Below are 72089 nucleotides of genomic sequence, written 5' to 3'. Positions count from 1 at the left end.
CGGGGCGTGGCCTCCAGCCAGGTCAACCCACCAATGCCCACAAAACCAGATGCAAGGCCCTCTTCCTGCCAGCGAGATGAATATTCTCATGCTTATATTGCCACACTATATTTCAATGTACCATATTTTACCCTCAAAAAAGTATTCACAAAACCGTTCTTTCAAGCATACAAGAATAGTATTTGTCTTTGCTGGATCCATAGATGAAGTGAGTATCAATTTATATTATCTATTAATCAGTATACAAAGATATACAAGAGGCTATATTACTTCATGGATTTTCTTCAAGGGTTTTCTCTGGATATTAGTATAAAAGCCACTCCTGGAGGAACGACTGTTGCAAGGACAAGAATCTGCGCACTCTGAAGCTACCCTGGTCCCTACTTCATGGCTTTTATTTGTATTTAAAAATAACAATGAAAATAATAAATCCCACTGTTTAACAGACAGAAAACTATACTGAGAATCTATTCAGGTGTTTCTGTGAGGAGGAAGATAGGAAGTATAAGAAATAAAACAGGAACAGGGGACTTCAAAGGAAAAATCAAAAGAGAAAGAGAGACAATAAGAAAGGAAATACAGATAGTTGAAGAAGAGAAAGCAAATTATTCATCTGAGATATGCATTAAAACATTAACTGTAGATTTTAATGTATGAAATTATGGGAAGTTCCAAGCAAGACTATGTCCAAGCAAGATTATGTCTTTTTAATTAGAAATATATTTTCTACAAGCTGGCAGTACCAATGTAGACTTGGAATTTGCTCATATTCTCTCCTTTATTTTTGATTTGAGAGATGAAAAAGGAAAAAGAAATTTAAAACACTACAAATAAATTGAGGAATTTTAAAAGACTTATGTTGATCAGTATACTACCCGTAATTCAGGAAAATATTCCTTTTTGGTCAGGTACTGGGCATGTGTAGCATTATGCACTGAATAAAGATTTAAACTAAACGCTAGACATTGCTTTTCCACTATTAAAAGTAGCACAACGTTCTATGACAATAAAACAATTCCCAGAAAATCCTTTGTGATGTTGTTTTTAATAAAAAAACCATCCCCCCACCCAACAGTGCAGTACTCATTTATGTACAAAACCATACATAAATACATTAAAAAAAAGATTATAAACTAGCATTGTCCTATGCTTGCATGTGTGTGCGTGCGCGCATGCACACATATGCACCAGGTGTGTGTAAGGGGAGAAAGAGGCATAAACAAAAGGATAACATCTGGTTTCAGGAAGAAATGCCACATTCATGTGCAAACTCTGATTTAAAGAGAATGACATCAAATAAGTACCTGGGCATATTTACAAGTCTGCATTTAGATAGAAGCCCAGGTCTAGTCAAAATGTAAGAACTGATTTACTTACTAACTCTGCTCTGCCAGGTACAATTAGATATTACACAGGTCATTCTAACATTTCTTAAAATCTGAGTAGCTGCAGGTCAGAAGACATTCACCAAATTCATACAGATAAAGTAATTCCATGCTGCCTTAGCTCTGCTGAAGAGCTCAGAGTGAATAGAAATGTTCTTAGATTCCACAAATAATTAAAAGTGCTCCCTTTATTTCTCCTCCCTCACTTCATTCCAGTCAGAAGGCAATTCTCTATATGAATATCAAAATGATTAATACTAAAAAGCATTAATAAATGAATTTTGATACAACCACAGTTGTACAAATCTCAATGAAATGTAGAGAACTAAAAACCTATCATGCTCATGTAATTTATTCTTCTTGTTTACTCAATGCATTGGACAATAGTGTCACGGCATGCTAAACAAATGCAATACATTTTCACGTATTTTATTCCAGACTGTCTGTTGTCATGTTCTGAAGAACACTCAAAGACTGAGCTCGAGAGCAGTAGTTAAAAACAGCGACTGGCTGTCAGTGGTGTAGTTTGTCATTGTTCCACAGACAAAAGGCAGACTGTCACAATAAACAGCATTTATTCATTTCAGATTTGTGGCTTAGGGCTGAGGAAGGGGAGGTGTCATTCGTAGTAATTGTAAAACACATAAATAATAATAGTAGTCTGCAAATCATATATCAAAGAAAACAGTGGGAGTTGGCAGTGATGGAGGCAAGAAAATGGATGCTTCCAGCACAACCTAATTTACAGCTCTTTTAAAAAAATGTATTTTTTCTTTCATAACAGTAAAATGGAATGTTTTGTATTAACTGCTTGTGTGGTGGGTAAGCAAGACAGAACATCTAAATCATGACTTCAATGACTTATTTTAAACAAATTGCCGAGTAGCTTTCTAAATGTGATTACTCTGTACTCAATTGCTGTCAATTTTATTAACTTAATTTTACTAATTAAAAACATTTAATATTGATATCTTCTCCTCTAGTCTTTTTGCTCAAAATCTGCAGTTTTTTAAAGAAATTATACTACTTGTGAAAATACTCTGGATTGGTATTTGAGTAGAAGATGGTTCTTTTACTGTAATAGAATGCTATGTCTTTTTTTCAGAATGGCTCTCAAATGCCTAATCTTACATTTTAGGTAATAATTTCATGGACAGAAATTATAAAACAGAGAGATTAATCTTGTTGATGTTGGTATTAATATCTTTTTAATTTGAGTGCAATTTTTGAGGCAACCATTATCTTCCTTCTGTCTTGTAAGCCCCTGTTTTTATTTATGAGGCCGAAGTCCCAGCTCAGTGACACGTATTAACCAGATTATGACCTTCCCTGGCCAGCTCTTTGAGGATGTGCCAAAATCTGGGAAGAGAAGTGAGAAGATGAGACACTGGCAGCTGAAAAGGTGTTCTGAAAGGAGACTTCTAATTTACTACTGCTTGATGAAAGTCCCACTTCATCTCATAACCACTCCCAATGCTGTCCAGAACACTGGTAATATTTATTAGAGAGCAACCTCTTCTGACATACCCAGAAAAGACAGATGGATCTGAGGTTTTCTCTGGCGAACCACACAATGTTCACCAGATGGAAACAATGCTCCCTATATAGTTTCTCAGGCATTTTTGCCTACAAATCCTTCAATCCCAGCATGTCTCAATTCCTATCAGGAACAAGGGCATTAAAGGGATGAGGAAAGGACAGGTATGTCCGAGAAACTGAACTCATGTTTCAGCATGGATCTCTTCTGTGAAAAAATCTTACATAATTTGCCAGAGAGAGAATAGAGAGAAAAAGATGCCCTGTACTGAAAGAGTGAGGTGCCATAGCAGTATTTCAACCAGTAAGTGTTATCACAGCTGTTACTGCTTTGGGTATAATGGAGAAGCAGAGCTCAGGAGTTGCCAGAAGGCAACGTGCCTGGCAGTGCAAGGGAAGCATGCTGAAGAATGGATACACGTGACCAGATCTAAGATGATAAGCTGTGGTGATTCTCGCCTTAATAAGACAGGATTTTTCTTAATTGATTTTAAAATTGAAAGAGACGTCCCTTTTGGGGCAGTCATGACATGAATATATGCAAAAAATGGGACAACACATGTCAAGCTTTACACATGTAATATCTGTAGATAGCAGAAATAACAAAAATAGAGTGCTGAAAAATAAATGTTTAAAAACTAATTGTTAACCATCTTTTTGGGAAAGACTAGGAAAATTAGAAAAATACATCTTCCAAGATTAAAATATCCTCTGAACACAACTGGTAAGATTTGGTATTAATTTTAAATAAAGAAGTACAGAAGGTGGGGTTTAGTCCTTCTAAAAGGGACATTTTCAGTGCAAGCTCAACTACACTGCTGTAACCTTCAATTTCTTAACCATCCATAGCTAAGTGAGACAATTTCATCTAATCTTATTGCTAATAGCAACAAACAGCAACTTGAAAATTTCAAGCCAGAATTTATTCAGAGTTACTTATTTTACGTGAGAGCAGTAAGAAATCTAAGCATAACATTTTAGTTAGAAAAGATGTATATTGAAATAACGAAAATATTCTTATCTATATTGACTCGTTGACTTGGTAGATGAACTTTTCCCAAACCTCTTCTACCTATTTTATAGATTTAAATACATTCATATGTAGCCTCACAGTACAGCTCCTCTTCTGGGTTTGGAAGACTGTCTAAATACAGCTTAAAATGCAAAACCAAAATATTCATAGTATGCCACTCCCTTATGCAGACTACTAAGATTCTTAATTTCCTTTTTCCGTAAAATCTGTCTCTCCTGTTGTGTTAGAAAAGCCTGGAATGCTATACTTGAAAAGATTGAATTTGGAGGTGCATTTTCTTGGTTAGCTTTTGCCTTTTAAGGAATCTGTTAAAAATTCAAAGTTCACTCTTCTGTAGTCTTCATAAAGTCAGTCCCTTTTGCTCAGGAATGAAAGCTTGTGTGTCTGATTTTATGTGATTTTTATCCTGGGCTCAGTCAGGTACACGGTTTTTGTAGCATCCTTTACGTAGTTATTCAGAATGACAAACACATGCAGTCATTAAAGAGCAATGATAACCTTCATTCTAATTACATTAGTACGCCAGCTTTCTCAAACGAAGGCAGATTTCCCATAACAGGAACAGCTCAGCATATGTAAATGGATCAACAGTGTCATTCATAAACTATGATCATGGCCAACGTCAAACAGTGGACAATCACTCACGTAACAGCACAATCACTCTGCAGTTAATGCATGTCACTACTTATTTGCAGAGAAATTTTTGAAACCAGAATTTGCATGATCTATTTGAAACTTCCCTGAGCTGAATACCTAGCAGTTAGCTTTCTAGTGGGAGTTGTGACAGTAGCACTGCTCGCAGCAAACTGCCACTGTCGTTTGTTCTGCTTCAGTGCTGTTTGACTGTCACAGCCTGTCACGTAGGAAGAAAGCACCACATCTAACCCCCTGTGACAAGGTTTAATCACCCCTATTACTCCTATTGGCTGTTCAAGCCACCTTGGGGTGTACAGCACACAGTTATAGATCTAAAAAATCCTTGCTTTATAAATGAAAAGGCTAAAATCTGGTTCGAGCCCATCAATCATCTAATACGAAGTTGAAAGGAACTAGAAAGATTAGATAAATAATAGTAATGTAATGCCTGAGAATTTTTTAATTTTCAAATCTTTTGCATCATTAGGAATAGTAATTTATTTATTTCTCCTCAAGATTACCTTTTTATGGATTCTAGGTATCAATAGGTATCCAAATTCTGAATTTCTTGTTATTTCTTTCTAGCAATCATCGTTATAATGTGGGCACATATGCAAGAGTCACACTTGGGACCCATTTAAGACAAAATAAAGTGACAAAGGTAAATATTGTATCACATGGTATACCTGTCCAAATGTTAATGCTGGGTTGAAGGGTGAGGGGAGGAATGCTTAGAATAAGCCTTGTACAAAGGAAAGGTTAAACTTAAGCCTTCCTTCTACAAATCAGCACCAATTAATTACAACTTCATATATGCCTGACCTATATAATCAAACTCTGTATGAAGTTTGCTGGTCCATATGGAAAACTGTATTTTCACACTAGTTTTAAGAATACACTTTTTCAGACTGCAGTCCATATTCTACTGAAAGTCTGAAGGGCACATGGGTCAACTCTTCCAGTCCTTTTGCTTACAGCTAGTTACACATTCTTCTCCAGAAGACCAGAAAACATAGACAAATCACATTGTGCACATTAACAAATCTATTTGCTTGAGCTGGTCTTATTAAATCCAAGGTCTATTCACTGGGACAAAAAAATTGATTTCAATATGAAAACATATTAACTCACTGTGAGTACAGCTTTAGCACAGTAATCTAGTATTATTAAGTTTTAATTCCTCCAGCAGGCTAATCTTAGGCCTGATAGAAGATCTTAGCAAGAAACTTCACAACGAGAGATTTTTTTTATGCTTGTGAAAATGATTAACACCAGCGTTATTTCAATTGATCTGTATTTGTAAATATCACTTGTGTTTTGCATGGACTGGGAAGACACAAGTATATCCTGAGAGAGCAGACAGCTTGGTGGATCAATAGTGTAGCACAAGGATTTCTACCCTTATATCCGTTTTCTAGGCCAGTTCTGAAAATACCTAAGCAAATGCCCATCCTGTAGGACCAGCACTTGATAAGATACCAATTGGCCTCTTGTATAGGACTCAGAACTTAAGTAATCATGCTGCTTCCATCATATACCTGAAAAGATTCCTATAGATTAGGGATGAAATTTTTTGAAAAGACCAATGCAAAAAAATCCCACAGCTACAAATGTCAGTACCACTTTGTATTGTGATTAAAATGAACTATTTCATTTTCTTTTCTAACAAGTGATTTCAGGTGAAATAAAAAATAATCTTGGGCCAGAGCATTTTAAAACTTGCAAAAAGCATGTGAATGTGTGAATGGGTGGAAAGTGCATTACATAAGGCTTTTAATTTTTCATGAAAACTTTATCTAACAGGAAGGTAGATGATTTTTACATTTCCAGATATAAACACACTTATCTGTGTTTTTTCCGGCCAACTTAGAAGAGGAAAAAAAAAAGGTCAAGTTGCCAGTGAAGTTTCAGTGCTCCCTCTAGATTCTCTTCCTGAATGACCAAATGTAAAAGACCCTTCTCCATGTAAAAAGAGTTTATAGAGCTTACAGCAGCCTGTACCACTCGCCCATGTCCACTTCTAACATGTTCTTACTCCCCTTGGTGAAGAGAAGCTTTGCTGTCTGATATTGCCAATTAGATTAACATTACCAGGAATGTTACAGATTTTCTGTTATTAAAGACAAAAAATAATTTATGTTTTCTAGTATCTATCAAACACCTGTGAAATAACATCTAGAAATAACCAGTTGTAGTCCCTAACCAGCTGTATACAGATATGTGTGGGTTGTTGCAGCTAACCCCTCACCAGAACACAGTGCAGGCCAGCACTTATTGATGGTGAGTTGGAAGGCCAGGTCATCAGCTACAGGTTTACACTACACATGTTCTCCTTCGTGCCTTCTGTCCACATAATGTGACTTGATGTTCTCTTCCCCCAATTCGCTTATCAATTCTGGATGGCAATAAAGGACAGATCAATACAAGACTGTACTATCACCCTGAAAGTAAGTTCATGAAATTTGAATACTGGACCACCTATGTGAGAAATCTGGTTTCTTGAGTTGCCCAGTCACCTAGAATAGTTTCAACAACTTTCATAAATTGAAAGGGATGAAGATTTTTGGTCCTTTTTCTGCCACAAGGTGTGGTATTGACAATGAGATAAAGAATAATCCTAAACTTTTAGATTCACTTTTTCTTTTTTAAATAACCCTACACAATATTCTAGGCAAGGATATTGATATGAATCTTTGGATATGAATCATAATAGCAGATTTTCACATCAGGTATTTGATTCCATCTCTGAACTCTGAAGCTTCTGCAGTGTGAGTGGCAGCAGGAAATGGCTTTCAAACAGATGGAATAAAATCTGCCAGGTTATTAAATTACCACACAACTATTTTTAGTTTCCATTTCTAAATCCTTTTTCTTCTTTTGTCATATAATATGTCATTGCTAATCAAATCTCAAAAGCATTACTATTTTGAAAAACAGAAGCTTCAACTGGCAGTTTATTATCCTTTGCCCTGAATATTTTTGTTGCTGTTTAATTTTTCTGCTAAAGTTTCAGAGTATTTATACAAATTTGTGTGTAGAGAAAGCAAGTAAAAACATCAGTTTATAGGAGTTACAGGCATTAACAATGTTTTAGTGATGAATAATTGCTGTGAACCTTTATCTAGACTTCAGTCTCAGATTAAGGACAACTGTTTGCTGAAAGCTAACAAGTAGAAATGCCCTCCTAATCACTATGAAACCAAAAAGCAAATTCTTCAACTGGCTGTGGTAAACCATATCAGAAGTACAATATATTTTATTTTTGATGAATTGTGCTTAGAATAGGAAGCTACTCAACTGTTGTGAAAATTAAACCAATTGTTTCCTCCTGGGAACTCTGGCACGGTGACAGATTTTCATAGCATACAAAGAATCTTTTGAAGGCAAATTTGGTTATAACTCAAGTGTTATGGAAAAAAATTGTCTCTTTGTTCATGTACTGACCTAAACATAACTATCTTCTTACATGAGGTCTATTATTAATACTACAGATACACTACAGTACAGAAGTGATGATACAAAAATATTAAACATTGTTTGCTAGTATTACCATAATAAATATTGCAACACTGAAAAGGAGTATATTAATTGTAATGTGATTAAGTTAACTGGCAAATTATGGTTTTACTTAAGGACAAACTTTAATCAACTAAGGACTCAAACAGCAACTTGCAAGTTGATCCCATATCTGATTTTCAGTCGTGCATCAGACAATAGTCGGCCCCAGATTGAACACAAAAGGCAACTGAAAAAAACCCCAGTGGAACACAGAGATTTAGATTGGAGTGATACTGTACAGCAGACCTGTGCCTTCTGGAAGCTGTATTGATTTACATCACTGCCACAAAAGCAATGTAAAGTAACAACAAAACCCCCACATTTTAGTCCAGTTTTATTGAATCTCACAAGTGAGAAGACATAGGGTTGGTTTTTTTTGCGACCACTAACCTGACTGATGTTGCCCAGCTACAAACAAATAAATGTATCAATGAATGAGGCTTCCAATTTCTCTCAAGAAGGAAACTGCACACACATCTCAGTTAAGGCATGGAACCTGCTGAACCTTTTCCAGTCATACATGTAAACTGTGAAATAACTTTGCAAAATGGACGATAAGGTATGATTTCTTAGCGGTAAACATCATGCATTGTAAGACTTAACTACATGGGTTTGCTACATATATCATATAACCAATGAAAATGCAGAAGAGTATCAGAGCTTATCACTTGTTTCAACATTTCCAACTATTTACAGTGTCTTTGATTTTATGCTTTGTAGCAGAGAAATATAATAGGAGCTCTCACAATCCTATGTTTTTTTTGACTTCTTCCTATTGACTTTTCCTTTGATGATGAGAGGAAAAAAATTGTAGAAAATACAATTTTTTAAAAACAATTAGTCTGAGAGATGAATTTGAAGGGACTTATAAATGAGGTGTCTTCTGAAAAGGTGTCAATAAGTAAGACTGGGAAGAAGAAAAATTGTGCTTTCAAAAAGTAAAGGTAACAAAAAATCTCCACTAAATGCAAGGCTCCTAGGTAAGAGGAGTTTCACAAAGCTCTTAGTTTAAGTGTTGCACACTCTGTTCCTCAGAGTTGTATGTCTTCTGTTTATTTTAGGAGAAATGGTATCAAAATAGCATCCTTCAGATCTCCCAGAAACAATTGTCTTCAGAGTTTAATTGTAATCTAAATTGAAATACAATATTAAAAAGAAAATCCCTCTTTTCTGTGATAGCCTTGGAAACAAAATAGTTTATTGGGGGAACAATTAGATATAGAAAAATTATAATGTGTATATTCTACAGTCATTGCAATATGATATTGCATTGTTTAAATTACAGCATAATAATTCATTCCTGCAGCATTCAGTGGCACTAGGCCTTTGGCCTCTTGCCTAACAATACACTAGACAAGAATTATTACATTGTAATTCACACCCTGTCATGCCTTATTGCTTAATTAAAGCATAACCCTACATGACATGACAAGCAATTTGACTGTTACCATAATAGATTATTATCCCACCTAACATATTTTAGTTTTACAACCTTTTTTTTTTTTTTTTTTTTTTGGTACATGCACTGAAAGTTATCAGAACAAATACACATATGTTTCTATCTGTAAAGAGTTTAAGAACACAAGGTTGTATTTTGTTAGACCCGTTCCTTATGTAAGCTTGCGGATTTTTTGCTTCATTTTGCTTCAGCAATTAATTCCTGCAAAAATTAGCAAAAAGAGATTAGCTGGCTGCCTGTATTTTGTTGTAATGCTTAGCTACCTAAATGGTAAAGTTATACTATTTTGGTAAATTCTAATGTGGAACTAAACCAACAATAAGACTGAGGTTATAGTGTCTTTAAAATTCTAGACAAAGAAATTGCCAGTTTAATTTTATTGCAATATAGCACTTAGCTATTCTGTGTTCAACTAAGTAATTCTTAAACATATTTTTCAGGAATAACTCTTTGAATCACCTTAAGATCTCTCCCTCTCATGTTTCTCATATTGAAACCTGATAATATAGAAAAGGTAATCACTTGTTATTAATAAACATCTGATTATTACTGAAAATTGACTAGGTGAAATTCAACTTTTGTAAAACTCATTGACTTAAGTGAAAGACTTGTCCATGAGGTGAAATGGAAAAATGTGTCAACAGCTATGAAAACACACTTGAAATTCCAGCTTACATTATAATTATTTTAGTTAATATTAGATATTTCATTAAATGCCTTCACATGGCCTGAACATGTGCAATACAACACAGCCATTTGGCCACTAATAATCCTTTACTTTTGGCAGCTATCAATTCAGAATTGAAGTTTTGTGTGAATAAAAGCCTAGATTTCTTGAGAAGACATACAGGCAATGCATATAAAATAATTTTACCACGGAAATGATATATACCATACCTAATAGATGTGTTACCAGTTTCATATAATATCAAGGTGCAATTTAATGAGGTTCCTCTGAACTCTGTATGTCTGCAAGGTGACTGGGTTGTCCCTGGAACTCTATTTCTGCTATAACTATAAAATGTCTATGATGTGACTGTGATATAACTGAAACAGCTGCAGTCTTTGATCATATGCTGGCAGTTTATGTACAGATGCAGAATGTGTAATAGGGCACACTTTATTAACTTGACTGATGTTCTGTTATTTTACTGGTTCCAAAAACCAAAGGAGACTAGGCTCCACCATGTTACCCTGAGAATAATTTATTGTTGCAGCTATTCAAAATGAAATACCTATCATTAATGTCTAATTGATTATCATAAGCAAGGGATACATTGGCCTCAGCTGATCTGACATTTGCTATGATCTTTAAAGCTGGTGCTATAGCTAGAACTGTTATTTTGAATTAGCAGAAAACACATTTTAACTACAATTTAGAACAGTTGCCAACACTCTGAATGTATGCATATGTTTCCTGTTAATAGATATTTCCACATATATACAGTCTAGTGAAACTTACAGTGAGCTTTTACCATTTCATAAGTATAAAAATACACAAAATCTGAAGGTGAGATTTAGTCAAAGTTAGACGTTGACAGACTAGTGGGTGTATTATGTTGTACAGAAGCATCTTTGTTCTCCTTAAGTTAAAACATTTTGGTTCGACCAAACTGTTCAGGTTTTAAACAATTCAGCTTTCTCAAAGTAGCCAAGTTAGAGTGCATATTCTTTCCATGTGCCCAGCAATAAAGAGAAAAATTTACTCAATATCTAGATGTTACATCTCCATACATGCAAGATGGAAATCACAGTAACATTACAAATTATAGGTAAATATAAAAGTTTGCAATGGGTTACTTTGGACAAAGAGTTCTATCACAAAGATGATGAAATTACATTCTCATAAAAGATCTACTAATAGTTTTGCACTGATATTAAGAGTATGAAGTCATTCTGGAGTTTAGATTAGCCACTTTTCTTATACTTTATTATTTATTTCCCAATTTTTCCCTAGCCACCACTTATATCTCTGTACTCTTAAGCTAAATTTAGAGTTTTGTTTCATTTTGTCCTCATAATTTTATTGGAAGAATAAAAGAAATACAGAGGCCTGGACTCTAAGTCACTCTGCTCCCATACTCCGTTTGCTTTCTTCTCTCGTCTTGCACAGAAAATACGCATTTTCATAACCCTCTTGGGCACAAAGGGGATGTTGCAAAGTCTGTACTGCTTTGATGGGACCTCTCTCTGTCCAGCACTAGCCTTTGTGCTGCAGTTGAGAAGTAAAACATTTCAGAAGTGAAACAGTCCCCAGTCCACACATATCTATCTATGTTTACTTTTTTTTTTCTCCATAGATCTGTTCACTTTTCATCTAGACACAAACAACTAGATCTGTTTCTATTCCAGATTTAAGGACATGTCAATAAGCATTTATACTTTAATCTTCTCCAGTATGGATATTCCCCAAGGAAGTGTAATTCCTCTAGCCCTCAAGCTTAGCACTGCCAATTAAACCATTGGCTCATTTTTAGAATCCTAAAATATCACGTCTGAAATATGTCCTTTCCCCCCCCCCCCCCCCTTGAATGCTTCCCGATTCTAGAAGAAGAGTATAGATATCAGGTAAATGTAAAATATAAATGCTGAAATTGGACAGATTTCTTTCATGAAAGTCTGATGCCTATTTCAAGAGCTCCATTTTCACTGAAATTTGTTATAAGTCACTAGAAATTAAAGTTATAAATAAGTTAATTTTAAAGTGTTCTAAGTTATCCAGACAGTCAAACAATTTCTGAGACCGAATAAGTTATTCTTGTACCCTAGATTACTGTTTAAAACATAGATAAATCTTTATGTAGGCATATGTTTGGCCTCATCTCTAGTTTTTTTCCTTGACTGCTTCTAGTGCTTCCTATATACCATTTGCAATGTAATTCCTCTGCCAAATATCTCTCAGATACATTCCAGTGCCTTTTGTTCCTCTCCATCCACCATGTTCTTAGTAGTAGTTTTTTGTTTCAATGGACTTTAGCTGAGATGAGAATTCAATGACTTCAGTGACTTCACCTTAACTGACTCCAGAATAGTATAGAGTTAAATTAAATGCAAAGAAAAGTTCATTATTGAAGTACTATATTGAATCCTAGAAATAAATGATTGTGTAATAAATACTCTAAAATCTCTGCTTCTGACTCTGGGTCAAAATTAAGAGAACATTTAAGATAAAACACCACTCACACAGTGAAATATCTCTGTTAAATACCAAACAACTTCTGTTCAGAAAGTATATATTGCTATACAACACTATTAGTGATCCAAAGCATTGCCCACTGACTTGCAAGGTATTCTTGGTTTTGAATAGCCAATACTGTGCTATTATTCAACTGAATAATTTTAATTCATCACTGAATTAAAAATGCTAATTTTCATAGTAAAGCAAATGTTACACCTAAAACCTGAAGAGTTGACTCGCATGGTAACAAATGTTCACTAGTTTTGCAAGATTTTTCCCCTCAGGAAAATACAGATGACAGCAAAATAGCTTTTCTTATGCTGGTCTGTTCTCCTACCTTTTCTGATGAGTCGGCTGCAGAAAAACGTATAAATGGAAAGCTCAATTAGTGTAATTTATGTATCCTTGGATGTCAATCATTACTGTTGAGAGGTGGGACTTTCAGGATCTCTGTGCATTAATTCAGAGCTCATCTCAGAAGAGTAGTCATTACACCTAAGGACCAAAGATAAGTTTTAATTAGAGTCCAGAAGGCAGTATGTCATCTACTTATAAAACTAGTTCTTTAGTTAAAAAATGAACAGCAATGGGACATTATTAGTAACAATGCAAAGAGCACAAATCTCTTGTTTGTACTTAACTTTAGAATGTAAAAGTAGTTTTGTATATATAAGTCTGCCTGGAAAAACTGGACAAGTTCTGTAATACTGTGTGGACACCACTCAAATTTCAGCCAGGTTGTATGAATGCCAATGTGATTATTACACTCTCATCGAATTATTGACGCTGAGCTGGTGTTGAGGGAAGGCTATTACATCGCTGAAGTTAGATCGTAGCACTCTCTCATAGACAGTTTTTTGTTCCAGGCTATCTTCTGACCGTGTATGCAACAGCCAAAACAATGCAAGCTCAGCAAAAGGGGGTGAATGGGCTCGTACAGTTCATCAGTTTCATTCACTGAGTGAGACAATATGTAGGTAGTTGTTGGCTGGCCTTAGACATGTCAAGGCTCAGGAGAGGTTAAAAACTAGCTGGGCCAACTGGCGGCAGCTGCCCGAGAGCGCTTTGCTCATGGCATGACTTATGTGAGGACAATCAAATATTCTGCCTAGGACTCACTAGGGAAATAATGTATAAATAATTGATTATATCATTTATAAATTAAAGGAAGGAAAACAAATTTAAAAAGCTAGTCTGGAAAATAAACATGTCAGCTAATAACTCAGGCATGAAAAGGGGTAAAATTTAGAGAATAAATAAGTTTACATTCTAGAGTACAAGAAACAACATGTTTGTTGATGGCTGAAATAAGAAATATAACAAACTAATAAAAAACCCAAACCAACAGACTGCTCTAGGAAGGATTAGACAAGAAAAAATAAAATGTCAAGTTCCAATATGTAAATAGAAAAGAAAAAAATACTCATAAAAATGAGATTTCAGTGTTCCAAATATCATAGTTTATTGAAGGACTGAAGCTAACATATACAATACATGATAGAATTAATAATAATTATAAAGTTTATTGCACAGAAAAAGAGCAGAATGGGAAGGCATGTCAAAGAGGAAAAGATTTACTATGCTACCTAGTAGAGCAGAACAAGTGTTATGACCTTCTTCATTATGATTATATTTTATAGTCCTTTACTAAGCTATTTGTAAATATCTTTAAGAGACAGATATTTTCATCACACACTTGTTTGAGAAACACATGCTATAAATTTCCTACCTAATCAATATACCTGAGGGGTAATGAAAAACAGCAGCAAAGACAACAACAACAAAAAGTTGTAGCTGTTGTTGGTAGATTATTTAAATTGTTTTCTTCTAAATAAAGGCGTGTGATGAAACTTGTACTATAGTGAGGTAGCTATCAGTCTTTTAAAGACATTCAGAAAAAATGTGGACAATAATTTACATCAATGTCATTCAGAAAAATGTGTCTTTATGTCATTAATAAATATTTCTAATAATTTTTCCCCAAATGCTTTCTTGGCTATTGTTCCAGCCAGGAATTGTTTTCTATACAACAAACATAGAAACACCATCCAGAATTTGCTGTCTAGGAATATTACTGTGTTTGCTAGAAGATTTCAGTGAGTAGATGGAATATCAGGCCACCAGATACAATGGCAGTACACAGTAATACATCCTTGAGAATGTTACTACTGAAACTTGTATTTTAAAAGTTCAAGTTCTGTGAATTCTTCCTGAGGTATTACAAAATAAAATATATCCATATTACTAAATCTGATATTTGCTTCTCTGGTACACCTAAGTTATTTTTCTCATGATGATAGATTTCAAGAAAAGAAATGTTTAATATTGGCCAGTACCATGGGTAGGTATTTTTAAATGGAAAGGGAAAGGAATTTATCCTTTAGATAAATTTATCCTTTAGTTTGTCACTTCTGTTCTCTTAGCTGAAGCTTAGTACTAAGTCTTGTTATCTGCAGTCTCCTGCTAGTCATATTTAGCACATTTTTTTGTCAGCTGCTTCTCTTGATTAAGAGGATGGCAGAAATAACAGACACATTAAACTCCAGAACAGATAGACAATCTTGGTTCCTCTAAACAATGATATGAATTTTATAATTGTTTAATTTGCTGTTATTCACAATGGACAATATCAAGAACTGAACCAGAGCACCGCTAGCAAAATACGTATTGCACGTTAGCCACATGGTGTCTTCTTAGTCCTTTACTTCATGTTTTCTAGTTTGCCTCTTCTGAACTCACACTCCATTATGCTGCTTTGGAAGCCAGCCATGAAAGAGGCTAACTCAGACAATAAAATCTGGACGATCTACTGAACTGTGACTGAGATTTGTGACCTGCCTTAAAGTGAATCAGATTCAACAACAAGACTTCTTAGAAGCAGCTCTCACCAAGAGCCTGGCAGAATGTCAACACAGTTGTACTAAATATTTGACACAAAACTTGCCGAGAACCACATGGTATCATGTATTATCATTAAAATAACTTTCAAACCTAGATGAAACCACAGGAAAAGGATAATAAAAATATTAATTCCAAAATGTTAACAATGAATAGTGTGATATAGCAATTAAATTATATTGGACAATGAGAAAGAGGAACAAGACTAAAATTACTTCAGGCACTCTCTCCTGGCCAACTTTGAGCCCTTTATTGAAGATTGAAAGTTTGAAGTCTTGTCCAAAATTTCCTCTGTGGTCAAGAGGGAAAGGGAAAAGCATCTCCAGAAATCAAACCAGACCTAAAAGAGCTTCTATCTTTCCACTTGTTATAGTGGGAGCATTGTGCGCCAAGGCTCCTAACTTGGGCATGTTAGCAAGTACTTATATTTACTTGGAATTACCTACATCCTACAGTCTGACTTTCAGAGGTGCCTAATAATTAAATTTCAGTGTAACATTAACATCTAAATTTGCAGATAAATGTTTAACAGGAGATATGGGCATGAATTTCCTAACTTTTATAACACTAGCCAAATACTGATGGACAGTATTGTGCCGAGCTCCTGATCAGTGCCTTTCCTGTTCCCAAATGCAAAATTCATAACATAAGTATATATAGGAAAATATTTGTAGTTTAAGTGTATTTATCACCTTTCATATGGTTAATATTTTTTTTTGAGAAAAAATGAATTGCTCTATTTGGGTTTGCTTTCCTCAAAAAGAGATCAGAACAATGATAAAATTTTGATCCATTTGCCACCATCCATGTGTTATTCCCTCTGGTTAAAGATAAACTAACAGTTCAATAAAATTTCTGAGAGTTTCCTATAAGCAGTAAACTTTGGGGTGCGGTCAGAGGTGAGGAACCTACAGCATACATACTTGCCATTCAATCTAGACAGAGACTATGGGTTTGGAATTTGAGGACCATAGCTCATTCTTTGTAAACTGATAAAACATCAAACTGATTACTCTTGAAAACACTGTAAGAATCTAAAATTAAAACTGAATACCAATATGCTTACACAAGGGGTGGAGATAAGCCAATACACATACTATCTAGCTTTTAACCCGTATTAACATTTGTAATATTCAGCAGTTTCTGTTGAAATGGTAGTGAAGTCAGATAACCATTTATGCAAGAACTACACAAAAGTGTATAATAAGACACTGGAAAATATAAAAGGATAAAGAAAAGTGAATGTAAATTTAAATGCAAAACAAAACACATAGCAATTTCTCCATGGCCAGCATTGTCTATGGATCAAGCCCTCTTCTTGAAATCCATCCATTTATCATACAGCATTGGAGTCACTTTGAAAATGATTCCATTGTAGTCAGCAACACCCACATTGCGAATGGAAGTTATTAATCAGACAGCAGTACCACAATGTTTTCTACTGTCAAGACAACAATGACTGCTGACTAATGAATAAGAGAAGAGTTTGTTTTAAATTAGGATGCACCTGTATGTGATAACTTTGGTTTCAGCATTTTGCTGCCTCATTTTGCTACCCAATTAACCTTTCTATTTGCCAACTTTTTCTTAACTTTCCTAATCTCAATTTCTATGTTAGTTTGCGGGATCACAGTAGAAATGTGACAAAGGAAATTTTATCAAAATCTGTATTTCCTTCATTACCGATTAGGAATTTTTTGTATGTTTTTATCACATGATTGCATTGTAAGAATTGAAGAAATTAAGAACATTACAGTATAATTATATATAATATAAAAATGTTTATTAATTGTGGGGGACAAAAGAAGATATCTATAACATTTTATAAATCATTTGTGTTCTTCAGTCTTGCTGACTCATATAATTCTGGTTGGATAAAACTTTGCTAGCAAAAACAATTATCACAGACAAGATAAAATATAGAAATACCAAGACTTATTAAGATAGACTTAGAAGAACTACTAATTGAGAAATTTCTATCTGTCTGACTTCAGCTAGATTAACAGGCTTCTTTTCCTTTTTGGAATTTTATGATCAAAAAGGTATTAAAATGTTAACAAATATCATGCAGAAAGGAAGAGATTAAGCCAGCACGGGGTGGGGCGGTGAAAAAAACCAAAACCAAAAAAAACCAATGTGAGAGAGAGGCTGAAAATGCACGAGGTTGCGTAGAAACACTTGAGGTTACATATGAAGTAGCCAGGCTTGCCTAAATGTGAGAGAATAATTGTTTTAAGCAATGTATCATGCTTACGCGTACACAGCCATGCTGCCACGTTCCACTGACCTAGGTAAGAAAACCTATTATGATTTTCAACCTTTTCTGTACTTGTGATGTGTTTTTGCAGGGAATGGATAACACATGTCTTTATAGGGAGATACTCTTTATAACTTTGATCTTTGTCACAAAAACTTACAGAAATGTGTCATTGAGACAACATCAAAATTTACAATTGGGCTCAATATGTTCACCCTATCAAAAAAAAAAAGGGAGCAGTGTCCTAGAATCAAGACTAAGAACAGTAAAATAAAAGAGGCAATAGCAGCATACTCTATCTGAAGAAGCACTTGTAAAGGATGCATAAGGCAGCAACTGGCACGAAACTGGGGCAAGAAGTTGACAGCAGGAATACAGTCTAAAGTTAGGTCAACCACTGGATTAAATCCTGCGAAAGCATTGGTAAGGTCTGTTGCTTGAAAGACAAGCCTGCAAGACAGACTGGGGAAGAGACCACAGGTGCAGCTTGCCCCTGTACTGTCATAACAATAAATAAGGTTATCTGTCATGATCAAGCCATCTGGAGAAATACTTTATACTGTCCTGAATAGATGCTACACATTTATTTAAGGTTACAAAGAGTGCTTAAAATAGCATCGATTTGGTAAGAAATAGTTTGTGTCCTATAATTACAGGCAGTATCACAGTAAGTGTGCAGACAAAAATTGTAGGAAGAATATTAAGGATGTTTTGGTACTATTGATTTATAAGTGATGATACACAACATTAAAAAAGAAAAACAATTGACAGTTCAAAATGCTAGATACAGCAGCTGTGGCAGAGGCTTTCAGTCTAGTACTGAAAGTGGTGATACAGCCATCACTGCCTGGATATTTTATTCCTTTTTGTAGAAGTTATTTAAAGCAGAGGCCATCAAATGTCAACAAGTCATATTGTATGAAAAATAGTCTACCCTGCAAGCAGTAAGTTCACAAAAAAAAAAAAGCCCCATCTTACTGGCAAGGTATACACTCAAGCTTTGCGATTAATGGTATACATGTGAAACTAACTGATCATGGGATGCTCTGTGGGACAAAAATTAAACTACCAATGGAAGAACAGTATCTGGATTGAGACGTAGCCTTGCCGTACCCAACCCCTTCTGCCGTAGAAGACAAAAGCTATGGTAAAGGACATTTAGTTCAGAAATCTGAATAATCATTACATTATGTTTTTACTCCTATCTCTCTGAACAGTCTTTAATATAGTGCACCCTTGCCATACTCCCTAAATGTTATAATGGGAAAATAAATGACAGGTACAATTTCTTTTCTGAGAAGCAAACAGGTAGATTGAGATATATTAGGTACTACATTGATAGTAGCACTTGTGTGCAAATGAAACCAGCACTGGAATTAATTCCAGTTCCTTTATTTTTTTCCCTTATGACCTCTCTACTGACAGCTTCAAAACCCCTTAACTTTGCATGTGTAGAATATGAGTGACCAGAACATATTTGCTACTCTGAGAAAGATCAGCCTGTTACCTGTTCTCCACATTAACTCCACTTCACTGCAAAGAGCTTCTGTGAAAGCATTTTTGTCTACAATCACAAAGTTGCCACAGCCTCAAAAAAGTAGCTCTTTCTATGGCTACCTGTTCTTTCCCAATAAACTTGGCATAAACACATTTCTCTGTAACACCAGCTTTTGATAGGCTGCAACATGTGGTGCTTAATAACATGGCATCAAATTGCATTTCTTAGCCTAGACTTTCCTGTTCTGCTTCACATAGTAAAGGTGACTGTTTCTGCTGCTTACCTTCAGTGGCTCTCACAGACAAAAAGAGGACTTTGTCAGAGATCATTTTTTAACAGATGAGCAAACCTTTATACAAATACAACATCTTCAAACATAAATTCCCAACACCCCCCCAGATTTAAGGAGACAGTTTAACTGAGCAAAGACATTAAACCTTAAACTGCTTCCTAGGTTTGTAATCAAGGAAAACATTAAGAAAGGCCACCACAGCTTTTCTGTGCTACTATTTAGCACCCTTGAATCATTTCACCTGCTGTTGGAGCATTGCCTTAACAACAGTAAGCCAGAAAAGAGAAATAATTTAGCACTTCCCCAGTTTGGTTGGCTGGCTGATGGGAAGGAAAGTAAAGACCTTGTTAAAGCCACTTTTCTTCACCAGAAGTCAGGGTAGGGTAATACCCTTTAAGTCTTTATAGACAGTAAAAGAAAGCAACCCAGACTTTGCAATGGGGCCAGTTATGGCAATGTAATGATATGTCTGGACATTGTTGGGGAAGATGTGTACATCTTTTTCTCATGTTCATTTAACTTGCTGGAGGAATGAACCTGCCCCTGGGAGATTTCTTCCCAAGTTGCAGGCTGTAATTCAGGGTTCCAGTTCCCTCTGCATCCTTGGGAGCATATGCTCATCTCCATTTCTGAGCCCCATCCCTCCCTTGTGTATTCCCCTTTTTGGAATCTATGGAAATTCCACCACTTTTCTCCTGTTTTTTTTCAGTGGGTTTGTTCCACCCACTGGGGGAAGCCAGGAAGAAACCATCCTGCTTCTCTCCTCACTACTGCCAAGAGGCAAATTATTTATGTAGCAGGTCTGGATGGTGGGATGACTGAAGACAGACAGACTGGGGCAAAATCACATGATAAAGAGCAGGGCACGAGAGTAGTATTACAAGTGCTGTAGTACTGTGGTTGTATCAGGCTCTAATGATTTAGAATTGTAGTATTAATGCATAACTGTAATGGGTGCTATAAAATCATGTTCAGGTGGGAAAAATGAAACTGTTGCTTGTCTATACCAGCTGGGAGAATTAAAAACCAGACAAGCCTTTACTAATTTCTGTGGATTTTGAGCAACCTGATACATCACTAAGAAGGACTAGCTCATTACAACATCTATATTACTGTTTGTGGAGTGAAACCTATAAAATCAAGACAGAAAAATGATTAATGGCAATAAATTCATTTTCAAAACTGAAAAAAAGTTGCCTTTTTAAAAATGAATCCAGAGTTATGAAGAAATTTGTGCTTATTTTAGCTATTTTTCACCTGAATGTTGAACTTGAGGGAAAATTCTGTATTTTCATAATGTGCAGAGTTGTACATGGCACTTTTACTGCCAGCCTTCATGATTAGTCTAGAAAATGCTGATTAAATCCCCTTTGATTTTCAAAAATACCTTAGTTGAAATACTTTACTAGAATTAAGTTTAGGGGCTTTTTCCCCCCTTATCTGCTTGAACTGAGTACTGTAGGAACTTTAATACATTGGCACATGGCCCTCCAGCAGTACTGTGTCTTCCTCTGGCTGTAGAAGTATTCTTTAGAGAACCATAACATAATCCCTTTCCCCAGCAACGGCGAAACCTGAAACAGTTGAGGAAAGTTGTTGCTACCATCCTCTACTCATGCACATTAATGCCACAAAGGTTGGCAGTACTATTTCATTGGCAAATTTAGCAGGTTTGGTTTTTTTAATTAAATTACTTCAATAACCAGAAATATGTTTTGTTTACTTCCTATAATTGATAAACTTCGTCACAGTCCAAAGTCAAACTGAAACTTGTTAACTATGTCTTTATAGCATCAGTACTTAGTGGAAAAGATTTTTTCTGAAGGCTTGGAAAAGCAGACAAAATTGTCATCAACCTAACCTTGTAAAAGCCTTCAAGTTGAACATAACAGTCATTTTTATAGTTGTACCTCAGTTGTTGCCAATCAAGTACCACACTTCTGGTTCAGAGGCTACCCAAGCTTTATGAGTCATGACTAAGGATCCCATCACTACAATCACTGTTGCAAAGTAGCCATGTGGGCAGAAAATATTCACTAGAAAGTCAACGTTTCTTTTCCGTATACTGATTTTCTATATTTCTCTGTGTCTAGACAGAGCAGTTAAACATCTAGTTCACACCATAGACTTAAACCAAATTGATCCGAATGATGATGGTGAAATTGTCCTTTTAGCCAAGCAGTGATCTGTAAGAGTATCTGCTCCTTCTGATCATTTAAATCAAATTTGTAAACTGTCTTCTCAGAGAATCAAAATAAAAATAGCCTAATAGGGTGTTCAGTCTAACTAAAACAAAGCAACAGCAGCAGCTTTGTATACCAGAAGAGTAAAATAAAAAACAAACTAAATGCATGCAATATTCAGCTTTTTATTTGCATCAGCTAAAAATGTGAAGCACTAATGAAATAAAGAAAAAGTATCTTTCATTGCCTTTACCCTATGGCTCACTGCAAGTGTGATAATGTCTTTCAGTGTGCATGACACTCCTTCTGCTCACTGTACGTAACTAAGGAGAGTGATCCCCATACTAAACTTTCTGTTGCTAATTCTAACAGGCTGGCTTGATTTCTACTTAAAAATACCTATGCACATATTTGTTATTACAGCTCCTCTTATTCAACCACTATCTAAGTCAACAGAGCGATCTTCATCAAGACAGCTTGTATTTATCACACTTCATATACTTAAATCCTATGTCACTCAATTAAGTAAAGTCCAAGGAAATTCTTGATTGATTCTGAAGTTAACCATATGGTTAGCTATCAAGTCAGCAGAAACTAAATTCATTACCAAATTTACTTTTATGTAATTATTATTAAATGCTATTGTTTTAATGTTTGTTTTCTGTAGTCTTTGGTTGGTTTAAAATGGCAATGGTAATTTACGGATCATTGTTTGTAATTGAACCAAAGCACACTGACATGTTGAAAAAGGGCACAAATCCCAAAATCATTCAGAGAGATTATTTTCTGACAGCTAGAGTGAAATAAAGCATGACTATGACATTATGTCATCCTGTATCTTTTATTTAAACTCTAAGTGAAACCAAGCTGTTCCTTACTTGTTGCACCTTTCCACCAGAACAAGGATAAGGGCGGGGAAAAAAATAAACCTAAGATTTTTCACAACTCCTAACCAATTCCACTCACTTCTCTGTCTTGTAAGAACAGGAAAAGCTCAAACCAAACTAAAACAAATTTCAAGGACTATTACTACAGTTGTAAAAGCAAACTCTCAGAAATGACATTTTTCTTTCTTGGGCATCTGCATTTTGATATATTCTATATTTGCATGATCATACACTGTTTTTCCACAGCTCTTCTGCCTCACTGAGCAAGGAATGTGCTCTGGGTGAGAATGAGGATCACTTAGTGAAGGGTGCTGTCACTTATTAGACCCCTGTCATATTTCTGGGAGAAGTTGCAAAATGTGTAATAAGGAAAGCAGATGTTATCAGAAGGGCTTGTTTAATTAATTAAACTGTTGCTATGTAGAAATGGATTCTAGATCATATTATAGACTTCCTAGAGGATACTGCATATCTAAAATGTGTTTCTCACAGCTGGTACCAAGTGGTGTATTCCCTGTTTCTGGGGCCCAGGAGCTGACTTGAGACTTTGTTGTCTATTTGAAGAATGATGAACATTCACAACTTCAAACATTAATGTGGCTGTAATAGTAAGCTGTGTCATGAACATATAAAGACCTATATGATGCTGATTCTCCCCTCAAATAGGGGTCAGCATCTTAATTTGTGTATGCAGATCATTGGATTCTTTTACTTTAGTGCCTATGCTTGACTGACAGAGCAGATTTTAGGCTTAGCCTTGTAATAATATAACTGCCTGGTTTTCTGACTCTCACTGAAGTTTTTAACGCCAAGCTAGGTGCTTAAAATTCTCAGATGAATATTTTTATCTGTGAGGTAAGTAAATGAGAAGCATTATCTTCTCACTAGTTTTCGTACAGATAGACAGACTCTTAACACTGATCTATAGATCCAGATAGACTATATGTGCTGCTAGGTACTGAAATGTCAAGATCTTATGGGGCCAGCTTCCTGTGCAATGCCATTGGAATCAAAGTGGTGGCGCACATACTTGGCCACATAGGCACAGAGAAGACCTTATTAATAAAACTGTAGGGAACCTGAGAACTTTTAAGCACTGCAGTTTCTGGAGTAAGTGAGAAGAATCTATACTAGGATTCCTTGTGAATCCTTCTCTTTGCTCCCCGAGTCTTTCACCCAGCCCCATCCATCTGTGCCAGCTCCTATGAAAAATATGGATAATAACCTCCTACTCCATAGGTGGCTTTTGAAACTAAATTAAGAATAACGTGTGAAACTCATACAATAATGTTAAGTACCACACAAAAGCTCTGGAGGAAAGTAATAACTATACTGAGTACAAACTTGGAACTGTGCACAGTCAAAAATGCCTTGGGCCAACTCCTTGTGCCAGGATGATCCAATAAAATATCATAAAGCTGTTCGGTCATCCCAGCCTTCTCCTGTAGTCTAAGTAAGGAAGGATCTGGAAAAAGTAGTAAGGAATCATATACATAAAGACTGTAGCATATGATATGTAGAAAGCATCTAGCTAAAATTTACATGAACAAACTTAATTTAGTATTTCTAACTCCTGATCACTTGATTTTGGAACTTTAAAGTTCTTTCACTGGTTATTTTTATCTAATAGATTATGTTTGTTTGTTTGGGTTTTTTTAATACAGTGGACTTTACTAGGTGGTGTACAGGAGCTTTATGGGAAAGGGTACAGTCAAGAAGCAATTCATGGGACTTGTCAATATTGCAACTTCAATTTCTGTATATATTTAAGCAACCTAATAACTGAAGCCTGAAGAAGGGCTGTTCCCTAGTGTTTTTTTCTAGTGCTCCTCATACTGAGAGAAGGCAAGAGTTGCTAGTAAAAGAAGGAAACGGAAAGAGAGATTATTCGTATTTTGCTGTGTACTTAAGCAAGCAAACAAATCCCTTGGATCAAAAAATAAAATCTGGAAATAATCAGTACACTGAAATGACCTTTTGGAATGCAAGAAATGGAACACAAGATGACAAGCAAAAATACATGCTTTAAAAAACATTTTATAATCAAATATGTAGTTTCAGCAGATTAAGTAATACTACATCTGTATTTCAGAGGTTGGATCTAAATGCAAGTATATTTACATTCCAAATAAATCCAAATAAGAGTATTTTGCAAAAAGTTTGTGCAAAACTACTCACACTTCATAACTATGTGAATCAGGGACCTACAGAAACTTCTAATTTAATTTCTGGCTCTGAATTCCCTTAGTCTTGGGGATACGAATTTGGAGACACACTCTTGATTATTATATAAAATCAGGCTATGCAAAGAAATGTTTTATTTCTGGCTCCTCTCCTTCTTAAGAAAATAATGACTTTTTTATTATTATTATGAAAAAGAGGGAAAGTGCAAGTGACATGTGGAAACACAGCAGTTGGGTAAAACAGTAATATCATTCCTGTTTGCTCTGCATAATTTGAACTGAGGCTTTATGCTATTTTCTATTATTATTATTATTTACTTTTAAATAAAGTAGAATAGCAGCAACATCAGGAGAAGCATGAGTTTTGGGGTTTTTTTTTAAATAGAAAGTTTCTCTTGATCTACCTGACATTTAATGATTTCTTCTACCTGCTTGTACAAAACAGAATTTTACATAACTATGCTGTTTGTCTGTCACAGCATCCAGCATTCTGCTATGACTACAAAGGCAGCTGGGGGCTATCTGGATCTTCCAGAGCTTCCTTTGGCATGTGATCTGTGCAGTATAGAAACATTAGGATTTGTAGATTTTGAAAATACTAGGTACATTTATGATGTTACATGTTAAATGTTAACAGACAGACATTACATTTTGTTTGAAAGACAAACAAAAGGTGACGTCTTGGATGCACCTAAAATGGAAGAAAGGCAGTAAACCCCTGCAGCGTAAAACATGCATAGAAGAGGAATGAATGCAACAAAGAACCAGTCATGTTAATTGATGTCTGCTGTCCTAAGCAGGTCTGCCCTTGAATTTTCAGGATGTCACCTGTAGAAGACAACAGGGGGGACTTCACTATTTCAGATGCAGTAGTGGACAGTGTTATGGTGTCGTGGCTCACAGACAGCACTTCCTCATGCTCACCAATTGCCATTGAGATTGTACAGTGTACTCCTTAGTCTATATTCAGCTAGCTGAAGTTGCATGTGGAATTATATCTAATTTCTAGCTGTTTCCAGTCACTCTGAGTAAAACCCTGTACATGTTCCTACACGTTCCAGCTCTCCAGTTAGACTACACAAGAAGAAAGAGAAATCCCTGACCCTTCCTGTGTTCTGAGAACCTGCGTAAGAGCAAATACAAAATAAAATATTTTAAAATAATGTATATCTTTGAGAACTGGCAGTAGTGTTGTATAAGTCAAACACATACAGGCTTTTACTCACTAGTCAGTGTGGTTCAAACCTGTTACATGTCAGATCCCACTTGAGCTGATATATGCTTATTGAGTTGTACAGCATCTAGTTGGCGTCACTGAATAAAATTGGGTATCATGCAGATTTGAGAGCTATTTGATGGTCAAAATTCTGATATCGTATTTTTAAAAGGGACTTAATTATTAAGTACTTTTGAACTAACCTAGTAAGCTGGCTAAAAATTAATGAAGAAATCAGAGTTCTGTCAGGGTTCCCTTCTTGCTCTGCACACCACCAGGATATCAGGGCATGCTGAAAATGTGTAATCTTATCCTTGCAAAGGAGAGTAGTTCAAAGCACATTGGACACTGCTGCTCATATTCAAAATTCACCCTGCAGACTGGCTTTTGTATTGGCTATTCTGGTTGTATTGGCTGAGATGAAATCAGAAGACCACTTAATGCCATTTGATCAAGAATAATCAAGTATGTTGTCAGACTTTGATAATATCTAATTTGTAAATAAATCTCTCTATTTAATTTGTCAAAGATCAGATCTATTTATCAAAACACCATTTTGGTAGCTATTATAAATTCTATTAAGTACATTCTGTTAATTTTGCAAGAGTCACTACTTTAGTATTGTCCATCTAATTTTTTGGCTTATTTTAAGTGATATCCACAGTAATAGAATCTGTCCTACAATGGTAGCTAAGGTGATGCTATTCTTGTCTTTTTTAATTATTAGAGGTATTCTAGGTTGTGCTTAGAAAGACTACAAGGATATTCAGTGTAGAATGTTGCAAGACAGAAAGGTACAGAATCAAAGACATGCCTGCAGGCACCAAGGCCCCTTGTTACAGCAGTTCTTTTTACTTGCACAATTAGAATACTTGTTTGAGCCTGATAAGATTTCAGTGCATATCACATTTATTTCTATTTTATATTTATATCCTGTGACAGCACTATTGATATGGAATGCACAGGGCTAATTTACTCATGTCCTAATATGAATAAGTTGGTTAATGTCTCTTGTGATAAACTGTTGTGCATTAAAATTCTTCCCATTTTATAGGGTTATAATTATAACAATGAGAGAGGACATTGCTAGGATCTTTTGACATAGCAAACATCTTATTTTCTTTAAGTGTCCTCTAAGGGAAAAAAAACCCAAAACATTTTAAGGTAGGAAGGGATGAGAGAGATAAACAAAGAAAACATTGAACACATTCACATTAAGTTTAGACTTTCTCACCTTTTGCAAAGCATTATATTTGCATATAATAAAATAAGACTTTGTTCTTCATATTGTAGTTTTCAGTTATCTGAAAATACATGTTCTAGTAGCATGTTCAAAAAACAATATAATGGTTTCTGTTAAAGTTAAAAGAATTCTATCAGGGTAAAGAAGAAAGGAAACAAAAGAAGCTGTACATTGTTAGTATGTGGTGTCATGAGCTGTGGCAGGTCTTTAACTGTCATAGACAAGATGACAGAAGGTGCTTACATCAGTTTTGTGGACTATTTACATACCAAAGTAATTAGGACTCTTCAGCTGGTTTAAAGAAAAAATCTCCATAATGAAATCTCAATTTTTAGGCAGAAAGCATATCCTCAAGGAATTTTGACCTAAGTCTGTAATGCATAAGTGAATTAACTCCACCTAAAAGAAAAACTGGGAAATCCCTTTAGGAGAGGAAACACCAGGGTAGTATAGAACAAGCTACAATGGACACATCTGTTTTTTCGCTTCTCTGTGTGCAGGAGCTGTGCTAGAAGAAGGTGGCATTTCCACTGTTCTGATGATAGAGTGGTTCAAAAAGAAATTGCAAGTGGAAAAATGTTAAAGTAACTTAGTGTTGTTACAGACTGGTAGTTGCCTAAATTGTTATGTTTCCAAGCTTATATAATGTTATAGCAACTGCAGTGATGCAAGGTAATGAATTTATGCAAGTGGACCTGGAATTTTTGGAAATACGTGGTAGAAGCAATATGTGAACATTGGAGGATGTGTAGTAAAGATTCCTGAAGATGGCTACAAAGCTTTTTTCTTCTGCTTAGGTAGCGCATATATGCAACGTGTATGCTTCTATTAAGAGAGCCCGAATGCACAGAAGAGATGAGGATAACATGAGAAAGATGAGCTTTTTTCTTTGAACCTCAGAGACTGCGATGCACAAAACAAAGTGCTGTTGGCAGGGAGAATGGGATGGTAGGCTGGGGGGAAGGGAGCATCCAAATTCCATTCTCCTTTTTAGACGATACTCTATACAGCTTCAGGGGGAAACAAACTCCTGAAAAACAGATTCTACTATGGAAGAAGACAGAGGTGTGAACACAAGTGAACTGCAAGAACTGTGAAAAACCATGGAGGAACCAGAAACCATGAAGCCATAACCCCTGCAGATTTCACAGATAGGATGTGTAATTGATATATAATCTTCATTACCTAAGGGGAGAATCTGAGAGCAATGCCACACACAGGGTGAATGTTCCAGAGTCTTCTGAGCTGTCTTTTAAACGCTAGTACAGGAAAAACTTTCATAGGCTCTTGGTGTCCTACTTGAAGCTGTTACCACAACCACTGAAATAATGAAATCCATTTTATAATCTACAGTTTACAGAGATAAAAGCAAAATAGTTTTCTACACTAACATCTTTGCATATACACTTACTTCTTATTCTTTTGCTTCTTAAATGTGATCCAGCAAGATACTCAACAAAATAATGATAAGAATGCTGGTGCCTGCATAAATTCCTATTTACTTAGAAGTCAGCAGGCAACCTCCAGATTCAAATTTACACATCCCTGAACACATGATGTGTGTTGAGGGATCAGAATCAAATCAAAGTTCTAAGTCGCAGTATCAAAAGTGGCTAAACAAGCCAAGTCTGTTTATCCATCAAAGTTAGGAAGAATGTGTGTTAATAATCCAAACCTGAAAGAAACACTATAGAAAATAGATTTTGTTTTGGGGGAAAAGTTTTATGTAATGTTATATTGTTTGCTGATGGAAAGCTACTTATTGTATAATTCTGATGTTTATACACTGTGGCTTTATACTTCTGCAGTTGTCTTTTTAATAGGCTTTAAATGAATAAAATATACTTTGCCCCTACAGCACAGTGAAAGCTCCCTAAATCATTGTAGCCCTTAGAGAAATCTGAAAGAAAAACTGGATAGGCAAGTTCTGTTTTATTTACAGTATAATTAAAGTAATTATTGTAGTTGTTACAGTAGTATACCTTTTATAATTCCATAGCTGAAGTGAGATCTTGGATAAATAATAGCTATCCAGTGAACTGGCTGGGGACATTATTTATTTTTACGAGCTATTGATAACCTTATAATTTAGAAGAGAAGCAAAACCACAAATTAGTTTGCAAAGGACATCAATAAATATTCTAAATAAATAATGTACCCATGTACTGAGTTAGTGGATATTTCTTTTATATAATGATACCAATGCATGTTTCCTCACACATAGGCAAAAATACTTAATTTTTAAAATATCACTCTTACACACATCCATGTCTCTCTGTTTTTCATTTTTAATTGAATAGATGATAATTTCTCCCTTGATGTACTTCTTTGTGTGTCATAAAAAGGTAATTTTGTATGTGCCTGTGTCATAGAAATAATTTTCTTCTTTCATTTGCCTCTTCTGAAATGACTTTATCTCTGCAACTAACACAAACCTGGATTTTTTCAAGTAAGTAAACATGTCCTTAGCGTGAAACATATCCCCATATAATTGCAGAGCAATGACTCATATTTTTAGAGATAAGCCAAGGTATGAAAGTTTTCAGTATCTGGCAATAACTCACAGAGCACTTGCTATTAGAAGTTCATGATTCTAATAACTATCAAACTAGAATAAATGAAAGGTTGCAGTATTTCCCTAGTCCTGGCGAACTGCTGCAACAATACAGCTGATATGGCTCTGGGCTGCCAGTGTACGTAGCTTTCTAATTGAGGGCATTATACTCCAAAAAACTTAAAATTCCACCTGTTAATGAAACAAGTGAGATGGTTTTATAGAGGAACTTCTATAGTATTCAGCTAGATTTTCCTAAAAATGAAGACGCCAGCTATTCTTTGCATTGCAGAGAGGGCAACAAAAATGTAGATAAAAAAAAATAAAATCAGTCTCATTCTCTTTGAGAATGAGAATGAAAGAGAGTTTCATTCTCTTTATTAGTTCTTATATTAAAATTTCAATGCTTCTCTGAATACTTGTTAAAATCTGTGATTGTAGCATCTAATGAGAATAGAGTATTTCACATATTGTTCCCCTTTAAAACAATAGTAGCTATTAAAATTTGATAGAAAAAAAGTTTGTTTTTTAGGAAATATTTCCTAAAAAATTTAGGAGATGAGCATAACTTTTTATTTTGAACAGGTACTACTTAACAATCAAAAAGACATTTCTGACTTTGAATTGCGGAATCAAAAACATAAGAACATATTAAAATTGAAATATCATTTTCCAGCCACCGTTTTTATCAACACTGTGGTCATCATTTCCTTCTCTGGTCCACATCTTTAAAATTCCCCACTTGGAGGAAAGCAAACTGAATTTCTATTCAAAATGTGTTCAGACACAGAAGTCTTGATAGAAATTGCATTGACGACTTCAATTCCTTTCTTTCAACTTAACAAAAAAAGGTTGTAGTCCCAGGATTTATTTTCCAGACCCTTGACAATCCAGTGCAAATTCGAGTTATCTTTTTAAAAGAATATCAAGGAGTCTTTTGTGTTTAAAAATTAGTTTGAATTTGATTCTGTTACTTATAAATCTTAATTAACTCATTTTATGATTTTTCTGCATTTACTAATTAGCATGAGTATAAGGAACAAGATTATATCAGTGTATTTATGGCCTACCTCTCTTCTTCAGGGCCCTCAGCCTAGCTAGGGTTACAGCAGTACAATCCGTAAAATCAAACCTGGGATTTCAGTTGTGTATCACAGGTGCTCCTGGCTGGTAGCTCTGACACTGCTATATCACTAAATACATTCAGCCACTTTGTTTCAGCTTGTGCAAATGCCAGGCTGTCTCTCTTGAAGTTGTTTTTTCCTCTGTTGTTACAGTTTTCTGAGAAAGATTTACCTTATCAGGACAGAGGGACAACCAAAAAACTGCGCAAACATAGTTCCTACTGAAATACATGGATATCCCAATATTAATGGTTAAAAATTTAAAGAATTATTTAATAAATCCTGAAGATATGGATAAAACTTCTAATTATCCCTATGTATTTAAATATCCACCTGGATATGTAGTATCATTGTCAGCCTGAAAATGCAAATTGGTTCCATGTATCCCAACCCTGTTGTTAAGCATTAAAACTATGCCATGCACTTTCTGGCTGAGCACGTATTTGACACTTGGCACCCTCAGATCTCCTTTTGCATAATCTCTTCTCATGTCCATTTTTCACTTTCCTAAAATCTTAGTTTTACTTGTGTTTTAAAATATTCCTTCTTCACTCCTCTCAGATAAAACTTGCTTCTGTGGTTAAGGAACAACACAGAATCTATGTAGCCTATAAAACCTGGCCTGAAGTGTCACTCATATTTCACAGGCCCAGCAACGTTTTCAGGTACTACCCACTCCTGCATTGCCATCTAAAATGTCATCTGTATCATTAAAAGCTTTAAATGTCTTTAAAGTTTACCTACACCCTCAAATTTCACTGTATTGCAGCATTACTTGCTAACAAGTAGCATTGTCTGCTTATTCAAGAAGGGGAAGCATGAAATAAAATTTTGACACCGACAGCTGTAGCTTTGAAGAAGAAAAATTAGCACTGCAAAAATGAATTCCAATCATTCATTATAATATTATGTAGCATGTAAGATTCTTCCAAGGAAAGCTGATCATGCACCCTGCTTCCAAGAGTGGAAGAAGAACATGTGAACAGGGTGAGCACATTACAATGCTATTCTATAATGTGCTCCCAGCCTTCTGCAAGTTACAACTCAGTGACCTTCCCTAATTGTTGATACTTTTCTTTCTCAAATTTGTCCAGCTGGTTTTTGAACCATGTAAAATTTGAGTATCTAAAACAATCCATGGCAAGAAGTTCTACATAATATAGAATTCTGTATTATACTAGCAAAGATATACTAGCAAAAGATATTATAGTTCTGTAATTTTTATTTGGGATGTATTCTGGGAAAAAGCTCTTCAGAACTGTATGCATGTTTACAGATGTATGTTAACTGCAAACAGCACACTGGACTGGGCTGATGTGGACAGTCCTTAGTGGTATAAACATTTCAATTTAGATTAAGATGCCTTAAATTAGCCTTAGGAAATATATTCCGTAAGCCATTTATGAAAGAAAGCACCTTTTAGTTCACCTCTGACCTTCATTCCTCCACATACCGTAAAGTCAAAAGCAATAAACAAATGACAGAACTATTCAGTCAGCTACTGCCTAGTTGTCTATTCAGTTGGACTTTTTTAACATCGATTACTTCTGAAGAACAGCAGGTGAGAATTGCCAGATATCTTCAAAATGTAATATGTGAAAAGCAAACAAAAATCCAAATTCTCCAAACTCTTCTTGCCATTTTCTTTTATACTACGTAAGATTGTTGTTGATTTAAATCCTCTCAGAAATACGGCATTCTATTTAAAGCCACTCATGCTGCCTGACCATAGGTTGAAAACTGAAACAGTTCATGAACAATATAGAAAATGTGCTATGCTGCAAAAGAGAAACCTTTAAACCCCTACCACTGCAAATAAAAGCAAAGAAGAGACTCTTTGAATAATACAGAATTTACCAATTGCTAAAGAAACCAAAAGACATATACCACAAACTACCTGAGAACTCACTCTTGGTTTTTAGGTAGGACTACCTTTCTTATTTAGTGGTGGAGAGAAATGTTGGCAGAGAACATTCTACTGGCAGATGGTACTTAAGTTGGAATTAAATACTGCAACAGTATCGCATTTGGACACCATTCAAGAATGAATGCTTCCACAGAAGAAATGACTAAGTAAGCCAGGACTTCTCAGGCTGGAAGAGAGATGACTGAGTGGGAATGTGATAGAAGTTCATAGGCATGGATAGAGATTAATTGTCCAATTTCTTTTCTAACAAAAAAAAAGTAGAAGGCATCAAATGAAGCTCGCAGGCAACATGTTCAACATTTAAAATTAGTGTGTAGGTGAGGGTTACTAAATGCAAACCAGACACGCCTGGCTCCAGAAGTCTGGAAAGATATACATTTTCTCATGGCCCAATGTTAGAAAAAGGATAGAGTTTTCAGGAAATAAGGCACTTTGGGAACATCAACAAAATCACCTCAAATGAAAATACTGCCATCATGCTTAGAAATGCCATATTGAGTAAACTGCATTCTGTGCAGTTCTGAAAAGCTATTTTATGTCTGAATTATTTATGTCAAGCAGTATTTTTGTGTTACAGCTCTATGACTTTAGATTTGTTTAATTCTATTGCTGATTCTGATTGCTCAGATTAAATTAGACTCAAGTCAAAAGTGGTATGTACCTGCAGAATGTTGGATCTGGTACCATTATTCACCATTTGCAATGCAAATGATCACACTGTACATACTGACCCTATTTATCATTTAAATGAAGACTTTTCATAATCATTTATCACATAAGTTCTTCACAGACGTTAGAGTATATTTTCCATTCCCTCACTACATGTTCTTCAAGATTAGTTTACATGTTTTTGCATTGTCAATACTTTTGTTTTATCTGAATTATGCTGTACTATTACCCCGAATAATCAAGAATTGACTAAACTCTACTACAACCCACATTTAAACATAAGCGTGAGAATAATAATGGTGCTTTTCTACCTTATTTCAAAAGAAACGTAGACACTCCCAGACACCTTTGAAAATCGTATTTTTAAGAAATTGTGCTGCTGTAAATTATTTGCTACACATTTAAGATGTGCTTTATGAGTAGGCTTGATTCCTGATTTTTGTTTGATTTTTCATTATTTTAATTATTTTCTGTAAGTCATAAGTTAAACCTATTTGAAGAATGCATGAATAAAAACACTTTCACTACCAATTGTTCTGCAATGTAGGCGATGGAGCTAAAACATTCATACTGAAACTACAATTTACTTTGCTGTTGTCTTTAATTCTCTGAATATGCAGAGAAGTAAGTTTTTGCACAAATACAGGAATTCAATTCCATTTTATACATAGCAATCAAATTTGCCCTTTAACGAGGGACACGAGAGCAAATGCTAAAAATTCTACCAGCTGCATTTTTGTGACAGAACAGAATTTGGCAAGGTGTTGAACGAAATCGCATCTTTGGGCCATGCAACATAGGTGTAAGCATCTCCTTCTATGGAATTCCACTGGCGTGTTTCTAAAATTGCTCATCTTTCACTGAAGTTTACAAGGTGCAGATGGAAATGAAGATAAATTTATCCTAGAAATTCCATAGCATAGAGAAGATTCATGCAAGTAAATTCTGAGACAAAGGAAAAGAGGAAATTCTTTGTTAACTATGTTCGTAATGAAATATTTATTCAATATCATCATAGGCGAACTTACATGGGAACACATTTCCTACCACGCACGCAAGTGTTTCATTTAGTGTTCTTTGTTGTGACCTATGGCAACGCTGAAGCAGCTTAACATTATGAAAACTGATTTATTTCAGGATCAGACAATTTATATACAATCTAACCTTGCTACACAGGTAAAAGTACTTGCCCTTGGCTATTACTTACCCTGACCACAGGGCTTTCTGGAAACAGCTAAAGCTTTATAAGTGTCAGCTCATGGCTAAATCAATGTTTATGCATGATGTACCTTTGAATAGCAAACACTTGCTGCCTGCAAGCTAAACAATGTTTTTATCTGTTTGCCTATTTCTGGTCCTTCAACCACAGCACAGGGTGTTGCAAATCGCATTTAGTAACAATTATCTGCTGGAATTTCATGAAGAGGAAAGTAGCATGATTAATGAAAAGTGACACACAGAGATTACTTTGCTATGCTAGTCTCCTTGGTGAACTGGTGACTCTGTTGAACTGAAGCCTGACCTTTGTTACTTTTAACGAGGTCATCGCGAATGCTAAATGCTTGAAAGATTAGCCACTACAAATGTTCCAGTATTACTTAATGATGCTGCCACTAATGAACTGCAGGTAGCCAATTAAATATAATGATACAGTTTTCACCTCTGAAACAAAGGTTGAATAAAACAACAAAAAATGCCATGTTTTCTGTCAAGGTGTTTAAAATACAACCTTGGAACTCTTCTTAGAGCATGTTTTTCTCGTACATAGGTAATTAAGACTCTAAATTTGGATAAGCCAAATAGTCCAGCTTTGAAGGAACTGTGTACCCAGCTCACCATGGATCATCGGTCAGTAGCTGTAATGTTTACATCTCATTTTCATCCCTCAACAGCAGAGTGGCTCAACATCCTGCACTTTGCTCTAAAGGTGTGCAGTGTTGTTACAAACCCTGAAGTTTTCAAAGTAACTTTATTGTCACTGAACTAGCATCACACCATTTGTAGCAAAGCAGTGTGAAAGTGAGGTAAGCTTCAAGGTAAATAGCTGTAAAATAAAATCACTAGCAGGGTTAAACATATTCCCTCTTACAGTATTGACTCAAATTAGCTACCCATTAGTGCAGGTAAATGTGACCAAATGAAACTGAGAATGGAAGCTTGAAATCAGACCTTGAAGTTACAGTTGACTGAAAAAACATCAACACAGACATGAGGAAAAATAAAATAAAATAAAATAAAATCCATTGCAAGATTATTCATAATTGCTTTCACACCTGTTAAAGCATCTTTGTTCCCTGTGGGAACAATATTTTATCATTTCATCAGGCAGAGATTCCATCACCTTTCTTAGACTGACAAAATAACTCTCCTGCCAGGAATTTTTATTAAATATAAAACTGTGAAGACATAACACCACAAATGGAAGAATGCAAAGTATGTGAATGGCCATTTCCAACAGAACACTCTTTGCTGTAAATGTACATATAAACGTATGGGTTTGTTCAATGCTCCAGAATCCATGTAATTTTATGCAGTGTACTGCAGATTCAGTGGAGTTCATCACATTGTGCATAAAATGCAGGACAAAATTGAGTCAAAAAAGTACATCCAATAAAACTCCCGGCAGTATAAAAAACCACATACATTATTTGTACTATCCCGTCCTGATTCCTCTCTACCTTGCAAAGGGGAGCAATCCTGCCATCATCTGTAATGTCTCTAGAAATTACCAGGATGGGAGTAGGGGTGGCACAGATTCCAAGCCAATAATATTTACAGCAGCATTAATTAAGTAGCGTAAGTGAAAGTCACAGATCTGAGGCCATAGTACTGGTCCCATCCCAGACCGAGCTGAAGCATTTCTTTCCATTAATCTCAAGAATAAGAGATGGAGCCATTCAGAAGAACAAATGCTGTATTTATATCACAATCCTGTGCTGTAAGGACCAGCTCCTCTCAGATTTCAGTAGCAAAGAACTAAAAGTAGATACTATGGTTTGTGGGTAGGAAGATCACATTGTAATTATCTTTCATACCAGAAAACAGTATGAGACTTTGAACATGCTAGGTCCGGTGTTTGCTCTACATTTGTGCAGTATTTACTGTTGTATGGCAGTGTCCTGGTTTTGGCAGGGATAGAGTTAATTTTCTTACTAGCAGCTGGTAAAGTGTCGTGTTTTGGATTTAGGATGAGAAGAATGTTGATAACACATTGATGTTTTTAGTTGTTGCCAAGCAGCCAAGGACTTTTCAGTTTCTCATACTGGCGAAGGCGGGGGGGTGCCCAAGAAACTGGAGGGGACACAGCCAGGACAGCTGACCCAAACTGGTCAAAGCGATATTCCATACCATATGACATCATGTTCCGTATATAACTGGGGGTTTGACTGGGAGGTGACGCGGCTCAGGAACTAGCTAAGCATTGTCTCCAGGTAGGGAGCAATTGTGCTGTGTGCGCATCACTTGTTTTGTATATTATTATTATATTATCCTCTTCCTTTCTGTCCTATTAAATTGCCTTTATCTTAACTCACAAGTTTTACCTTTTTCATTTCAAGCGTCTCCCCCATCCCACTGGGAGTAGGGGGGAGTGAGCAAACGGCTGTGTGGTTGTTTTAGCTGCCGGCCGGGTTAAACCACGGTGGGCAGATATATCAAGACAGTATCACACAAAGCTAAACAAAGCAGGAAAGCAAATGCAGAATTAGAAACATTACATATTGCAAGAGAGCAAAATTAGCTTTTTTCCATTAGACATCAAAACTAGGTTATTAAATAACAAAATTTTACTTTTGTGCAGAATTTTTTTATAGCTTTTTATAAGCACTGAATTTACTGTAAATGAGAACAAATCTTTTTTTATTAACCTGTGAAATGTTATATGGGACTTCTATTCAACAAAACGATTAAAATATAAAATAGATGACTTCTTATAAATGCTTGTAAAATGTCTGGAGAAACTCATTAGAAAATGTTGCACATTAAGATTCTGAGGTTTTTACTATTTAACTAGATTAAATGTAGATTTACTCTATAAAATTTCATTTAGAGTTACTTGGCTTGTAGGAAAAAATGGGAGGCTGCAAATTTGGAATGATTTACCCAAAGTCTGGTGTTGGCCCAGGGATCAGAGAAGCAAGAAAGCATGTAACTCTTCCCACCTTAGGGCAGACAGGAACCCAGGTAATCAGAAGAATAGGCAGAGCCTGATTTTGTGTTTTCCTGCACCAGCACAGAACTGCTACATGGGGTTCTCATAATTTGCCTTTCTAGAGGCCTGCAGCAATTCATTCAAGTTTCAGGGAAAGTTTTGGTCTTTGAATTGTAATTCAAACAGAGAAACAGCTCTTGGGGCTCTTATGTCTGAAAGTCCTTTATGTTCAGATTCTGCCTAAAATTAAAATAAAAAATAAGCAGCTACGAAGTTGTGGAGTTCAAGCTCTCTGACTTTTAAACTTTAGTTTCTGAATGTACATCTAGGTTGGTTCTCTCTCTTTTTTCTAATAATTAAACTCAAGTCTTTATTTAATTTGAAATAAAAGCACAACACATCCATGTTTTAGTTCACACTTGCACGTGCATTAGCATTTTGTACTACACATGTAGTGTAGTACATGTTATTGAACCCTCTTTCCTTTCAAACCTAGTAAAAATCCCAACAGCTTGCTAGAAATATCAATGACCAGATATCAAGGGCACACATTATCATAGTTTGCTGTTACCTTTAGCTAATAACCACTACAAACTTTAAGTAAAAACTGATAAATGGGCTATTTCATCCTAAATATGCCTCTTCTAAAGTACATGAATGTTTGAAAGCAAATTATAATAGTAACAGCTTTGGAACTTTAACATTACTGACTGAAAGTCTATTAAGATACCTTTTTGCATACTGAAATGTTGGAGTGGAAAAGCATGATCTATAATAAAAACTAACTGCGTATAATAAACACTTATTCAACAATTACTCTTTTTGGAGGATTGCTTGAATACTTTCATTTGAGAAAATTTTACATTGTTGATTATAACTGTGATACCTTACCTCTTAATACATTTTACAATTTGGAACATAATGGTTCCAAAGGAACTTGTAAACGGCAGTAAATCATAAAATTCATTTTGCTTTGCATCAGTTCATTCATCCATGTTCCAACTAATCACCTCATTTCAAAATTCAATAAGCCTAAATACCTGGATTTATGATGCTTTGTCAAAATTAACAAGGGAATATCAACAATGTAGAATTAGAAGTCTATTGCAACTTAAAGACAAGCACCTAGTTGAAAACAATTAAAAAGACTCTGCAGCAATAATTATATCCACAGTGTTAGCAAATAAAATAAATTAAAACTGATTTTATTTCTGCTTTGGGAGATAGCAGGAAACACTAAAAAGCTTTCATTTAGTCACTTAAAACAATGAAGTTGTTTTGAAGTAAAACTTTAAGGAGAATGAATTGATCTTGGAGTACTAAGTACGCTAAATTGCACATAAAATGTGCACGGAGATGTATTTTTAAAAGTACACTATTCCTATTTGTTATTCCATAGCTATAATGGATCAGAAGGCTTTTATTTTGATAGACAACATTTCGGTTAGAGTATATCTAAGAGAATGCAGTCACTCTATTATGTCAACATGGAAAAACAGAAGTGCAACTAATATTTAAAAAAGATAGTAACAGTAGAATATATGAAACACGTTTTCCTTATTAAGACTCAATAGTTTAGAATCCATTGTTTCTACATCAATTACCTGCTGCATAAATATTGGTATTTTTTAAGACACCACTGTAGGCACACTATAGCTTACTTACAAGCTGTACAAGTTCTCGAGACTTGCATTTATGTTCAGTATTAAAAAGAAGTTTTAGTTTTATTTGTGGAAATAATTGTGACAAATACAAGTATTTTCTTGAATAATTTGGCATCTGATTTTCAGATTCTGTATTGCAATGATTGCATTTAGGATGTAACTGATCTATAAGCAAAACTGCAAGCAAAGGAAAGAAACGTGCTATTAGGAGCGTATAGCTTTTGTGCAATAAGCAGAATTTCAAAGAATGAGCAGGTGCTATAATTTCTTTTGAAAGGATTTAAAAAGTACAGAATTGTTGCAGTTAAAAAAAAAAGGTCTACAGTCCTGTGTTGCCTCTTTAATTCAGTTCTTAGAAGTACTCAGATGCAAAACAACTAATGGTAAAAAGACACTATACCACACTGAATATTTTAACTCTTATTCCTATAATTGTCAATCCACAAACGGCAGGTTTTTATACAGCATATGAACCGCCTTTTTGGTGATTCACATTAGCACTGTTCTATGATTTATTGGTAAATTATTTTCTTTCTCTTTCATGGATATTTCATTTTCCTTTTTCTGATTAATTTCTCTGAATCTGAATGAGCAATATTCTTTCAATGGGTATCTTTGGAGCCAAATATCCCCATACAAGTTATCAAAGTATTCTTAGAAATACAATTAGTAGTTTAAAACCTTGCACACAGTTCAATTACATCTTTCTGCTTCCCTTACTGAGTGTGATTTTTTCTAACTAGCCATAAACAATACCATTTTGTCCCTAATATCCTGTTCTAATCTCCATCTAACCAACTGTATCCTAACCTGAGTGTTTTACCTTCTGAATATGAAGAATGGAGACATCAAAGTGCTCTAATGAGATCTATCAAACACTTCAAGGCTGCTTTTGAGAATATCTGTGAAAATGTCTCAGTGCATAAGGTACTAGTGTTAATCATCAAATTTCAGATTCTGATAAGAGATGACATTTATATCAGGGCTTCCATCAGGTTCTTATACATCACATCAAGCTTCTAGTTTTGCTGTCTCAATACAGACATTGGTGAAAACACCAGACATTGGACTTATGATGCATATTTTAATAATAAAGATTTTCCCTGTGCTATTATTTAAATCCTCTTTAGTTAATGATACTGATCATTGCAAAAAGATCACTCAAAATCATTTAAACTAACTTTTTAATGCAAGAAAAGATATGCTAACATTCAGTTTGGTAACTATACATTTGCAGACACATGCAAAAAATGGAGGCACCTTTTGGTATTTTTAAAATTGAACCATCTGATCTATGTTTGGAAGTAGAAAACCCCCCATATTTTGATCTTCTTAATCATTCCTGATAAAAAAAATAAATTAATATATATTCCTTTGATGCAATGGGGTGAAAATTGGTATTTGAGCAATGGAAATATTTAAATGACTGCTAAATAATGCTAAGTCATCTTGAAAAGACAATATCATTCTTTGCATAATTTAATGCAAATCAGAGCCAAACTAAATGCATACTCATCAACATTGTTAGAACCAGTCTACTCTGCCCACATCTTCAGGAATGTGTACAAATCCGAATTCTGAAGTTCTAAATTCCAAGTAGGTATGCAAGAAGTTCTGTCTCCTAAAATACTAGAATTACAAACTTTGGCTTTAAACTGAAGGACTGAAGTTGGCAATCTGATTGAAGCATGCTTATTTCTGGTGATGAAGCAACGTCCTAAAGAACATAACATAACTTGTAAATATCCTCTGGAACAGAAAAGGCAAGGAATTAAAAGTAAAAATGTGTTTTTTCTTAAAAAAAAAAAAAATCCAGCTGTTATACAATCATCAAGAGATGGTAAAGCTGGAATTCCTTTTATTCTACATGAACTTTTCAGTGCACTCTCAGTGCAAATTTCAGTTTCTGAGCATAAAGTTAAGATGTTTTATACTAGAAAATGCATGTAATTAAGAAATGGCTAGCAACATAAACAACGTATGCACAGGAACGAAAGCATTCTTATTTCATTGTTCAAAGGCAGCTTGCTCTACCACGCAGCTGGACATACTCTACTATGGGGCACATCGTTGAGCCATTGATGGAGAGAGGCCAAGAAGGATTCAGGGCTGTGAAAAGGAGAAGTGGCTTGGAAACAGAAATGATAATCCTTGTGTTTTTCAAAAACTGTCCAGCAACTTCGTTCTCCTGTGATCTCCCGCTCAGTGGCTGATGACATGCTTTTAAATCCCGAGTGCTGCAGTTTCTCCTGACTGCACACATGCACACAGTCACAGGTCCCTCCTTCAGAAAAAAAAGTGTTATCCTATTGTCCGTTTTACAACAGGAAATGTTAAAGTCAAGATGCTCAGTGGACCAGGGTGACATTTATGGGTCAAGATGCACATTCAAATGCAAGCTGATTTTCACAGCAGGGATGTGAGACACAATGACACCTATAAGCAAACCCCTAAGCACTGGTTCTGAACAAGCTCTTTTTCTTTTTCTTTTCTTTTTTTTTTTCTTTTTCTTTTTTTCCACTGGATGCAGCATATCAGTTGGTTTCTCTCAGGAGAAAATAACTTCACTTTGGAGGATTTCAGTAACATGAAAAGAGAAAAGAAGGTTTTGGATTTCTATCATCCACTTGAAAAAAAGTCTTGAAATTTTACTTGTATTATTTGCACTGTTAAGACAAGCTGCACAGAAGAGTCCGACACTTTGTGACCCAGCTTGTGAGATCTCTGCCATTTGGCTGTTAAATCTGTGTCTTGCTGCTTGGTCCTTTCCACAGGATGAATTTATCTGATCACCTCATGTTTGTATAACAGACAGACCACTGGTGACACTCTGAGTGAAAGTCATGGTCCTTACCTAATACACTTTTTCTGAAATCAGGGGATCAGAAAACAGTGATAAATAGTTGTTTTGAAGACATCTTTTAATTTTTTTTTACTCAAAAGAATTCTATGGGAATTTTAGGAAAAGAAAATAAGGCACCAAAAAGATCAAAATCTTGGTAGTGAAGGAGAAAAAAGTCTCTACCTTCCCTTTTTGATAAATTGTTTCTATTGGGTGTTTTCTCTATTGAAAAATAAAAAAAAGTAAGCATTCAACAAATGTTAATTTTTAACCATATAAAATGAGTTATTAGCATGACGAACTGATTAATTTTATTGTAATGGAAAAGTGATTGAGGAAATTCCTCTAACTTTATCTGATTAGGAACATAAGTTGTGTTTAACTTCTCTCACATTAGGACTAGTCTCCCTGGCACTGATTTTGGAATCAAGGGCTTTACTGTGCCTGACTGGGGAACCTACATGTCACATTTCAGAAGTCCTGCAGGAAATGAGGACCTTCATGTTCTCACTGGCCTTCTCTGAACTCTAGGCACTTTCAACAAGCGTTAGATGACTAAAGCTTTCATAAAATTTTATAATTTTTAACATTTACTATCTGGCATAAATTCAAGCTATATTAAAAAACAGGAAAACCTTATGAATTTTACTTTTAGGTTAAATTAATATCTTCCTTTTCTCCTCCTAAATATTATTTTTTTTAATACACATATATTTGGTTTTTGAGGACAATTTCACTTTCTTTTTTGCTGACACAGAACCAGCAGTCTGAGCAGCTTATTTTCTAACTAATATTTTATAGCTTTTGATAATCTTATGAGGTTTTTCTATTATCTTTTCTTATTTGACTCTGTAAATTCACAATTTTTCTTTGAAAAAATGGAAATCTATGCAAATAATCATTCTACGAGATTTACACATTTTGTCATTAATACTGAAACCGTTTTTGGTTTTTAGACAATTAATCAAGGAGCATGGAGGGAAATAAACCTCATTTTTCTGAGTATCTGAATGTGGAACATAGTAGCATACTTCTAAAAAACATGAAGGTAATCTTTGCTATGTTCAGGAAAACCAATGCAGGAAAGAAAAAAAATGACAAACCTAACTCAATTTAGAAACTGAAATTCACAGAAAATATAATTTATATCTTTTTTGCAAGGATACTACTCAATACTAGTTCCACTTGCTGTACTAGAGTATGTTTCCTCCCAACATAGAGATGTTAATTAATAAGAAACTCAAATGAGGATCTCATTTTAAGTAGGTGATATCATTATTTTCCCTACAGAAAGCTTACAGAATATGTCATCTCTCTTTTTAAAATTATTGCATCAGGAAGTAAGGGATAATTATGTTGGCAGCATACTTCTTTTTTCTTTTAGGTCAAGCAAGATGTCATGTGGGAGGTATTGCCAAACAAATTCCATGACGAATTAGATGATGTAGTATATATGAAATCTAAAGAATCTTCCACATTACAAGAAGTCCAAACATCTCTGCTTCACTTATACGTAAAGTGGAAAGAGGAGGGAAAAAAAAGCTCTTTGTATATACACTTATTTCAGTAAAAACAAATCCAGTGCAGCACTGACAAGTTCACAGACGTCATGGGAACATTTTTAGCAGAACAATGCTGGTCATTTGGAGCTGGGCTGCCAACATTTCTGCATAATGCTTATTGGTATTTGAGGCATTTCACCACTTGGCATCAACTAAGTTCAAAAGCCTGTTTGTAACAGTAGTCTTTATTGTACTGAGGCTGCACAGAACAGCAAAACTAGTTTGCCCTCGCACAGCAAAGGGCAGAGTGACTCAGAAGAATATGCAAAGTGATTCTACTTGGTTGATTTTCATTTGTCTCCGAAACAAAAAACTCTCAATCACTAAAATGTCATGACAAGTCAGACAAATGGTAGCAATTCCCTCAAAACTGTATTTTAAAAGTTAAACCTCATCTGAGAAAGGCCCACTAACAGATGGGGAAATGTTTATAGGATTTGGATTCTGCTTTGTATAATATGCTCAACCTATTAAAAAAAGAGAACCCAAAACATTCTGTAGAAAACAATTCCTTTAAACAGCAGCAGCTTTTTAAATTCATGCAAGTGGAATGATCTCAAAATGCTGAAAGCTACATCCTCATAGATACATTTAATCTTTCTTCTCATACATAGATATCGGATTGGTCAACTTCCACACATTTTGTGAACACCAACATTTGTTTCATTCAATTTTTTTTTCTTTTAATAGTGCATGCATTTAATTATTAAATATTAATCATTTTCGCGTGGATTAAAAAATGTTCCCGCTTCAGTATAATGAACATATGATTCCCAGAAATAACTATGGATCTTCCTCCAAATCTGCAAAGCATCCAGGAGACTAAAGGAAATGGAGGATAAGATCTCCCCTTGCCCTACATTAGTACTAGCAAGAGTAATGCAGACAGAAATATTTTTGCCACAATGCCTACCAGGTCCTCCTCAAAATATGAAACATAATTCACATATTAAAAAATCTGTAATTTTTTTACACCACCATTCAAACTCCTAGGTTTGTACAGTGGCAAGGTAGGGGCCAGATTCTAATCACGCACGCACTCTTAGCTACACCAACTGAGTTACTCTTTGCTTATATGTTAGAGATCAGCACTGGACTAGAGTAAATGCAGCAAAGGAGTAGCTCCTTTGTTTTAACACAAGAACTTTTAGTACAATTGTAACATAGAGAAATGTATTTCGAAGCAGACAAACAAACTTAGAGCTCTGCTATAGAAGTAGGTTTTTTTGGTTTTTACAAACTTATGACAACTGAGAAACTTGAGGTACAAGAGCTATTCATCATCTGCAAGCATGCTAGACTTATGGTCTGTCTCTGATCTGTTCCATTAGGTATTTCTCAATTTTGAAATCCTATAGAAAAGTGAATGATTTCATTCAGTATACTTTCTGGAAAGGTACATGATTTTCCAAACTTATCATTATAGCACATTAAGATAGAAAGTGTTCAGAATAGCTGTGTGAGATCTCTTTTAATAATACCAACATATTGTTTGTACCTGGTCTGGTGGGATACTCTTTAGTGGGATCCATGTCTATGAGAGATAATAATTGGAACAGTTTTTGTTTTTAATAAATATATTTATATGTTATTTATTTCAGTAGTCTGAAGGCTCCAAAACGTAGTTCTTGGTAGAGTCTTTACTTGTAGAGAGTGCCAAACTGGAGGGGGGTACAGGGAGAGCTGAATCTGCAAGATTACGTGTTACAGAACCGACTGCATTGGACTAGCTCTTCTACCTGGTTTTGCTTTCTTCAAGACAGATTTCTTCAAATAGGATCTGGAACAAATACGTAGACTCAGCAGAGGATGCAGATACACAGCTTTTATTCTCTAGCTCCCAAGACAGATTCAAAAAGCTCAGTACAAACGGAGTATTAGAAACTGCAGCAACCACCCTCCTGAGCAAAAAAAGAGGAGGTAAGGAGGAAGCTGCTAATTACCTGGGTGTGTTGGAAATCAAGACAGGCTTTGATGCCTGATTTGGGACCTGATGAGCATGTTTGTCCTACAGATTAAGATCCAAAGCTCCAGCAGGAGATCTAACAGAGAATGCAGCAGGATGGAGAGCGTCAGGGGGCAGCAGGAGTAGGGCTGTGCTCCCAAGTCAGGAGCTGGGCCATCACCTCGCCTGCCGGCACGGTCCCGCAGCTGGAGGCAGGTGGCCAGGGCACCCAGGTGGTGGCAGCAGGGCTGGCAAGCGTCAGCCAGGACAGGGCAATAAACCATGTCCAAGAATGGTGCAGGAAAACAAAGAGCCCAGGGACAGGATGAGGGCCAGGCAGGCCTGTGGCACTGTTGGGGCAGGTATGAGAGCACCAGCTGGGCTGCAATGGTGTCAGGCTGGGCAGGGACAGTAGGGCTGGTTAGTGCCCAAAGGGCCCTGACAGAAAGTTGTTTTTAAAAGTATAAGAAAGAGGTTACTGTGCCATTTGATACAATTTATCTGTTACAGCACTGACCCAGGAGATACGGGGTATTAATTCAACACTTTCCACATCCTAAGATTAGCAGAACAAGAACAAAAGCAATCCCTCCTTCTCCTGGCAAGGTAAGGGCTATGGGCGTGCTTCTGAGGCACCAGTGTCAATAGGTAGGGATCAGCGGTTTTCCAGTCCTATATGCTCCCCAAAGCTGGTTTGTTTGTTTGCTTGCTTGTTTGTTTGTCTTTTTTTTTTTTACATTCAGAGAGTTTTAAAAAGAGACAGAGAGGCACCCAATGATTTCTGGTGTTTTCAGATGTAGGCAGCAGACAAGGGAAGGAACTTGATGGTAAGTTGAGACTTAGCAGTAGGGCTGAGGCTGAAGCAAACACTGAATCAAGCCCCAAACCTACATATAGAGAGAAACGAAATTAGGAGAAAATGACACCACCATTAGCACAAGAAGAATTTCAGAAACAAGAGCTATAGGATGACCAGTGGGTTCCCATTCCACGCATTCCCCATGACAGCTCCCTCTCTCCAGTTCCTGTAGGGCAGTAATATTGCAGAAGGCGGCAAATGGACAGGCAAACAGCAAACTTCGTGCTGCCACACACCACACTAATCTCTTGTGGGCATTGCTAACAAACAGGGTGGTAAGTGGCATCTGCTCATAACTGCTTTATTTCAGATCACCTGCTGTATTGCTGTTATCACCAGATCACTGCATACAAATTGTGACACCAAATTTACATCAAATCATGATGTGAGTGACATGTCATAGCCCAACTCCTTGCACTAACGTGCAAGAAAGTATTTCTTTTCTAGGAACAGCATCTGGGTTACATTTAAAGAAAGGTAAGCTATGTATTACTATTATTAGACTTAATGATTTGGAAACCATAAACACAAAACTAATGAGAGAAAGGGTATGTGTGTGTGCAAGCACGCTTGCCATGTAAGTGGTTTTCAAGACAGATAGGAAAATGTGCTTGATTTGTGGATTTATGAGGACTCACCAGGATGTCAGTTATTTTCCACCTAACTTGCACATAGCCAATATTGTCTTGCATATTTTATTTTGGTTAATTTATTTTACACTTCATTGTGTATGTCTTGTTTAGGCTGTAAACTCCTAGAAGCAAAACCAAGCTCCCTTTTCTTACCCTTCCCCCTCCTCTTTCCCCCACCCTCCCTCATTTCTGCTTTGTACAGTGCTGTGTGAACCAAAAATGCTTGGAAATATAAGAACCAAACAACCTTCTGATCTGGATAGCAAGCACAGTAGCTGGGGAATTAAATGTTTTGTATAACACTACACCAAGCAAAGGCAGTGTGTTACTTCAGAAAGACTGAGGTGAGCATCCTCAATAATTGTAGTGAAAATATGAGTACTTGTGGAAGTTACCACAATATTTTACTTATACCCTATTCTGATTATCCCTTTAGTCTCTGATTTATATACCACTATTATGAAAAAAAAAGTAAATTAAACTTACATGTTTTATTTTTCTACCAGTTTTGCACAAACCTTTCCTTGTCACAACATTAGTAATTTGTATTGCCAGTCAGGGCCCTGTATTTAGAATAGAATAGAATAGAACGGAACGGAACGGAACAGAATTGACTATTTCAGTTGGAAGGGAGCAACAGTGATCATCTAGTCCAAGTGCCTGACCAGTTCAGGGCTGACCAAAAGTTAAACCATGTTGTTAAGTGCTCTCCAGCAGCTCCTCTCCTGATTTATTCTTATGCTCGGCATTAGCCCTAGGTGCAGAATCGAACATTTCAACTTGTTAAATTTCATCCTGTTAATCACTGCCCAATGGTCCAATCTATCTAGATCCCTCTGCAAGGCCTTCTGTCCTATAAGAGAGTCAGCAGCACCTCCCAGTTTGGTATCATCAGCAAACTTGCTAATGGTGCATTCAACTCCAGATCGTTGATACATATATTGAACAGAACTGGCCCTAGAATTGAACTCTAAGGAACACCACTAGTGACCAGTTGCCAGTCAGTTCTAGTCCCATTCACTACAACCCTTTGAGCTTTGCCCTTCAGCCAGTGCTTCACCCAGCGCACTGTAAACCCGCTCATCCCACAGTTGGACAACTTGTCCAGAAGGATGCTGTGAGGGACAGTATCAAAAGCCTTACTAAAATCCAGAAAAGCTACATCCACCACCCTCCCTTCATCCAATAGGCAGGTGACCTTATCATAGAAGGATATCAAATTAGTTAAACGGGACTTTCCCTCTGCAAACCCATGTTGACTGTGCCTGATGATTACATTATTCTTAAATGTCTTTCAATAGTACCCAGCATAATCTTTTCCATAATTTTTCCAGGAACTGAGGTTTGACTAACACGTCTATAGTTCCCTGGGTCTTCCCTCACGCCCTTTTTGTGGATTGGACTAACATTGGCTAGCTTCCAGTCAGCAGGGACCTCCCCAGACTCCCAAGACCTTTGGTAGATGATGAGAGGGGTGCCGCCACAACATGTGCTAGCTCCTTCAGAACTCTGGTATGAATCCCATTAGGCCCCATGGACTTGTAAACATTCAGCTGATACAATGGTCCTTTACACTTTCAGTGTCCACAAATGGAACGTCACTGTTCCCACACTCATGGTCCTCTGACTCAGGGGACCGGGCAGCCCAAGGACTATCAGTATTAGTAAAGACTGAGTTAAAAAATGCATTGAATGCCTCCACTTTTTCTTCATACCTATTAGTCAGATGACCATTTTCAACAAGTATCGGTCCAATATTTTCTTTAGACCTCCTCTTGCTATTAACAGACTTTAAAAAGTACTTCTTGTTATCTGAAACAACACTGGCCAGTTTCAATTTTAATTGAACTTTGGCCTTTTGTGTCTTCTCCCTGCATATATGAACCACAGGTCTATACTCTTCCTGTGAAGCCCGACCTTGCTTTCAGATATCATACAGTTACTTTTTCTTCTTGAGCTCCACGAGGAGTTCCCTGTTCAGCCAAGCTGGTCTTTTGCCCCGCTTGCTTGACTTATGACACAGTTGAATTGCCTGCTCCTGTGCTTCTAAAAGGCAGTTCTTAAAGACTGACCAGCACTCATGGACTCCTAAACCCTCAAAAGCAGATTCCCAGGGTACTCTGCTAAATAGCTCCCTGTATAAAGTTTGCTCTCCTGAAGTCCAGGGTAGCAACTGTCCTTTTTTCTCATTGCACTGAAAATTTTAAACTCAGCCATTTCATGATCACTGCGGCCAAGGCAGCCACCTACCATCACATCCCCCATGAGTCTTTCTCTATTCACAAAGTCTAGGAGGGCATCTTTCCTAGTTGCCTCACTGAGTACCTGTGACAAGAAGTTATCTCCTACAAACTTCAAGAATTTCCAAGACCTGCTTGTCACAGCAGTATGATATTCCTTGTTGATGTCTGGGAAGTTGAAATCTCCCATAAGGACAAGGGCTACTGATCCAGAAATTTCTCCTAATTGCCTATAGACTAACACATCAGTGCTCACATCCTGGCAGGGCGAACAGCAGTAGACACCCACTGCAACATCTCCTTTGTTTTCCATCCCCCATTTCCCAGAGGGTCTCAACCACGTCACCACTAACTGTAAGGGCTGTGCAATCAAGCCTCTCCCTTACGTGCAGTGCAACACCTCCTCCTCACCTGCCCTGCCTATCCCTCCTGAACAGCCTGTTGCCCACCACCCCAGCACTCCAACAGTTTAATTTTTAAAATATTAATTTTTCTTGCCGTACACTTCGGACAAAATTGTGCCTATCTCCTGGCATAATCTCCTGGCATCTTCCTGGTCAGATAAGGAATGACAAGACAACAGCTCTGGGATACACTTCTTTCTGAAAGGTCTACCTTCCAAGAACTGCTAAGAAAGGACACAGGAGAGCTCAGAAAGTTTTGCCTACACGTAAAAAGTATTTGAACTCTCACAGAACTGTGGCTCCTTAATCTAAGGCTTATAGGGAATTTACAAAGGGCACATTCCCTTCTGGACATGCCTGTAATTCCGATTATCATCAATGGGGGTTATAAACAAGTCGTAACAAAGAATAAACCCTTGTGTGTTAGCACTGCCCCTGTTTAACAGTGTCTAAATCAATACCAGTGATTTGACAGTTTTACTTTCAATATATTCTGACTCATTTGAAATTCAGTTTGCACTTAACTAATGAAAGAGTACATTTTAATCCTTCTAATGAAAGGATATAGAACAGCCATTGGAGCCCGAGCCAAAACCGACAAAGTCAATGGGAAACTTTCACTTGACTTTAGAGAAGTTTGGATCGGTCCCTTAATGAATAACACACAGCTCAGCCCCACTCAAGAGAAAAAGATTGCACACAGAATGCAACGTTATTCTGACACTTAACCTGGCAAAACACAGCTGCTGCTTTAAAAGGAAATTTTCCATATACCCTGTTCCAGAGTTCAGAAAACATTGCTAACAATATACAACACACTGGAGTTTCAAAAACCAAAATACCTGTGGGGGAGGGAAAAAAAGACTAAAGGAACCTAAAAATGTTACTGTTCCTTTCTGATGTCCTGTGACCAACATGCTTCTCCCAACTCAGCCCCTATTATATTTCTAACAAAATATAGTAAGCATCAAGCTGGAATAGAAAAAAAAAGACCACAGAGCAGACAACTATGTGTAAAGACATTTGTATAGGGAATGTGGAATTTTATTCCTGATACAACTCATTTTCCAAACTGTCCTGGAGAAGATGAGATGCAGAGGAATGTGTCCACACATGAGATTAGAAAGTTAGAAGAGATTTGCAATATAAAGGCTCTTCTGCTGTCTCAAGATACAGCTATTACAGGCAGCACAGTGCCTAAATATTCTTAATAGGATTCTCCCCCATGGAAACATGAAGGCAGAACTCCCAATTTCCTATCTGAGTTTAGTCACGGATGCAAAGATGATCTTACAGTCTCAGTGTAATATGGGGCAGGGTTCCATTCAACTTTCATAAAAATGTACACAAATTCTGTACAGACTTATTTCTCACTAGACACTTTGACTACATGTACTGGAATACATGTAACATCTCTGAAGTTTTAGTGGCAATCATACTTCTGTTTAAGCACTTACATTTTCTGTTGTTATTTGATGTTTCACACCAATTTTTAAAAGAAAATTATTGTAACGCTAAAGTTCACTGGCTGAAAAAGCAAAGTTAATACTGTTCTTTAAAAAAGCAGTTATCAATCCATGCCTCCAAAAGGCAGCTCTTGATTCAATTCAGTTTAAGTAACTGCTTCATTCCTTTAAAATTATTTTATTCCGAACATTTCTTTTCATAGAGAACATTACCTACACATGTTAGGAGATCACTGTCTATAAATTATGTATGACAGAAATAGTAGTGTATAATAGCTCTACTGAAATAAATATGTATTATTTATAGTGTCACAGGTAAAGTACTAAAAGAAATGATACAGTCTGCCAAGAATCTTATTGTAAAAATAACTTGTCCTAAATGCTGAACATGTGTAGCATTGGCTTTTTTCCCCTCCTATTTGGATATTTTTAGTAAAATTGTAATAAAATATTTCAAAATAAACACTGCATTATTAATGTACTTCTTACTCGCCCTAGGGCAGCTCTGGCATAAATCTATCATTTAAATTCTTTGCTCTTCTTACATTACATACAATGGAGCTTGTCCTGATCTCATTTATATTACCTTTTAAACTGACGGAACTTCATGAACATTATAGAAACTACTCCTGATCTACACCAGATGACACAACAGACAAATCAAGCGTAGGTTTTCTGTACCGGCCCCCATTGTGTTTCTATTTCTAAATCAGTGCTGAAAGCTGAAGTAGCACATGCAGTATTTAATGTTCTAAAATGAACTCAAATCAATACCTTTGCCCTATATTTCTGCTGAAAATCATACCAGCGCTGTAACCCAGCAAGGCACTTTCTCTAGCATTCCTGGTATTTTACAGAAAGAAAATGTATCCTGATTAATTTATCTCTAATTACACAAATTCTTATACTTTCAACACTTGTCATTGTTTGTGATAAGAACAACAGGATCAATCAATTAAAAATGGAACTAAAGTACATGGTTCTTAAATTACATTTTAGATCTCTTTCCTGTTCAGAGAGGATCAATGTATCAGTATCACTTTGTACTTCGGGGCACTAATAATCTTGAACTATCAGGAAAGAAAACATGGCAACAAATTAGTTGCTTGCTTCAGTTGCTGCCATCATGCTGAAATTAAAAGATAAAACTTAGGAACATGCCCCCCAACCTTCATATAAGTATGCTCATTAAAGGTGCTTGCTCATTAATTAAAAGTGTACAATGCTTCATTCATCCAAATAGTATAAATCTATAAATTCAGTCAATTTACTTGGAATTAGAACACTCATATATCAGCTTTTAGTAAGAAAGCTTTCAGCTTTCCACATATTTTATAGCGAAAAAGCAAAAAAAAAATATATAGGGTTTTTTTTTTATTAATAAGGTACATTTCTTGTTGCTAATGCCCTTAAAAATTAAAGGGCTCAGGGTCTGTTATGGCAATCTGCAGGTACCTCTCCAAGTTTTCGGCATATCTTTTCAAGCAAGCAAAGCGATGGAAATCAACCCATGCAGAACCTGATGTGCACATCTGGAGGTTTCCAGATCTGCCATATTCAGTGTTCAGCCAATCACTTACCCAGTATCTAAATTTAAAAATGTGCTATTGGTTCAAGGTGCCTTATTCTGGATGCCAAGTGCACAGTAAGATATTTGGTAGTTTTCCAGCTCGATTTTCAGGGTCTGGCCTTGATAATTGGTAACAGCATTTTCTGAAGCACATTTTTAATTATACTGTTAGAAGATATAACAAATAATCTCAAAGACTGTAATGAATTAGTCAGTTCTTCAAGTTGGTTACACAGGTAAGATTATTAAATTCTTTTGCAGTGTCCTCTGGCAAGTGTAGGAAAGACAACATTTTGCTGCATTCATGTCAGTGAAATGAGGGTTTTGCCATCCACTTGCTTTCTGACTATTGCATCCAACTAAGCATTTTAACATCACTCCAATTAAACCATGCTATGCACAATCTAGGAAGCTAATGAATGCAGAATACTCATCTAACACCCACTATAACAACAGTTTCAAAAATAATAAAATGAGAATCCAGTTTTCTTATTCTGGAATAATCTCAATTTTTTGTGAGAATAAAGAGTGAAATGATTATGTATGTAATACTGACTTTATTGTTGCTGAAAAGTGCTGCCTCTCTTCTGAAATTTCATCAAGTTGGTATGAAAACACCAGCACATTTTAACCTTTAAACAGCATGAGGCATGTGAATTTTATTTGCACTCTTGCTGAAAATGTTTCATGGGATTAAAATATTTTAAAGATTGGTCTAGATCCATATGGCATTCCTCTGAATTACATCAGTCCAGCAATCTTTATGATAGGAGAACATGGGCTGAAAATTTCGGGGGGGGGGGGGGGGGAAGGAAATCTAATCCCTCCATCTTGGAGAACAGTGGTTACGCTTCGGGGCTTTTCCATTTCTAGTACAGCTTTCCCCTGGTGAGACGACCAAATCACATTGCAGATAATACAATCAAATCGATTAGTTACACTCTCTTTCAGAGACTTATTTTTCTAAACCAAAACTTTGTGCACATGTGTAAGCATACAGTTAAATGAGGCAGCAGTGTGTGCTGCATATACAAGATCATTGCTTGCCTCTGTCTTCTATAGGTTGTCCAAAGCCACATGTTTAGCCAACCCAACCAGAGATGCTAGTCTATCCACCTTGAGGGATTCCATATTGCCCACCTCCTAGTGAGGTCCAGAGTTGCTTATTCACACACGTCATGACAGCCAATGCAAGGCCCCATGTCTGACACCTGCGTGCATTCCTATGATCCTATGTTACAGAGAGCCTCTGTAACACCAGAGGCTGCCTCTCTTTTGTCCCTCCTTCCCTCATCATCTTTAGTTTTGTGAACCCAACATCCATTCCACCTTTATCCAAGGCTGCTTGTTCTCATCCTCTAGGCAGGAAGCAGAGAGCTCTATGGTCTTCCCTTCCACATTCCGCCACACGCCCATCCTCATCCAGCTTTTGATTTGACGGTGTCCCACTACCAACACTTTTTTATTCCTTTCAGCGTGACAAAAATCTCTTTGGAAGATGGGCAAAACTGATGGCTGCTATGCTGAAAAGTCTTGAAAGAGTTCTACTGAGGGCTTTGATGCACTCAAAACACCAAAAGTACTTAAGAACATAGCTCTGCTATATAAGTAGCAGAAACCCACATCTGTGATGTATTTTCCTTCTAGTTTTATTTATTTATTGAACCAGTAGGGTTCTATTCACTGACACCTAGAACATTTCCTGAAACCTGGAGCAGATTTGATTCAGAAATCCCCTTATAAAATACACTTGGATGTGTATAATTCACCTGAGTATAAATTCAGCCAAATACTTGAGCTGGAGAAAGACATACCCAAGAATCATCATACTGCTAGCCTCACAATAAAAAGACAGCTGCTTGAGTAAAATATCACCTTTCTTTGTTTCATACTTCCTACGGTTAAATCTATAGCTTACATAAGATATTTCTCTACATTTGCTTTCTTGTTCACACGTGATTTCCAAGGCTGTAAACATACCAGCAAATTATTTTATTGAACCTGATATGAATATTAAAAAATATTTGGAAATTTGCAACACCTTTTACAAGGAAGGACTCAATAAAATGTAGGAGCATTAAGCCGTGTTAGCTACACCATGTGGTGCTTGCACCCTCTTCTGAGGGGAACCTGATTTCCCTGTCTTCCCAATTCTCTCCTACTGTCTTTCAAACAATCATTTTTAAAAGCAGCATGATCCCTGTTAACACAGTAGTGTTAATGTGTTTCCACAGAATCTTCTGTAAGATTGAGAAATTACCTCTTCTCTTTATTTGCCATTCTAATATTGTAGCAAAATCTCAGATGGTACAACTTTCCCCAGAACCTGTACTGAATAAATCCCATATGAATCTGCCAAGCCAGATTAGGTACTGGCTACACGTTACTATGAAAAATCTAAGAAATTTTTTTGCTATGGGTACAGCGTTTCAACAAGAATAAATATTTTAGAACTCAGGCTATTTCTACTGTCAGTAACTGTCACAAATGTATAGTTAGTTTGGTGAATCTTGCTGATTTCCTTAAATCCCTAAAAATCTGAATTCGTGTGACAATTTCTGCCTTACAATCCTTTCTTCCTACTCCCTTTCTCCTCAGAAAACCCTAGACAAAAACTCCAATACGTTAATGATTTTTGGCACACCTGCTTCAGGATAAGGAGTTGAAAAAATAACAATAAAGACTCAAAAGCTGGAAAATTCAACAAATCTCAATACGCATTGTTGTACAAAAATCTCAGGATGTTAATAAGCAATCTTATCATTTCTTCTCCAAACCAATGAAGCCTAACAGTAATTATTCTCTTTACCTGTACAGTCCTCTTTGCTACAAAATGCAGACTGACAGGGAACAATAGTATATTGGTTGTGGTAGTTGCCTTTCTTTTCCTGTATCTGAGGAACACATACTAAATACTATGCTCCATTCAGTTTGGTAAGAAGAAGAGGAGGGAGAAGAATTCTATTTAAAAAATTAGAAATTGAAATGGTCTGATTGGAATTACTGTGTACAACCCTCTTTGCTGAAATAAAGCTTCTAATTGTTTGCTGTTCTATAGACTGTGCAGTCTTTCAGTTAACAGCAAAAAGTGGCCTTTATGAAAGATTATCTGAATTAGTGAAAATGTGGTTTGGAAATTGTGACATAATCACCCATTACCATACATGACATGCACTAAAATCCTGAATCAGTGTTTGTTGAGCTAAAAAGATCCTTGGTCTACAAAAAAAAAAGGAAAATGAAAGCACACAACAGGACTTTTGGTCTCTGCATCCATGCTTACAAGAAAAGCAAGGTTTAATGTATTATGCATATAAAACAAATGGGAAAGGACACAAAGTAGGAAGAAAAAACACTGGAAAATTATATGCAAAAATCAACTAAACAAAAGATTTTATCTAGTGGAAATGCTTTGCAGTGCTTAAATTCTGATGCACACAGAGGTAAGTATCTCAATATAAAACTTAAGAAGTCAAACATGGAACTAATTCCTTAAGTTCCTTAACACTAGAAGGCTGACAGCTGACATAATTTATTAATGTTAACAATAAATATATATTTTATAATGTTCCAAACAAAATATTATTAAAAGTTTTCTCAGCTATGAAGAAAAATAAATAGGAATAGCAATAGGACAGACCTAGATGAGTTTAGTCTGCCTACCAGTTTTTGTGCTTTACTCTTACTGTAAAAGGTCCTTTAGAACTAGTCGGAAATGATAATGTGAATGAAAAGTTTAAGAATTAAGCTATTAAATGCCCTCTGAACAATCTTTTATCAGTTTGATAGGCATACAGTATACTGAAGTAGTTAATATGGAGCTGAGAGAGCTTTACAAAAAACCCCTCGATTTATCTGCCTGATAAAGCACTGCTGCAGAAGTCCTTATTACTGTTCTGAATGTGGATTGGCATGAAAAGAGAAGATTTCCTCCCCTGTTTTTAATATTTTATTAATTAAAAAACCCCAATCTTACTTTGCTTTCATTAAGTGTGGAAAAGCCTCATTAATATAGAAACCGCTGTAAGTTTCTGGCCCTTATAACAGTTCTCCCATGACAGCAATAGTGACATATCAACAATCAGTACTCTGCATCCTAATGGTGGTTTTCAAGCAAGCCTCATAGTTCAGACGGGGGCAGTAAAAGCTTACACTATCCCTTTAAGGCTTTCTTGATGTCTTTTGGCATTCTTTTATAATTACAGCTTTTACTGTAAGCACTGTACTGAAGGCATAGTGCTGCAATTGAGTCCTGTGAAATGATTTGAGATCAGTGTAAATGCCACTTTTTAAACAACTAAACTGGAGAACATTTAACTTTCCTTTTAGAATACAAAGACAACTAGAGCAAATATGCAATTAACTATCAAAATAAAATGCTGGTCTGGGAGATTTGGACAATTTTCACACAATTGCATAGCAATAACTCTGTCCCTCTCCATTTCCAAATTCCCTCTAAAGTCTCCAAGCCAACAACAGATTACACATTTTTTGTAGTTGTAAAAGGTATGTATAATGTGGGAAAAATAGTAAATATGAGTTTAGAGCTGAAGATACAAGGTTTGTAAGAGATGAATATCTCAAATATTGGTGCTGTACGCATGAATGTAATGCCTCAACAGGTATGAAACATACTGAATGAGGATTTGCCAGTAAGATGGAAAGGACTGAGCAGATGTGCTTCGTACCAAATGATTTTCATATTTCAATGTGACAAAATAGATGAGCCACATAAAGCTTAATTTCAGTTGCAAATTGCAAGCTGGAATAAGTTCCAGAATAGTAAACAATTAGCTGCTTTATTTTCTTTTTAATAAGACTAAATTACCAGATAATATCTACTGGCATCAACTTGGCTAATAAAAATCTGTTTAATAGGATTTGCCATTTTTCCAGTTGCTATCATGATCAGCTTTGCATTTTGATTATCTTTAAACTTTGCCTCAATTTTCTCATAGAAAAGCTCTCAGTAGTAATTGCTTTAACATTTATTCCAGGTCAAGTGGTTAAGTATGAATAATGATGTGTCAAAAATGTACAGTAGTGCTGTCAATAGAGCAATTACCATTTAGCTAGAGATTATTATGGCACAAGAGCACATTAACTGGGCACGGTAAACAGAACAACAAAGAAAGAAGGGGCAAAGGGACCAAACTGTTTTCAAAACCTGCCAGTGTTATACAGTGTGTGTTACTGACAGATATTAGTTGTTACATAAGAGCAATTAACTCTGCAATCAGCTTCATTCAGCAGCATTGGATTAGAATGTTTCCAATTAGAACACGAAGTTAGAAGCACGTTTCTAGAACATTGGCTTAATTTTTTAAAATAATCTCACAATGGCTTTGTTTTCCCTTGCACATTTTGCATTGCTGTTTGGAAAGTGATCACCAACTGGCATTATGCTTAAAGCTTACCCAAATCGCTAGGGAGCACACTAATAAAAACACGTCTGTCTCTGGTCATTGGTGGTAGTGTAAAAGCGAAGATTTTTTTTCCACACAATTTTTATAGGAGGAATGTTCTGATTCGTTGTCAATGTTCAATATAATGCATTCCTGACTAACCTGAAAAAAAAGTTTAACAGCATGTCACAGGTTGAGATGTGTTTTTCTGCAGTCTCTAATAGCTAGCAATCATTTTGGTATTTCTTTAATTACAGCAGCATAAAAACTATAATGTTCTGCCTACAAAAGCTATTTTTCAGGTATATCTTTAAATAGACATCTAACCCTATTAAACACATGAAAATTACAGTCTGGCAGAGTACAGAAGTGTGACCTCTCAAGAACTGTCTCTTCCAAAAGCAAAAGGCATCTGTATTATCTAGTCTGCTCCCATTGGCTCAAGAACTAAGCAATATCTAGAAACTCCTGAGTTAAAAATGCATGTGCCATACAGCCTCCAACTTAAAGTATTCAAAATGAATCTTGTAAAAAACATATATACATATTATATATGATATTTTTATATATATATGTATAAAAAAATCTGGCTTTCTGCGTATCATTATTTTTTCTCATCCTGTGCTTGGCATGGAACAATTACAAGATGATCCAAATTAGTGACAGTTGCTTCATTTGCCTCTAAATAGTAGTTAGAAAAATTCATGACATTCCACTACAGTCGGGTCTAGACAGAAATAGGAAGTCCCTCGTTCCCCTGAGAAATTTACATGTGTTTCACAATTAGACGATGCTAAACTTCAACATGGAAGAGGCAGCACAATTCCATGGCCTTATCTCTGTATATGCATTATTTCCATAGCTGAACCGAAATTATGAGCTATGTTGAGTCCTTATTACAGACAGTGGAGAGTAAGAGCTGACAGTGGACCTCACTTCCAGATGCAGGTTTTATTTAATACGCAATGCTTGGGAAATATGCTATGTCTTTGAGCTCCATGTTCTGGAAATACAAATGTTCTCCCTATATTCAATTACAAATTATTTTAGTCAACCTCCACTGCCAAAAAAATAAATTGGGAAAAAATAAACACGTGACTTTGTCAAGAAGGAGTATTTCATAGGAGCTTACTACTTTTCTGAGAGGTGGGGAAGACAGTAAATCTTTATGTCTACCTATGCTTCATTGTGACATTTTCCAGGACATCAGTATAAAATATTTATAAAAGAGACAATTCAATACTACTAAAAGAGAGAAATTTGTGGCCTTGAATTGTAATTATCAATATTTTTATCTTTAGGTAAATTTCAAAATTTCAGGCCATGTATGTGCTGTTCACCCACTTCTTCAAGGAAAGCTTATAGCAATTTGAAAGCAAACTTTTAATTGCAAATGAACTGAAACCTTAAGCGTTCTCTGCTCCCATGCCCTTGCAATCTCCTGTGATACATTTTCTGAATGTGTCTCTCACAGAATCTGAAACTTTCATTCAGCCCTCATGAATTGCCCATGCAATTACTGTGGTGTTCTTCACACAGTGCCTGTAATAAGCATCATTATCTATGACATGCATTTTTGAAAATCAAGCAGCCCCACACACTGTCTTTTGAATCCTTATTATTACTGAAACCTATTGTTTTCACTGCTGAGCTTGAACAGACTGATAACACAACCTACACAATGAAAATTGAAAAAATCAGAGGTAAAATGTATGAAAAGTTAAAATTAATTTTTTATGTGCCTATATACTGCAAATCAACCAGTGTCAATAAGCAGCAATTTGTATCGGATTGTTTCCACTTGTATTACAGTCTCCTCTGATTACAACTTTTCCTCTACTACAACAGACAGTCAAGCAGTCTATTTTAACCTTCGGGATTGTTAAAGGATGGAATGCATTTGTCTACTGCCGTCTTTATAAATAATTTGAAAGATCGAGTAGCTTCTAATAGCTAGAACACTAGAGAATATCATCACTGATTCAGATTCAGGACTGAAGTGCTCATAAGCCTGTGCAAAACATGAGAAGGCACAAGCTGTCATTTAAAGAGCAGCTAAACCCCCATAATTCTATCCCATATATCCTCTACCTTATAGGTGATATTAGGTTATAGGTGATAACAGAAATTTAATTTGCAGCTCTTTGGAATTTACCCAGAAATTTCTGCTGTGGCTTGCCTCACTAAAAGAAGCAAGCCAGATTTCATTCTATTGATTGAAAAAAAATTAAAATTATTTTGATTGAGTTTTATTATGATTATGATCTGCATGATTAAAAAACATTTACAAAATATGTCCCATGCCTTGTACAACCTACTACAAAGAAACAAAATAGGAACACTATTAGCAGAGATAGGGGCAGCTTTAAGGAGACCTGGAGAGTTCTGACGGAAGATCTATAGAGACGGTCACAGTAACCGCAAGATGAAGCAGAAAACAATTCTTTAAAAAACATAAAAAAGATAAAAGTTTTAAACTGTAGTAATAATAGGAAATAATTAGTCAATAATGAGAGAAAACACAATCTTAGAAATACACTTCCATATTAATCATCCCATATAAGTCAATGGGAAAATTCATACACTTCAAGGTGATTCTAAAAGTGCTCGTATGCTTGCCTGTATCTTACATTCACTTTTCTTTTTACAGGAGGGATTCAGTGCCTTATTGTAGTCATCTGATGTTTCATATCAACAGTGACAGGTTATAACCCAAGACATATAAAAAAATCTCAAACTATTAACTTACTGTCCTAACACACTGTTCCATTTAAATAGAAACACCAATCATATTAAAAAAGCAAAAAATGCATGGTCATGGTTAAACAGAGCAACAGAAGTAAAATATCATGCTATGCAAGGTAGTTGATTGCCTCACTTCATGATTTGGTACAAATTCATTCTCTCTGTGTGGAGACAGACCCAATCTGTCAAAATGATAAGAGTTTTCCACTCAAAATATAGGTGATATGCTTAAAATGCTTAACATTCCGTACACTTACCTCAGGATAGTTTAATTCATATGCAGTGGGGGGAAAAAAAAAAAGAAAGAAGAGACTAGAAGGTAAAATAAAAGATGAAAAGTTCATTAAGATACCTTAAGTTTGTGTAATACTATTAAGCAAAGCAGTCTTGTACAATAATTAATTTGCTTAGCTTTATTTAATTTTTTTTAGGTACTGACTCAAAATGGCATAGATGATACCACAAAAAATTATTTAAGAATTCATATTAAAAATAAAAGTGTTATCTGAAGACAGTATGTCTATTTATTGTTTTTATTTTGAACAAACTCATCTTTCTCTTTTCTGGAACAACATATTTATTTGCATATATTTACTTGCAAAGATTTTTTTCTCCTAGGAATTTGTTTTGCATCCTTGTGAAATAGGTTTCACTTGGAAGCAGTGAACAAATAGGATGTCATAAAATTTCAGTTATTTGCATTGCATTGAACTTGATAGTTATTTCAACATTAACCCTTACCTTTCCCCCTCCCAGTCTCAAAAATCTAACACAATAAGTGATTGTATTTATGTTAATCAAAATGAGTCAGAAGTAAGTATAAATTAAAGGAATGCTGATAGCAATTACAGCTGGAAAAATGTACTGTTTTACATAAAAAATTCCACTAACTTATTTTAATTAAGAACAATTTGTTAGATGCTAACATATTTCTTTGTATTTTTCTGAACGGAAAATGTTATCTAGTAAAACCTATTTTAGTATTTTAGTATAAAATGTTGCCTCAGAAATACCAAGTCTGAAGGCCAAACCTCTATCCTTAACAAAACCCATTACCTCTCTCACCTTATTCTACTCTCAAATACATTAATAAAATAGGATATGAGAAAATTCGACAAATGAAAAAATGAAAAGCAAACATATGCCACTATGAAAACGTTGCAAAAAGGAAGTGATATATTTCCAGATGTTGTTCTCCTATGTTGCTTCCTTCATTTTGCTGTGTGCTAGATATTTTACAAATATAAATGAAAAATCAGGCCTCGTACCATACAGAAATCAAAACTAATAATGTAGGTAACATATGAAAACTGAAGCAGAAAGGATACATAAGTGTGTTTGGGGGATGTTCATGTAGATGTAGTGGTGATGGGGAAGGCCAGGGAAGCTATAGAAAGCCTTCCCTTTGCTTTCCCCTCAAAACACAACTCAAGAATATAACACAATCTACAGTAGCAAAAGGTCCTGAAAGTGCTTAGAGGCCATGAGAATGAAAGATGAGAAACTCCAATGGCGATAATAATTTAGACTTTTATGAATCTTTAACTCCCATTGCAATCGAGGACAGCCAGTTACAGAATTAGGAAAATGAGGTATTTTCAGATGTTCATGTAGCACACTAAAGATCAAGAAATGTGTGAAATGTTGACTTTGAGATATTTTATACTGGGACATCTACTCCAGATTTCTCTCTAGTATTTATTTTAAAAAACCCACAAAAACATAATATCCCTAAATAGCTATAAATAGAATATTAATAAAAACTTGTACCAGAAAACTCTCAGTCATTATCCTGAAGCCTAAGGGCTAAAAGGCACTGTAAAGTTATCCCATTTTATCCTATTAATGTAATTGCAGGTGCCATTCTTCCAGAAAACCCTAATCTTAAAAAAAAAAAAAAAAAAAAAAAAAAAAGTGGAGTAAGCCATTTCATTAATCCATTTGCTTTTTACACTTCAATTTAAGTCAGCTTCAGAGATTTTAAATGTTGATTTTGATTGTTGACCTAGGCCAAATCTAACAATCTCTCATCTTGTCTTAGGCCAATCATCATATTGAAGGAAAGGACAAAGATGAATCACATTTAAATAAACAGCTATACTATATCATACAAAACAGAATAGGATAATATTTGTCTCATGCTTAACAGTTAAGAATTCAGTACAAATAGCCTTTATTTTTTCTGTTTCTCCTGGATTGGGCAGTGGAATTGGATTTGCTGTTCTTTTATTAAAAATAGTTTCTCATCACTTTGAGATTCCTATGTTTACAAACCAGTAATGTCTACCCAAAGGATATCTTTAAATGTCTAGACTACTGCACTTCTTGCTTGTATCCTCTCCCCACACTTTTGGGTATCATAGGATCACAGAATCATTCAGGTGGGAAAGGACATCAGTAGGTCTCCAGTGCATCCTCCTGCACTAAGCAGGGCCTACACTGATTTTACACCAGGTTGCTCAGGGCTTTGTCTAGTTGGGCCAGATTCCAGAGGCCTTCTCGGTCCAATACTTAATTATTCTTTCAGAGGAAAGTTTTCTATTTTCTAGTCAAAGCCTGCCCTGCTTAAGTTTATGACTGTGGTCTCATTGTCCCACCATGCATTGCTGTGAAGAGCCTTGCTCAGTTTCTCACTAACCATCCTGTAGGTATTGACAGACTACTACTAGGTCCCCTCTAAGCCATCTCTTTTCCAGGCTCAAGCATCCCAGTTTCCTCAGCCTGTCCTCACAGCATCTTTAAAACCAAATCTTTATTGTCTTTAAATATGGTATTATCAGGGCTTTGTATACAGCCTATTCTTGTGTCCATACTCACTAAAGTCTTGCTGTCAACATCACAAAATTTAAAAAAAAAAAATCACCTGGAAAATTTATTTAAATTGTCTGAAGAATTTGAAAAATAGCATATTAAACTATTTCTGTGGTGAAGATGAAGAGTGCTACTTAAAAAAGCCTAAATTCTGTTTTTAAAATCAGTGGTCATACGTAGTTCATGAATGCTTCCTAATTTTCTCATTTAGGTTACTGAATCACTGACAAAATAATTGCTATCCATCATCCAGACCTAGATGCCTTTCAATCACCCTCCCTTTTGAAGACTAGTGGAAGAATAATTTCAGGCCATTCATGTGATTAGAAATACCTTCTCAAATTATTTTCCAACTGCCATTAAGATGTTAGATCGTTAGGTAGAAAGACAGAGAGAGCATCAGTTCTGGCAACGTTTTCAGGATTCAACAGGATCTAATAATCCCGCATGAAGTCCCTTCAACCACAGGAATTTTTAATAGAATATCTGCATCATTTTGGCAATAAAGTTTAAACCCAATATCACCACTCCTGTGAAACACAAATTCTAAATACGCTATTTCTGTAAATAAATTAAAACCTTTCATTAGAGCAGGAACAAATAAATGAATTGAGTAGTAGGCCGAGATGCATATCAGGATGCATGGTGTCAGAATATGTGCTCAGCCTTGGTGCATTTTTATGACAGACTAACAAGATCCCACAATGCATACATAGAGTGCACTCAGTGTTAAGTACTTCGAATCTGGAAAACTTCCCAGATTATGTACCTGCCCTTTTAGCTGTGCTACACTGGATGAATCTGTAAAAAAGGCAATAAAGGGTGAGGCTAGAGGGCTCAGTCTATGTTATCTTATGACTAACATTTTTAAGAAGAATAAAAGCATACCACATTGCAGCTTGTAATAAACTAAGAGAAGAGAATATATCTTAACATAATATTAGAATTCTATTTAAAATTCAATGTATCCAACCTTGGCAGGTGAGGAATCAACTCATTTCACCTTCTCTTTTTGACAGCTTTTTTTCACATTTCACTTTTAAACAGCAATTTATAAAGTGTTTGACCCTTTCTAGTCAGGCATGCCATTCAGTAGCATGAACGGGCATGCATATTCTGATCAGAAAACGTATCTGTTGGGATAAAAGCTGAATCAAATAAGCAATTAAACATTTTAGTTTTTGCTAAATGATACAGCAGAAGATGATCCGGAAATGTTCCTCAAACCTTCCTGAAATGTAGCCCATTTTCTGTAGTCCAAGGATCATTTTTGAGATTATTAAATACTGCATTAGCTTCAGAATATTACAGAAATACTGAAACATATGCAAGAAAAACCTGCTATTGTTCCTTACCTTGCTAATGGATTACTTTGAAAATTATAGTTTTTATACGTTCCATCGATAAAATGATTTATTCTTATTTTTGATACTCAAAACTCCCAAGACTGGCATTTCCCTAGGAAGAGCAAAATAATCTCCGTCACATGAAAAATAACTGTGCTAGCAACTTACTTTATTTTGTATTTTTAATTCAGATTCAGGCATTAGTCATACTACTGTTTCAGCTGTCTAGGTCTGGATGGCTGTACCTGTTTTAGGCTTACAATAGCCAGTAATGACTTTAAATGATCATACACAGACTTCAAAATGTTCCCTCATGAAAAATGAGACGTGTCTATTAGTTCAGCTTTGTAGACTTGAAATGGTACTGCCTCTGTTTGATTATTCATGTATTTACTATATAAACCCTTTTAGAATCATTAGAATGTGGTTTGGAAATTGCATATAACTAAAACGTTTTATATCCACTTATTATTCTGCCAGCTATACTGGGAGATGGTAGCTCAGGATAAGAAAAGTACCTAGATGCTAGAAAGAGAGAGGCTACATGAATAGAAACACACAGTTCTTACTGAAGGGCAATCGCAGAACTAGGAGCTGACTTCTGTCTGTTTTGCAAAGTGCTGAAAACACAGTTAGCATTTATTACAAATGCAGCAGCTACTAATGTTTCTTAAGTCAAGATTCAACAGTTCCTGCACATGATCCTGGAGATGACTTTGTGAAAAGAGATGCCTGTACTCATACAAAGTTACATGCAGTACTGGGACTCTGCATCTAAACAGACGATTGCAACTCAACAGATTTAAACAAAGGCATTAGCACATTATTACTTACACATAACAACTCAGTAAGAACTTATCTTACAAATTATTGAGTGTCCTCTCCCGTCAACATGGACCAGAGGAATACATGGAACTTTGCAGTTTGATGGTCTGAACTCTTAGAAACCACAGGGGGAAAAGTGTATGCTTTGCTACCAAACAGAAAGATCTATTGCAGGAATCAAGGAGGAGGTGGATATGTACATGATAAGCTACATTACTTCCATTACATCACATCTCTGATTAGGAAGAAGTTGGATTTATGGTTTCAAGGTCACAATAAAAGCCTTTGGTTCCTCTGAGTTTCCAGTGTGAAAAAAACTTTACATTCCAGTTTAGCTCATTCAAAACCATTAAATTCACTTTACATCAACATGAGATGGCAATATGATTTCTGCATCCATTTGTTACCCTGAATAGAGGGCCTCTAAGGGGAAAAACATGGTACTCTATTTTTTGTCATCTCTAACCCTAAACCTCACATTGCAGCTATCTTCCTTCCAGGCAGTTAGTATCAGCCTAGTGTTCTTCAGATCTTTTGCTCCTGCCTAACATTACATGTGACTCCAGGAGAGGCAGGCTACTGTGCTTTTGCATTGCTCCTACACCCTTTAGGCCTATTGTCAGTAAGGGACTGAAGACAGAAATTGGAGAATTTCTCCATACCTGCTACATTATTCAATGTAGGTAAGGAAAATTGAAATATTTAAAACAAATGTTGGAGAGCACCACAAAGCGGCATTTCATAATTGTACTGAAGTACCATATTTCCATGAGAGAAACCTTGTATCAATCAAAATTAATAAAGCCAGTTGCTAAGATATATATAATTTTACACCTGGCACTATTATCATGGTAGTTAATTTCTCTGTTTCGTTACAAATCTATTACCTCTTCTCCAGAAAAAGCTCTTAAGACACTGATTAGAAATTGTAACCTTGTACATTTTATGAAACATGAACTATATCCCTACTGTGTTTCTAAAGAATGAATAGACTGTACAATAAATCTAAACCACTGAAATTAGAATTTAAGGAGAGAGAAATGTTACAGCATCTACTTAAAAGGTTGTATTTTCATGCCAATTATACTAAAGCAGAGTTAATTTTTGAAGTGGATTTTGCAGTATTGTTCCGAGATCTCTACTAGATCTGGACATTGTGAAGTAGCACCAGATTATTTCAAATAGTGTATCGTTTTTATCAGCATCTATGAAACTTGGCAGTTACCATCTCTCCACTGTAAATACAAAGTAGCAGATACGTGTTAGTCATTTACTGTAGCTATATTGCTCCTGCTAATGTATGATGTAAATGATTTAACAATTACTATGAACACTAGAGCCTTAGGGAGCAGTTGTCTAACATGTTTCCCTCTGACAAGAGGCATCTATCTTCCTCTTGATGTGTTGTGAGCTTTAAGCAGATGCATCATGACCCAGCACTGATCCTGTGGCTTACCTGTGGAAAACCCTACGTGTATCAACCGGAAGATAAACCCCTAAATTACAGAGATAACTCTTATGTAGTTATCAAGCTTCAATTTAACAGTACAAGTCTGCAAGGGGAAAAAAATAGCTTCCTGCATCTGCGGATCTCTGTCTCTTCCTCTGCTCTCAAATGTATTTAACTCCTTAAAGTGTTTTGAGATACCACTAATGGAGAAGATTATATAGAAGACACTGGCTGTTTTGTATGCCTATAACATTGCAGGTATTTCTGTAATGCTTTGAAAAAGAACATTGTCCTGCTTTTCTTTTACCTACTGTTTTGCTTATAATGTTCTAGTTTTCCTCCCACAGAGATAAGGCTAAATGTGGTTAATATTTAATAATAAATGCTTACTTTTAAATGGCTTCATCAGCTAAGCAAAATTGATTTATATGCAAAAAATCAAAATAGTTATACGAAGCAAAATACTGGAACGACCATTACTGCATTGTTCTATGACAATCAAATGATACTATGTTAATAAAATTCATTAGGAAATCATCCAAATTAAAACATGACTGTAATATTAATATAAGTTATATGTCTTTTACTACAGATGAACAGCTTCTCTGTACATTAACCTAATATTGAAAGAAGAATATTTCATGGCTTCCTATGAAAAATTAGAATCTGTATTTCTTCAGATTTAAGATAACTGAAAGGTTAATATAAAATATCAAAGAAAACTGATTATATACGATTTCCTTCTATGAGGTATATTGTTTCACTCCTATATACGGAATTTTAAAGTTTACACAGAAAACCACTGAAAAAACCTGAATTCTGATGTTCATACAGAAAAAGGAAAAGGTATGACCTGTTGAGTTATTTCCAAGAAGAATCACCAGATCGTGAAGACCATGAGATTCTGGAGGCCACATGAAAGCTGTTTTTCACTAAGATATGCAGCTAACTGCACTCAGTTTGCTGATCTTTAAATTGAACCCCGATACCAGGGCATAAGTAAATCACAAGGAGGCTGTCAAAATTTTAGATTATTAAAAAAGGTAATTTTTACCTTTGAAATACATATTCTGGAGATTTGGAAAGAGCAGATAATATGTATGATAGTCTCTAAATCTCCAGAAGTATAGGAACTTCAGTTTGCTTTGCAATGAGTGGTAGAAACACAGTGCCAATATGGATCACTCAAGTCAGTGAGTCTAGTTCTCTAAGTTGCAGGCAATAAAACAAGATTTTTCTATTTCTGAGTAAACCCATTTTTTTCTACATGTTCTCAGACTCCACAGATCTTTTTCAACATCCTGTACTAAATGCAAGACCTGTAGGAAAGACCAAAAGCTACAAACATGCTGTGACACATAAAGAGAGCAGGAGGGATTCAGGACATTGCCAATGTATAAACTTAATGCAACAGTTAGAAATGTGTGAAATAAAACTCCTGGATGACTCTAGGAAATATTGTATATTGTAAATTTTAGAAAAGATGAGGCCTTTAAAGCAAAGGTCCTTGAAGAAAAAAACACCTTGAAAGTCAAATCCAGTAACTGCTTTAAACCTGAATAGACCATGTAAGCCAAGCATTCAATTAAATTTAGGATTCAATAGGAGCAACAGGACAGCCTATATATGTTTTTCAGCTGTGGAAAATTCTAGGATTCAGAGGCAAGAAAACATGGTCCCAGTTCTCACACCAAAAAAAATGTACGAGGGGGGAAAAAATCCTTTTTGCCCTGCCCATGTGAAAACAATACAAAAAAAGTAACAATGCAGTCTCTGTTCAACCCCCTTTAGATGTATCAGTACAGGTGTAATTTTATACCTCTGAGAATTATCCTACTTCCATAATCCCTTTTACATGCTTATCAGACACCATCTAAGACAGTTTTGGTATCTTGCACCTATTGCCCTATTTGAAGATTACAGGAACTTCAGAACTTCACTCTTTGGATGGTTGGAAGCCTTCTAATTTCTGATCTAAACTTACTCATTGCAAATGTTACTTCCCTTGATCTTTTGACAATTTTATCATTTAATCCAACTAATTTTTATCCTGTCTTGGTACTTAGTCACCCCCAACATATGTTGATGAAGAAATATTATATTCCCTTTACATTTTAATTTGCATAGGTTAAGCAAACTGAGCTTTTTAAAACTCTATTTAAAAATAGATTTTCTTTCCTCTGGATCTCTTTCAGTTTACATGCATGTCTCTCTGTACCTGTACACATCAACAGAAATTTGAAACATGCAATTATAGTTCCCTATCTGTATTGAAAAATACCTTGCTAAGAGACCTTAGAATTGTTTGAGCTTTTTCACAGCTACATCATGCTGGAATTCAGTTACCCTCTAACTGGGTCCTAGTCTTTTTATTTTCCATCATTCAATTACTGACCTTACAGCAGAAAATCTTTGATACAGAATGTCTACATACTTATTCCACTTCTGCAGTGCACTCATACGAGATTAAAATACTTTGCAGTATCTGTTGTTTCTGCTTGCTGTTGACTTAAGACATTATCCTGCACGAAAACACGTATAGGTACAGAAGATTAACCGATCCACAGCTTCTTTGAACCTTCCAATTTACATTAATAAGAAACTGACAGCGACGTGGAAGGGAAAACAGGTTACTAAGTAAACACAGACAACATATCCCATAAAACTGAGTTACAAAGGGTATCTTGCTTCCCTTTTTCATTCGAATTTTAAAGTCTCTTGTTGCTGTCACAAAGAGTTTGTCAGAAACAAAGGAAACTAGTGTGAGTCTACTAAAAGGCAGTCCAACACACATGTACCGAAACAGACAACCAAATAAGATGCCTTCACTAGGTAGCAGTGATAGATAGAAGTGTGAACATCATATGTGACAGCTTTATAAATGTTAAACAAAGGGAAAATTTTTGACAGAGATTGCAAAGTCTGAATATGGTCTGATGTGCTTAGGAAACTCCAATTAAGCTACATCGTATGTTAACTGGCTACAATATTACACCCATTATGAGATTTTATGGCTGATAATAGCAGCAGGCCTCTTTTGTCAACCTGCAATGTAAATAAAAAATCTAGAAGAAAATCAGTGTGGGCTTATTCTTTGTAGGTAGAAAGACACAGAATAATCATTTTATCTTTTTAAGGCTTCCTTACCTGAAATTAAAATGACTTCAGGAATAATGCTGGGACAGGTGAGCTGACTCAAATGATAATATGAAGCTGTATTTGGAAGAAATGGAGAATGTAATTTAAAAGTAATTTCATCTTTATAAAAAACTCTCAACAGTGGTAAATTATGATGACAGTGTAGTTCATCAGCTCTGTGTGCTGAAGCAACTGTCATGAGAAAAGCTGTCTTAATGCAAAAATGAAAATGCTGGTATTGGTTCAACTCGAAATTCCTGAAATAGTGAACTTCAAACTAGGATCTCATAAAGATGGCAGTTCCCAAAAGAGAAAGAGGAAGATGAAATAGGTGGAATCTCCTCTAAGTCAGTTTGAAAAGGAGGTGGAAAAAAATTTGGGTGATGTTGAATTTGAAAGATTGAAAAAAAGATCAGCATAAATCCAGACAGAAACATCCTCTGTGTCCTTGAGATACAAGAGAAGTGTCTGTGAATAAAGCCTGGGAGAGGAAGATGAAGAAATTCTCTGAAAGACAAACTATTAATCTGCATTGTTTCTTACTTGGCTTATTTGGCTGTAGTATTCCAGGAAGCCTGGAACACTACACAAAAGTTATTCCTAATATAAAAGCTATTATTCCTATCATTATTATTATCAGTCTTAATTACAGAAGTTATTCCTAATAGAAATAAGCTACAGATTCTGCAAGGTAGGATCCTTCAGATATGCTGCTGTGTGGCTGCTACTTTTTCACTACAGAAGTAAAATCCCTAGATATGTAAGGGTAAATAAAAACCTGTAAAGATTTGTTAATTTTATAACAAAACAAAATAAAAATAATCCTCTCGAGAAAGTTCTTCATACATGACTTGGACTCTTTCTGGCAAGCTTGAGAATTACAGGCACCATGTCCATCTTTTAACAGAGGGCAGTTACTATGACCCAAGGCAGTCATCCAGGCCTCAACATGGTGACTATCGCATTTGCTGCGCCTGCGGCTTGCAAAGATGTCCTTACTTTAGGTAATTTTTTCCAATGACTGGCCTAAAATCATCGTTGTGGTAAGAAGAAACCTAACCTAGCACAAGGACTTTAGTCTAGTCAAAACTATCATCTAAGAAAGAAAATTTCATCGATACCTACATACAGCTATAAGCACAATAAAAAGTGTATTTCTCTGTACTAATAAAGTTAACATTTTGGCTTTAGATTAAGAATGGCAATAAAGCTTTTTCTTGAATTATCCCAACAAATAAAACAGTGAAGGTAGAAAGAAAGGTCTAGTCAAAATCTCCTTGTCACAAGCACTGAAGTAGGTATCAAAAGCAGAACCAAAA

Source organism: Balearica regulorum, chromosome 4 (assembly GCF_011004875.1).
Source record: "Balearica regulorum gibbericeps isolate bBalReg1 chromosome 4, bBalReg1.pri, whole genome shotgun sequence".
NCBI lineage: Eukaryota > Metazoa > Chordata > Aves > Gruiformes > Gruidae > Balearica > Balearica regulorum.
The sequence above is the reverse complement of the archived record's forward strand: the minus strand, read 5'-3'. Positions refer to the sequence as shown.